This window comes from Ylistrum balloti, unplaced genomic scaffold (assembly GCF_031769215.1).
Source record: "Ylistrum balloti isolate Yb309-2 unplaced genomic scaffold, AGI_CSIRO_Ybal_v1 Utg370572, whole genome shotgun sequence".
In the NCBI taxonomy this organism is placed as follows: domain Eukaryota; kingdom Metazoa; phylum Mollusca; class Bivalvia; order Pectinida; family Pectinidae; genus Ylistrum; species Ylistrum balloti.
The window spans coordinates 223,780-295,868 of NW_026782358.1; the positions used below are offsets into that span (position 1 = coordinate 223,780).

The 72,089-nt window shown below is 36.0% G+C and overlaps 2 protein-coding genes across 2 annotated transcripts in view; both read left to right on the plus strand.

The window, feature by feature from the left end:
• Positions 1-641: 641 nt before the first annotated feature.
• On the plus strand, positions 642-55,511 carry LOC132556470 (protocadherin Fat 4-like). The gene is made up of 51 exons (XM_060220879.1): positions 642-699; positions 26,805-27,030; positions 27,807-27,934; positions 28,637-28,950; positions 29,513-29,609; positions 29,813-30,054; positions 30,223-30,346; positions 30,452-30,697; positions 31,029-31,162; positions 31,312-31,422; positions 31,607-31,727; positions 32,192-32,437; positions 32,650-32,783; positions 33,786-33,915; positions 34,246-34,491; positions 34,934-35,067; positions 35,242-35,352; positions 35,679-35,799; positions 36,381-36,626; positions 38,158-38,291; positions 38,655-38,784; positions 39,573-39,818; positions 40,378-40,511; positions 40,731-40,841; positions 41,235-41,355; positions 41,678-41,923; positions 42,068-42,201; positions 42,815-42,944; positions 43,332-43,577; positions 44,099-44,232; positions 44,793-44,903; positions 45,163-45,283; positions 45,459-45,704; positions 46,030-46,163; positions 46,398-46,508; positions 46,992-47,112; positions 47,353-47,598; positions 48,192-48,325; positions 48,544-48,640; positions 48,986-49,126; positions 49,239-49,382; positions 49,634-49,937; positions 50,096-50,596; positions 50,744-51,969; positions 52,406-52,688; positions 52,837-52,985; positions 53,371-53,554; positions 53,984-54,111; positions 54,292-54,332; positions 55,055-55,187; positions 55,393-55,511. The coding sequence occupies exons 1-51, from the start codon at positions 642-644 to the stop codon at positions 55,509-55,511; spliced, it is 9,609 nt and encodes a 3,202-aa protein (XP_060076862.1).
• Positions 55,512-63,569: 8,058 nt separating this feature from the next.
• The window catches only part of LOC132556486 (phospholipid-transporting ATPase ABCA1-like), an 18,985-nt gene continuing 10,465 nt past the window's right edge, over positions 63,570-72,089 (plus strand). Inside the window, exons 1-6 of the mRNA XM_060220896.1 lie at positions 63,570-63,876; positions 68,000-68,230; positions 69,416-69,669; positions 69,989-70,226; positions 70,760-70,933; positions 71,657-71,838. Of these exons, the coding sequence (XP_060076879.1) occupies positions 63,570-63,876; positions 68,000-68,230; positions 69,416-69,669; positions 69,989-70,226; positions 70,760-70,933; positions 71,657-71,838 (1,386 nt within the window). The remainder of the gene's footprint in view (positions 63,877-67,999; positions 68,231-69,415; positions 69,670-69,988; positions 70,227-70,759; positions 70,934-71,656; positions 71,839-72,089) is intronic.

Genomic DNA, 72,089 nt, shown 5'->3' on the forward strand with positions numbered 1-72,089 from the left:
CACCATTGGTTGACATTGTTAAATAGGTCATATTTGTATTCGCTTGTCGCTTGCCTTCAATGTTTGTCAGGCTGTTCGTGATGCCAAAATCAACCAATGTCAAAAGTGAATAAACAAGAACAAAATCATACAATACATATAGTAATAGGTCCAACAACAAATATCAAAAAATGAATTTTAATGAAATACCGAGGTTTTTACTTCAGAAAGGTTAGAGTTGTGACATCCTGCGCCTGTGCACTTGGCGACCGGTGTAACGTTGAAAATTGACCCCCGTTGAAAACGGATCCGGGGTATATTTTCAACGTTGAAAAAGGAACCTCAATATTCACATACAAAAGCAGGTTACGTCGATTAGGCAATACATTATATAAGTAGTTAACTTTAAGAAGTTGTCAGTTGTCGATATATCTTAAAAGCAGTCATTCGACAGCAAATTGACACAGAAGGTTAAGAAGAAGAAGAAATAACACTAAGGAGTAGGCGGTAGGCGATAGGCTACCACAGAAGGCGGTAGGCGATAGGAAGTAGGCGGTAGGCGAAAGGCAGTAGGCAGTTGGTGGTAAGCGATGTGCGGTAATTAGTATGATCTATGCGGTTGGTAGTCGACAGACGGCAGGAAACAATAAGCAGTAAACAATATGCAGCAGGCAGTAGGCAGAAGACAGGAAGCTGTAGCAAAAACAGTCGTGGCGAAAAGTAGGCAGCAATAGACAGTAGGCAGAAAATATACAAGTATGTTGTAGACAATAAACAACAAAAATAAAGTTAATATTGGACAGTACGGAGTAAACAATGGACAATTACATTATACCGAGTAGTAAGAACGATGTACTTAATGGAATTCTATTACTTCACTTTAAAAGATATGTATTCTAAAAGGAAAGAAATAAATATCATAGATTATAGTCTATGCTATAGCGATGGTTTATAGAATGAAGCATGACATAAACAATGGAAAGAAATCAACTGTTCTCTACCACACAAATGTTTAGGAAATATTAAGCAGATACACAGTCCATGTCTTTGTACTATATCCGATTACTAATTTCGTTTTCATATCCCAACAATGATGTCAATCATAGCGATCTGGAATTTAACCTCGACGAAAAAAATCAACGAAACCTAATCAGATTGCGAAATTCATGCGTGAAAAGGGAGACAATCCCGCCTATGTATTTTGATTAGTGATACATGCACTATACAATTACTGACAATACCAACTACTCCCAAAGTGAACGTAAGCTGTAATTGGTTTTGACACCTTCATCATGATTTAATAGAAATAGATAGAATTAAAAAAAATCTACCTGATGCACATGTAAATAAAGTTAATAGAACGTGTTCAAGCGATTTGTCAAAGTTTTTTCTTCTCTTATATATATGTACACATTGAAATGTTCTTACCTGTGTATGTTTACGTGTGACGTGTCATATTCAAAGCGGAGGGTGATTTTCAGAGACATGTATGACATCGAATATAGAAATCTACATGAAAGTAATCAGGGTTTTGAACAATCAGGTCTGGTAATCAATTCAAATTAATATCGTTGATTGTAACGCACAATCGAATTATGTACGTTGATAAATTTGATGTAATATTGTATATTTCGCTAGGGTAGCAAAATATTTTGAGAAAGGGAGAGAGAGAGAGAGAGAGAGAGAGAGAGAGAGAGAGAGAGAGAGAGAGAGAGAGAGAGAGAGAGAGAGAGAGAGAGAGGGGGGGGGGAGAGAGAGAGAGAGAGGAGGGGGGATGGGTTGTAGGTGATTAGAAGTAGCGACGTAGAGTGCCGTAATATGTGTTGAAACATGTTTTTAGAAATATCTGTGTAGACGAATTCTAACTAAAGGATGAATATACCTGTATGAAATTTGAAATAAAATGTACCTCTATGTATACATACCTATACGATGGTTTATATTTCAATTATTTGATTATAAAATCGAATCAATATTGTGATATCATAGTAATCAATATCGCAGCAATTTATATGACAAATTGTAACGAAGCTGTCAAGAAGATCACACGCTACGAAACTATTTTCAGAATTAAAGGCAAAAATAATAATAAGACATAAGATAGATAAAAAAAACGGAACGATGAGGTGTCTTAGTTTGTTTTGAATGGCTACTATGAACTGTGTATGTAGGTTTATAGGAGGCGACTAATGTGAACCCAGTGGTAATACGGAAGAATTGTTTTTTGTCTTTTAAATGGTGAAACATGGCAGATTAAAAAGGATTAGCTGCGCCGCTTATCCCCCTAACGTAATACATGAACGAGTTACACATATAGACATCTCCAACCCTATCACCGTTTTAGCAGTGTCCTCATTGTAGGCGAGTTGGGTACAAATATATCGATCTAACCAATCTAAGTTTAAAAAAAACAATCCCGTCAGAATTTAACTTTCTGTTGAGAGTATGTATAATGTACCGTTTAATCCCGTAATCCACAGTAAAAGTTAACAGTGAAATAGCTGTTGGCTCGTCCCATATCAAATTACAGAACTCGTTTAATGCATACAACATATCCTGACCCCATCATGTAAAATCTGGATATATGTATGTCTAATACCACTTTATCATGTCCCGGTATATATACATTGAAATTCTTTCATATTTTCGCGTTATCATAGATATACACAGACAGACATAATTTTGATAATTGATTTTCTGTACATGGGACGTCTCTTCAATTAGTAAAATGTGTAACAGAAACGTCACTTACTCTAAATATACGATGTAATCTTAGAAGAATGAAGCCCGACCGTTGGGTTTATTAATCACCGGCCACATTTTTAATGAGACACTTCACGTAAATCACCAGTAATTGTATGCATATAAGATTCACCGTTACAATTATCCTTGCTTAATGAATATGATATATATGTATGTATTCCCGAGGTAGACCAAGGCAGATTTTGATTTCTGATTTTATTAGAATTGTATACGTATCCGAGAAGTCTGCTATCTAATGGATGTCTATTATTAATTCTAATTTTTATTATTTTTTATTACTTTTAAAGAGCAGCAACTATATAATTATGCGTTATTATTATGTATACAGAACGGCCATACTTGGGGTTTAAAGGAATGATGTATATCTATCGATCAATTTGTTATCATTATTTTAAATGTGAAGTGTATCGAAATTGTTAGGACGTTGAGTAACGCTATAACGGACATGTGTGAAAGGAAACAGTACAATGTCCATTATTCAATACACTTGTCTGTTTAAAACCAACTCCGCTCGCGCAGAAACCAGCAATAAAGGTTTATGTTTATCTTATTTGAATAATATATATTTTATTTTCAACCAAAAATGGATGTGTTTTAAAATCTTATGCGTGTGTATGTCTTTTGACAGTTGCATAAAAAATTCCTGTGACATTCCTTCATGATTGAATAAGACAAATGAACGTAACTATGTATTGAATGATAGATATTATATTACTCTACTGGTATCTTTCACGTTGATAAATGCCAGGTTGGACTGCCACAAAATACTGGTCATATCCATCTTGTTATATTCTATATGACTTATGTATTCAGATAAGTTACGTATTCCCGGTGTGGACGAACTTTACACGAAGTGTCCAAATATCAGGTTTCAAATGATGACAATCTAGTATAGTTCGAGGCCCACCCTTGTTACCTCTCACCAAAACCCCGGCGTAGGAGCATAGTAGATCTATTGTCAGTGTCGACCATAAATAAACACGAAACGTCTGTTCTGATCATTTAAATGGCTAGTGTTAAGTCTGTAATGATAGTATAGAAATAATTTTCATAAATTATTGGATTGGTTTATCTTGCCAACATGTTGGCGAATTATTGTACTCTGGTTGAATAACAAACAGTGGCATACCTCTTCATTAGGGAAGATATCCCCACAAGTAACGAAGGATATTATATATTAGATCGTCCGTTTGTTACATATTTTCGATGTACGTCTCGGACCTTGACATGTTACATGTTCACTATCACAGGCTCTAGTCAAAATCTAATATACTTGTGGACATGTGTATGTATCATCGGATTAACCTACAAAAATATATAATATGACAAGAACCTGTGCTTACTACCATTACATATAAATATTTAAAACCATAAAACCTGCACGAAGTCAATATGAAGTCCGGATGTTGCGGACGACGACTTAAACTGTTACTTCATGTTAATCGTGCCAGCATGAATTTAACACAAACGGTCAAGGACGAACCTCGAGGAGAAATGTTTACCAGCATACTTAAAGATCATATTTGTTATTTACATATAGTCTACGGATTCTAGCGTAGATTTATTTATTTAACTTGAACTTTCCAATAAATCTGTCAAGTGTAGTATTATAATATGAACACTTTCATTCCGTACATCTTGACAACTTTAAAAGTCTTGCAGTTAAACATCTACTGTTCAGAACAGAGAGCGATGAGAATGAAATCCTAATGTAATAATATCAAATAAACTCGATAAGTGTGATTGTTCCGAAGCACTAGTCACCGGTACTCACGGCAACAATAGATCTAAAGTCAGAAATATCCAGCGTAATTACTTTAGCACGTCATTGTTACACCCGAGGGGACTTTTTGATAAATTCCGCAAATCACTCGAGCACATGTGTACGTAGATGTCTTGTAAATATATATAGGAACAATGCCTCTTTATAACGTACAAGGCGTAGTATTAGATGGATTTTTACATTAACCTTATTTGTAACCGACATTAACGTTTATTTAAACATCAGCGTGTCCCCTGGCCAGGTCTGACAGTGCGATTTCCACTTATCTGTCGATCAGAATGATTTTAATGGCATACCACATTCTGGTCGGCTTCAAACTTTAATTCTTAAATTTTAGTAGACATTTTTGTTTTGTTTTTGACTACCTCTTGTTATCAAAGTCACACACTACACAAATGTATCAACATTGTATAGCAGTGTCTCAATGTCATTCACTACTAGTATCCACATTGTCTGACAGTGTCTCAAGGTCATATAATACTAGCGTCGACATCATCTAACAGGGTCTCAAAGTCTCGTATCACTAGTATCCACATTGTCTAACATTGTCTCAAGGTCACATACTGCTCGTATCCGCTTTGACTGACAGGGTATCAAGGTCACATGCCATTAGTATCCACGTTGTCTACAAGAGTCTAAAGGTCACATACTACTAGTATCCAAATCATCTACCACAGTCTCAAGGTCACATATTACTAGTATCCGCTTTGACTGACAGGGTATCAAGGTCACATGCCAATAGTATCCACGCTGTCTACAAGAGTCTAAAGGTCACATACTACTAGTATCCAAATTGTCTACCAGAGTCTCAAGGTCACATACTACTAGTATCCACATTTTCTGACAGTGTCTCAAGGTCACATTGCAATACTAGTATCCACATTGTCTGACGGTGTCTCAATGTCATATAATACTAGCATCCACATCGTCTAACAGGGCCTCGAAGTCTCGTATCACTAGTATCCACATTGTTTAACATTGTCTCAAGGTCACATACTACTAATATCCACTTTGACTGACAGGGTATCAAGGTCACATACCATTAGTATCCACATTGTCTACAAGAGTCTAAAGGTCACATACTACTAGTATCCACATTGTCTACCAGAGTCTCAAGGTCACATACTACTAGTTCCATATCGCCTAAAATGTATCCCTGTGACATCCTGTTGGATCTCAAGGTCGCGTAACACTGGTAATACTTTCGTCTATCTGGATCTCAAGGTCACGTACTACAAATACACACATTGTCTTGCAGAGTCTCTAGTATACTACTGTGCGAATATAGTCTCAAGGTCATATTCCTAGTACCCATGTTTTGAAACCCTGATCAACATCATATAATCTAGTACTGACATGTTTTACCGTCTGTTCTCAAGGTCAGAGTCTACTGCACGCAATGTCAATTAACCAAAATGTCTACCTATGTTTCCCTTTTAACACTAGTTACTATAGTTACATAACAATACCTCTTTTTGTTTACCCTCTCGTTACTATGGTGACATAATAATTGCTTGGCTGACTTGGCCTCCAGAGACTGTTCGTAAAATTATCCCCATGATCTCTTTCCTGCTATCATGATATTAACAAACTTAATGATATAATGTCAATACTCATTCATATTGTTGTGTTAGTGTATTCTCGTGTGGCGCTGTACTATGTAACATAACTTTGTGTTTTTCACTCGTCATACCTCTCATTCATCGCCCGTTCTATTTTTTGGGATTCTCTTTATCCAGTTGTAGTGGACAATTTGTTGTAGCATGCCCATTTATGTAAGATATAACACTTTTCCATTGATAGAGACCCGGCGTTAGTGCTTTAGTTACCAGTCATGTGTTTTAAAGCGTAACGGGGTGGTTGTTTAATGTAATCGGCAGCCGGTTGATGTAGTCAGCCACTAATACTGTTTGTATTATTTTTAAGGATTTTAAATAGTAAACAAATAAGGTAGTCTTATTAAATTCTGATTTCGACAAATCTTTATTTTGGCTTATGTATCTGGACTACAAGCCATTCTTAACAGAACGTGTTACAGATGTAGTGTATGGTATCTTAATTTTTCAGCATTTATAACTTAACACGTAAGCGCTGAAAATCATGTCACGTGATTCTCAAACTAACAAGTGAGAAGAAAACATTTAAACAGAGCAATACTGACGCGTTAGGAGAGAAGGTGCGAGGTATCTGATATTGCTGGAGAGGTCCTAAAACACTGGAATTTGTTCTACAACATACAGAAAAAAATCGTGTTATATTCCTTTGGATATTTTATGTGATCGGTGATATGTTTTCTTAACATGAGGGAATGTAACAAAATATTACTTTATATTTTCGTCTCAGTGATTTACCTGGATTTACTGGAAATATGTGAAAGTGAGTTTTTTTCTGTTTTACATTTTTATTATGCTGAGTTTTCTTGTAGACTACCGAAGGATAAAAAGTCATGAAAATTGATCTTTTCTTCTTTTAAAACATGAAGTTTGAAAACATAAGATCTTTAGTTAATGTTTATTACAAATATTTCTATAATCTAAACTTCATCAGATAATAACTTTCATTTCTAATCTTGACATTTTTTCGAGAAAAAAAAAGACAAAAAAAATTGTATAGATGTTTCACAATATTAAAACAATATCCAGCTGTTCGTAAAAAAACTTCGCAACTAGCTCGTCCTACTGTTGACGGCAATTAGTTTTGAAATATAATTTTTTTTCTCTTTATCCGGCCACTGGGCGTATCTTTTCATCGCTTACATGTTTTTGTCGATTCATCCAATTTAATCACTTTCATCTAGTCTACGAAATGGTTTTGAATTATTTTACGTGATACACAATATTCTTGAGTCTTGAAATGTCCGGCAATAGTTTTGATTGATATGAATATAAGATACATTGAAGGGTTACTTTCGAAAACGGACACCACTTCTAAATACCATTTTATTTAATCTAGTAAGGATCTTCTTCTTCTTCTTCTTCTTCTTCTTCTTCTTCTTCTTCTTCTTCTTCTTCTTCTTCTTCTTCTTCTTCTTCTTCTTCTTCTTCTTCTTCTTCTTCTTCTGTTTAAATAAACGGGAATCAAATGTCATTGACATTGTAAATATATGGGTGGTCGGGTGGTGCCGTTGTCACGCACTCACCTAGCCGGCCGGGGTTTGATTCCCGGAATGCCGGAATGAATATGAAAAGGTAGGGTGTCACCTGCCCGACAGTGTGTATTTTAACCCCCGGATACCCCGGTTTTCTCCCAGTGTAAGACGCCCCGCGCAGTTCCACTTGGACCAACAAGATGATTATGAGCTGATAGCTTGTTTCGCAGTTTGTATTTTGTAACTTAGCTACCACGTTCTACTTTCATCGTACGATTTAGTAGGACAATTAATAAGTATAAGGTTATCACACCTGACCAAATGAATAGATTGTAATGACCAAGACGACGTCATAGGGAAAGGTTAACGAGTCATAAAAATAGGATATAACCCGTCTAATTGGTAATATTAAGTAATGGATTTGTAGTCTCAGGGCGGCGATTTAACTAATACTGTGAACAAGCCAACTGTAAATGGCGTATTAATCAGACGGTGACGTAACGATACATGTCACGTGACCCGGACTTACATGTTATAATAGTAGAGTTCGGTGTTGCATGTTAAGTTTATCAGATTAAAAAAAACAAACAAACAAACAAACAGAAACGATAGTCGCAAACTACTACGAGGAGAACCGGCCCAAGAATCCTCAAGGTTGTTCACTTTGAAACAAATCCGCCAAAAGAAAAATTGCAGGCTATCTACAGTATGTATTGGTATGTGGGAGCGTTTTTCTCTCTGCATCCAATCTTAAGGAAAACAGATATCTGAGTGTGAATTATATATCGTAGTCGTTATAGATCATGATATCCCCGTATTCTGATGTCTGTTAACCATATTCTTCTATTACATGTCAATCAAGCTGAACATAACTATGACAATCTCTAATACCGTACTCACTGTGCTGCACATTTCAACACAAAAACGAATTTTAATGGAGATTTAACGCCCACTATTGTCACCTAGTTACACTATAGCAGACTCAAATGTACTCACTATTGTCACCTGGTTACACTATAGCAGACTCAAATGTATCCACTATCGTCAAGTTGTTACATTATAGCAGACTCAAATGTACTCACTATTGTCACCTGGTTACACTATAGCAGACTCAAATGTACTCACTATTGTCACCTGGTTACACTATAGCAGACTCAAATGTACTCACTATTATCACCTGGTTACACTATAGCAGACTCAAATGTATCCACTATTGTCTCCTGGTTACACTATAGCAGACTCAAATGTATCCACTATTGTCTCCTGGTTACACTATAGCAGACTCAAATGTATCCACTATTGTCACCTGGTTACACTATAGCAGACTCAAATGTATCCACTATTGTCACCTGGTTACACTATAGCAGGGTCAAATGTATCCACTATTGTCACCTGGTTACACTATAGCAGGGTCAAATGTATCCACTATTGTCACCTGGTTACACTATAGCAGGGTCAAATGTATCCACAATTGTCACCTGGTTACACTATAGCAGACTCAAATATATCCACTATTGTCACTGGTTATACTATAGCAGACTCAAATTTACTCACTATTGACACCTGGTTATACTATAACAGACTCAAATGTATCCACAATTGTCACCTGATTATACTATAGCAGACTCAAATGTATCCACTATTGTCTCCTGGTTACACTATAGCAGACTCAAATGTATCCACTATCGTCAAGTTGTTACATTATAGCAGACTCAAATGTATCCACTATTGTCACCTGGTTACACTATAGCAGACTCAAATATATCCACTATCGTCAAGTTGTTACATTATAGCAGACTCAAATATTGAGCAACAATAACGAGAGAGGTTACAATATTGCAACAGGTTACAATAGCGGCAAGGGTTACAACAGATGATGCGTTTGGGTCCGTTATAGTGTAACAATATAATGCAACTAAGTTGTAATAGTAAGTACATTCGAACTCTCCCACTAATGTAACTCTCTCAATAATGAAATCCTCTCACACTAATGTAACTTGTTTCGCTATTGTAACCTCTTCCACTATTGTAACCTTTCCCACTAATGTAACCTCTCCCAATATTGTAACATCTCACACTAATGTAACATCTCCCACTAATATAACCTCTCCCACGAATGTAACCTCTCCCACTAATGTAACCTCGCCCATGAATGTATCCTCTTCCACTAATGTAACCTCTCCCAATATTGTAACATCTCCCACTTATGTAACCTCTCCCACTAATATAACCTCGCCCACTAATGTATCCTCTCCCACTAATGTAACCTCGCCCACTAATATAACCTCTCCCAATATTGTAACCACTCCCACTAATGTAACCTCGCCCACTAATATAACCTCTCCCACTAATATAACCACTCCCAATATTGCAACATCTCCCACTAATGTAACCTCTCCCACTATTATAACCTCTCCCACTAATGTAACCTCTCCCACTAATGTAACCTCTCCCACTATTATAACCTCTCCCACTAATGTAACCTCTCCCACTAATGTAACCTCTCCCACTATTATAACCTCTCCCACTAATGTAACCTCTCCCACTATTATAACCTCTCCGAGTTATGTTACCCATCCCAACGTTGCGAGCTCAAAAGCACTTTTCTAACCAGGTTACACTATTGCAGGCTCGAACACACATACTGTTGTCACCCTATTGGTTGACGATGTCGACGTACTTCCAACACCAACCAGAAATGTGAGTGTTTTAACGATCATACATATTTTAATGTCAGTGTGTGACTGACCAAAATGTTGAATTCCACACAAACAATAATAAAAATTTAACCCCTCCCCGGAGGAAAATTGAAGGCACTGACCATGTATTTTATTCATCCTGCATCAATGACTGAAAATCAGATATTGAAATAGATTTGTTTAAGTCAGTCCTGAAATTATGAGTTCTTGTGCCAGATGAAGTCAAATTGATTTCAGTCACAATGATAAAGCATTACATATACTTCTTTAAATGAATGAGATGAATTACGTTTATTGCCGTTCAATGGGTGCTTGACATTTTATCTCGATGATAAGTTCATCATTGATCTAAGTATAGATTGTGTATCTCACATTGTATGTAGAGTCTTAAATTCAATTACGATTGCAAATCACCACAACCCTGTCTTATCTTGCAAAAAGTCCATTTTTATCCCTTTGATAATCTACTTTCAAATGAATTTATATTTAGCAAGCTTTTGTTAAAACGAAGTTTAAACGAGTCCGGTTTTCTTATACATATGACAATTTTTGTGAGTGAACACGTCTTGTCAGTAAGCGTTGCCGTGCCGATATCCCGTCCACGGGCTTTGTCACCGCTGTGAGACTTTATATGTTGCAAGGACATTTAAATATTTAGTTTGGTTTAAAAGTGGTGTTGACGGTAACCTTCCCCCTCTCAGTGTCGTGGGAGGCGAGACTGAAGTGGACTTAAAGCATATTAATAACTGTAATATATCATACTTGTTATGTAGTTACGAAACGGCTCTAAAAGTACTTCGATACAATCCTTAAAAATACCCCACATAAAAACTGACTGATTTATATTAATTTCTATCAGAAAGTGTTATCGATTCCATCACTATCCATTTTATTGAGAATTGTGCAAACATACAAAATTTTATTATACATTTGTAAAAGATCAGAAATTATAGAAAAAATATGCTTCAATATCGCGAAAGGCATTTTTGTTTTATTACAGATAGATTTGCAGGATAACACAACATTTCGAACTTATTTCATGATCATACTGTCTTAAATTGAGTTTTACTGACAATGTGTAGTGGAACCAGTGAAACGGATACTCAAAATTATGCCATAAATTTGTAAATTGTCTAAATAACACCGGCTTGACAGAGAATGGACAACAAGATACGGTTAAGTTTAATAATGTTAATATCGTTTTATATTGTCTCATTGCTTTGTATCATTGACGCGACGTCATAGATATGTAAGGCGAATCTCCGGTCTCAACCCTAGGGTAAGGCTCATATCTTCTTCCCCTTTAGGGGGACGCTTATTAAAACTTATCAACAATGAGTTTACCGAGTGTTTGACGGATTGATAAACTTCCCTGAGAGTTAAGTTCCCTCTATATCACACTGAAGCGAGTTACTGCTTATTTTTTCAGTTGCAGACTAAATTAAGTGTGTAATCTCATAAAAGTAGTCCCATCAATGACGTTACCTCAATTGTTTTCAGAACGTGCAAAGAGCGCGAAAAGCTTGTCTCAACCTTGTGTGAGAAGAGAAAGTCTCACCCCGACAAATGCGTGAATTTACCTGTCCAGGGTAAGAGACAAGGAAATCTCACCCGGTAAAAAGGGTGGATTAACCTGTCCTGGGTTAGAGACATGGAAATCTCACCCCGGGAAAAAGGGTGGATTTACCTGTCCTTGGTTAGAGACATGGAAATCTCACCCCGGGAAAAAGGGTGGATTTACCTGTCCTTGGTTAGAGACATGGAAATCTCACCCCGGGAAAAAGGGTGGATTTACCTGTCCTTGGTTAGAGACATGGAAATCTCACTCCGGGAAAAGGGTGGATTTACCTGTCCTTGGTTAGAGACATGGAAATCTCACCCCGGGAAAAACGGTGGATTTACCTGTCCAGGGTAAGAGGGGTGGATTTACCTGTCCTTGGTTAGAGACATGGAAATCTCACCCCGGGAAAAAGGGTGGATTTACCTGTCCTTGGTTAGAGACATGGAAATCTCACCCCGGGAAAAAGGGTGGATTTACCTGTCCTTGGTTAGAGACATGGAAATCTCACCCCGGGAAAAAGGGTGGATTTACCTGTCCTTGGTTAGAGAGACATGGAAATCTCACCCCGGGAAAAAGGGTGGATTCTCACCTGTCCTTGGTAAGAGACATGGAAATCTCGGTAAAAAAAAGGGTGGATTTACCTGTCCTTGGTTAGAGACATGGAAATCTCACCCCTGGAAAAAGGGTGGATTTACCTGTCCAGGGTAAGAGACATGGAAATCTCACCGCGGTAAAAAGCGTGGATTTACCTGTTAAGGCCAATAAGAGACAAGGAAATCTCTCTCCGGGTAAAAGGGTGGATTTACCTGTCCTTGGTAAGAGACATGGAAATCTCACCCCGGTAAAAAAGCGTGGATATACCTGTCCTGGGTAAGAGACAAGGAAATCTCACCCCGGTAAAAAGCATGGATTTACATGTCCATGGTAAGAGACAAGGAAATCTCACCCCGGGAAAAAAAAGGGTGGATTTACCTGTCCTGGGGAAATCTCACCCCGGTAAAAAAGCGTGGATATACCTGTCCTGGGTAAGAGACAAGGAAATCTCACCCCGGTAAAAAGCATGGATTTACATGTCCAGGGTAAGAGACAAGGAAATCTCACCCTGGGAAAAAGGGTGGATTCACCTGTCCAGGGTAAGAGAAATGGAAATATCACCCCGGTAAAAAAAAGCGTGGATATACCTGTCCTGGGTAAGAGACAAGGAAATCTCACCCCGGAAAAAGGTGGATTTACCTGTCCAGGGTAAGGACATGGAAATCTAAGAGACATGGAAATCTCACCCCGGGAAAAAGGGTGGATTTACCTGTCCAGGGTAAGAGAAATGGAAATCTCACCCCGGTAAAAAAAAAGCGTGGATATACCTGTCCTGGGTAAGAGACAAGGAAATCTCACCCCGGTAAAAAGCATGGATTTACATGTCCAGGGTAAGAGACAAGGAAATCTCACCCCGGGAAAAAGGGTGGATTTACCTGTCCTTGGTAAGAGACATGGAAATCTCACCCCGGGAAAAAGGGTGGATTTACCTGTCCAGGGTAAGAGACATGGAAATCTCACCCCGGGAAAAAGGGTGGATTTACCTGTCCAGGGTAAGAGACATGGAAATCTCACCCCGGGAAAAAGGGTGGATTTACCTGTCCTTGGTAAGAGACATGGAAATCTCACCCCGGGAAAAAGGGTGGATTTACCTGTCCAGGGTAAGAGACAAGGAAATCTCACCCCGGGAAAAAGGGTGGATTTACCTGTCCTTGGTAAGAGACATGGAAATCTCACCCCGGTAAAAAAGCGTGGATATACCTGTCCTGGGTAAGAGACAAGGAAATCTCACCCCGGTAAAAAGCATGGATTAACATGTCCAGGGTAAGAGACAAGGAAATCTGGAAAAAGGGTGGATTTACCTGTCCTAAGAGACATGGAAATCTCACCCCGGTAAAAAGCATGGATTTACATGTCCAGGGTAAGAGACAAGGAAATCTCACCCCGGGAAAAAGGGTGGATTTACCTGTCCTTGGTTAGAGACATGGAAATCTCACCCCTGGAAAAAGGGTGGATTTACCTGTCCAGGGTAAGAGACATGGAAATCTCACCCCGGGAAAAAGGGTGGATTTACAGGGTGTACCTGTCCAGGGTAAGAGACATGGAAATCTCACCCGGTAAAATAGGGTGGATTTACCTGATTTACCTGTCCAGGGTAAGAGACAAGGAAATCTCACCCCGGGAAAAAGGGTGGATTTACCTGTCCTTGGTTAGAGACATGGAAATCTCACCCCTGGAAAAAGGGTGGATTTACCTGTCCTTGGTAAGAGACATGGAAATCTCACCCCGGGAAAAAGGGTGGATTTACCTGTCCAGGGTAAGAGACATGGAAATCTCACCCCGGGAAAAAGGGTGGATTTACATGTCCAGGGTAAGAGAAATGGAAATCTCACCCCGGGAAAAAGCGTGGATTTACCTGTCCAGGGTAAGAGAAATGGAAATCTCACCCCGGTAAAAAAAAAGGGTGGATTTACCTGTCCTTGGTTAGAGACATGGAAATCTCACCGCGGTAAAAAGCGTGGATTTACCTGTTAAGGCCAGTAAGAGACAAGGAAATCTCTCCCCGGGTAAAAGGGTGGATTTACCTGTCCTGGGTAAGAGACATGGAAATCTCACCCCGGGAAAAAGGGTGGATTTACCTGTCCAGGGTAAGAGACAAGGAAATCTCATCCCGGTAAAAAGCGTGGATTTACCTGTCCAGGGTTAGAGACATGGAAATCTCACCCCGGTAAAAAAGCGTGGATATACCTGTCCAGGGTTAGAGAAAAGTATCTTTCAAATGATAATCTGTAACTACAAATACTTAAATGAGACCATACCTCTGTAAAATAGGGAGGTATCCTACCATATCCCAATGGTAAGTGGCACCACATTTTATGCAACAGAGGATCATCATCCCTGTAGAAAAAGAAGGTAGTGGTGGGTGAGGGGGTTAAATCTTCATCGAAAATATTGTTGGCTTTTCTTAGATTAGACAGACGTTAGCAGATAGCCTTAAGGCTGCTTTAGGAGTGTCCTTCTCTATTCAGCATTGATGTTAGCTCACGCAAAACCTCCTACGCGACTTAACATTCCAGTACCCCTCCACAAGTTAATTAAGTCTGAAATATAAAACCACCAGTATTATTATTACATTAGGTATGGTGGTATGAGCCATGTTCCTTTAAAGCGCCATTGCATGAAACAAATCAAATTATCATGTTTTTTAATATTTTTAACAATCCTGATAGTCAACACTGCCCTCTAAAAGTACTCACGTGAGGTCAACATTTACAGTTGAATATTACTGAATTATTGTATTTAGATTAAAAAAAATAATTGAGCAGGCATTAAAAGGAATACATGCCCTCTCAAGTTTATTCGAAATACACTTAACATACACAAACACATATTAAAAGTAGTTATGAGATCTTTTTATATATTGTATAGAAAGCGTGCTTTGGGTACTTCACCCACAAACGTACCTAGAAAATATATGTTTGTGCGGTTTAAATACGTTATAGATTAGGTTCGAGCGGAGGTTAAGTTCAATAATTTTTTTTTCGATCTATTTTTTTACGATTTCATTTTCACTATTGATCTTATGAACTAATATCGGATGGAGTAAATCAAACTGAATGACTTATCTAAATATATATTAATCGACAAGGAGGAGGTTAAAGTTGGTATGTGAAAAGCAATATTCGAGGATTAGCCGTAGTTTCGCATTTAAATCGGTTATAGCAATGTGTGTTTCTTTCACTACTGAATCTGTTCGCTGGACGCAGGTATTGTGAACACATCAAAGGTGATACAGTAGTATGTCTTTGTCCACAAATATTAATCCAGGCACAACGAATTTTATACAGATCCCTTCAATGAATTTTCGTTTGATGTCATGAGAAAAACTACTTAACATCAGTTAGTTTTGTTGAAAATATAACAAATTTCTTTCTTTATCGGTCGGCGTGCCAATACCAGCTGTGATAATCTAGTGCCATTACACATATTTTTCCTGTTGCCGTGTTTTGTTATTTGAATTTCTAAATAGGATTAATACATTAATATATACTATGACGTTCATATAAAATTCAAATTTCACTGGAAGGTGTAAGCTTACTGTTTGTAATCAAAGAAAACGGAAAACTAATTTCATATGTGGAGTTTTCATGCATACATAATTACCCTACATGTAGTTCAAGTGACATTTTGGAGTTTACAGAATTAACTGAATAAAGACAAAAAAAAAAAAAAAACAAGAAACAAAACAAAAACAAAAACATCACCAAAACACAAAATTAAAAAAATAAATGTTGATTCATTTCATGTGGAGATATGATTTTTATCACTAACACATCAGAATCAAGCACGTATGATAGAATGTTTGTATTTTCGTGAGGGGAGTTGGAACAGCCGTGAATTATTCTCATCTTCATACACCAAAGTTCAAGGTTTCTTTCAGATTAAAAGTCAAATTTCTTAGCCTGACCATGAGTTTCACTGGTTTTACAGATATAAAAAATGACAAAACAAATTTCAAAGATACAAGCCGATTGATAAGAGTTTGTAGGATGACTTGTCGTTATGTGGCGTATCACATTCGGGACTGTCTGATCTGTCCAAGGCATGGGACTACAAGTTGTCCACGCTTTTGTTTTTCCTTTATCGACAAATTCCAATTATTCTACGACATACATCTGTGCTCTATCGCTTAACAGAAGGATTAAGTTATTTGCCAAATTCATGGAGACTGAGAAATTACAAAATGGAGTATAGAGATAACAATGATATCTTAAACATATATCAGACGTTGGTTCTAATGTAGCTTCAACCTTTCTCTGGTTCGTTAATCATAATTAGATGAAGATGAAAAAAAAAAAGTTTCTCGAATATAAACCCAAAATCACTTGCATTTTATAATCAAGTTTTTGACTTGGATATTCGTAAAAAATATTTTTTAAATATTGGTCGAAAAGAGAACGAAACTGATTTCCTCTCCTCTTTAATCTAGGCCTTAGCTGTAGAAGTCCAAGGTCTTCTCACCGTCCCACTAGTCGTTCCTTCCATTTGATACAAGTACCTTACCAAAAGGTCCTTTGTCATAATCTTATACTGAAGGTAAATTGAAGATACGTTTCCCTGCATTGTTAACTTAATTACCCCCAGCTTACTGAATGGTTACATTTAAGTCGATAGCATGGCAAAAAAAGTGATTAATTTTTCTTTTTTGGGTTCAACTACCACACTCGTGGTACTTGATTAATGTTGTCACAACACATCATAACATTAAACTGCAAACGATGGTTAGCCAATGGATACCAAGTATTCTGTATTGATATACTGTAGGAACTTCAACCACACAAGGTGAATTCTGATAAAAGAACACTAAAAATTAGTTCAAACTGGAGATTTTCACAGATATTTAACATGACGTACAAGGTTAACACAACTTTCATTTGGTCATTGAAAATGTGTATTGATGTATTACAAATACCAGAACATGTATTTGGTTTCAAAATCGTTTTAAATGGCACCGAGTAGATGTAATCATTACGACTCCTATGTGTTTTACAATTATCGTGTCCAGTCGAAATCATTCGTATTAGGCGCCACTCTCCAAGTGGATCAAGATACTTCACTGGGAGATTTAAAACCAGAAATTAAAATATTTGCACTGATTTACTTTCTTAACGATTCCAAATATATCTTCCTTCTATTTAACTCTCGATCATCCTGTTAAATTTCTGTCAACTCCTGTAATCTGTCTATTTATTTAGTAATGTTTAGTTCAACAACACGTTATCACTATGTAATGGTACCCTCTATTTGTCGAGAGCTCGTTAACAGTTAGTGAGAGGTGTGTGGTAATTCGTTTTAATTTTAACCTACCATAAGTGTAAATCGTCCGGCGATTCATCATGTTTTGTCTTATTTGATATACCCTTAAAGAATCTAGACACGTGGGAGATAGCAGATAAATATACTATATGAATATTTTGCTCTAGTTAATATCTTAAATATTTTGTTTTTTTCATGAATTGTATTTATATCAGCGAGTAATGTATTCGGAATCATTAGTTGATAACGGTAGTATTTTAGATATCAAAATGTTTTAAAACAAATCCTAACAGATAATATCGCGTTGAGTAGCTGATAAGAAGAATATACACACCTATTATTAAGTAGAGATTAACATTCCATATGTCTTAAAATCAACAAAATAAAAGAAAAACAATTAATTTTTGCAATTGATTATCCGTTCATATTTCATACCTATATATATGTGAACACGATTTATTTTTCGCTTGTATTTAGCTGTCGTATAAAGCTAACTGGTCGCGTTTTACTGGTTCTCTTTATACTCCCTGCCCTGACACGGTGACCGAGTAAAACAATCAGAACTGATTTAAGTCTTAAACCCTAAAACGTGTCAGAGAATCGGTGTCTGGTCCTCTTCAAAGTTTCTATAACACTGCACCCTGTTACCTGGGCACTGACACTGGTACATAAAAAATTCATGTTTTCTGGTTTGAAAGACCTTAACTTCGATCAGAGATATCGGACTAACACTGTACTTCTTATCATCACTAAAGCACTGTCCGTCTTGTTTGGTTAGTGTACAGCTTTGAAAAAAACTCGTTTTACAGATGTAACAATTATATATTAACTGGGAGTGATTTTTACTTTCACACTATAAACATTACTTTGTCATATTTCTTCCATTCACAGCAATTTTACGTAGATATCGTTTTTTATGAGCGACTTCAACCTCTTAAGAAATTCAATTTCATCATGTTCATCCATGAAAATTTTTTATTTGACTTGGTCAATTTTTGGCGAATCCCAGGTTTTCTTTCACAAAGCGGCTAGTTCAGGTACAATAGAATCATTTCCACATATACAAATGTAGGTAACTTTGACATAAGAAAGATATCACGGCATACCTTCCATGCTATAGTGTATCTTTTTGGTTTTCTTCAAGAAACGAACCAGAAACGTAATGGTAAATAACACCAAACAAAAATGACATGTCAGAAGTTAACGAATATAATATTTCGAAGAGACGCAACTTTAGGCTGACAAAACGAGGTCACGCTACCAAATAAGTTGACATTATGTTACGTTGAACGTCACATTGTAAATTCATTGAGGGAGCTAAGGAGAGATATCCATTAAAATCATTTCTAAGTATCATGCATTTTACTAGGGGAATTTAATCCAAAGAAATTCATACGGTTTATCGAAATTTCAGTCAAAAGATATTACCAATATTAAAGAGGTCTATCGGACACAGACATGTGGCAAGTTATGTCTCAAAGAACTTCTCATTCTTGTTGGAGTGTCACAAAGGCGTTAATGTACACAGACTATGTGTATATTTACAAAACTTTTCTTGTTGTTGATTTACGAACATCTGTGAAAGGTATTGATAGGTTTAACCTATATCTCACCTTCCTGTTGTGTTCTGTAGTTTACCGTGGTTCTCGTGGTGATATAGGGATCTGTAGCAGCATTTGTTTTTCGTTAACGATGGTATGAACGCAATAGAATACAGAAATATTCTACATTTTATATATATGTAGCGAGTTATGTAAAGTAGTTGTCAGGATTTTTCTCGGAAGTATTTGAGATATACATTACTACGAAATACTAAAGCTAAATTAAAGGATAGAAATGTCGATTAGGAAGCGCTCGAATTTGCACTTTATGGATATATATTTGTCTGCCTACATGGGGTTAAGTCTCGATAAGAAATCGCATTCTGTGTGCACAATATCTTAATATACATTTTCTACGTATGCCTGCTTGATATATGTCAGTTAAATACTCATGAATGCCTGTCTCAAATTTTCCCGAATTTGTGGAAGACATTATGACAAAATCAACTAACAAGTCTAGACTCGGATGTTCTATAATGACAATCTTGTCAAATTGTCACAATATATTTGTTGGATTGAACCGGTGTGGGGTGGCGTTTCATTTTTAAATGCAGTTAAGTGATTATACTAAAACGATTAGGCGATCTTCCCTATTCATTCAAGCGATATCGCCTATTCATTAATTATATCACCCATTCGCTGTAGAGAAATCATAAAAAAATCGGATATATCATCGCAATAGATAGGTCTTATCACTACATCAAAATAAATTTTAATTGATGGTATCACCACATTCCATTGTAAATTTTACGGGGTAGCAATCACTAATTCAAGGGTTTCAGAGAATATTACGAGATATCATCAAATCAAACTAAATAGGTGATATCAGCGCAATGAATGGGTGATATCACCTATTCAACTCCTGAAAGTTGAATTTATCATTTCATGATAGTAATATCACAAAAAATTGATTAGGTGATGAATAGTAAACAGCTGATAAACGTTGCATTAGCGGTAACACCTAATCGTTTCAGTGATATCAGTTAAGTGAAATGAACAAAAACGGGCTCTCAATGAACCGGAACATTTATTTTATTTGTAAGTTGGAATTAGTACAGAATAATATGCAATTCTTCGAGGAGAAAAGATTGAAATTCAAACATTGACTTTTTTGTTGTTTGTTTTAACTAAATTTATCTTAAAAACAAATTTATTACTAATGTTTCTTCATATTTGAACAAAATCGACTATCTTAATTTCTACACTATTAAAAGAGAACTAAAGTGATTTTTGTTACATATAGATAAGCGTACCTTAACATAAGTTCAGCTGTTAAGTACACTCATCGATAACAAAACAGAAAATTTTAATTGCGGTTTCACGTTTTTGAAAAGAATATTTTTAAATCCTACATCTTACTACACGCGGTGTTAGTTTACATAATCACTATAATCCTACGACTTCACCATGTATGACGTCATTGATATAGTTACTTTGCTCTTTAACTTTTGACAAAGTTTTTCATAATATTTATCTGGTATAATCCACCTTTTATGATAACCTTGCTAGGTTGTACTTTTATTTACTGTTGAAATGTGGTCGAACACTTATATAGGATTGATAATAATGAGATAAGTTATGAATATATACAGCTTGATGTACCGTAGTTATTACACTATTGTTCAATGAAGTTGAGTCTATATGTACAAAGTCTTTGGTCAAGATCGTTCTTCCATAATTTGACTTTCACTTGAACTTTAAACAACTCTCTGTTTGTATATATACTAAAGTTATTATTTTCGTGGATTATTTTTCAATTTTTGAGAATTGAACATAATCGCAAAAAATATTAACATTGAAAAAAACCATATGGAGTAAACGTAAGCCCTCGTGATTTCAGTGATATCTATATTTTTTTAAGCTTTTAGTGCGACTTTCGAAATTTCATTCCCCGTAGTCCGAACATTGACACCTATTGTTATCATTTTTAAGTGATGTGAGGCTATTACTAATGCTTACGATACACTTTTTTTTCTATCACCAAATACATCACATTATCGTTGATACAAAAGATTTTACACACAAGTGAATAGCACCTTTTTATGAACTTAGAGTTAAATACAGTAGAGCCAAACAATGCATCAAACTGCATCGTACAGCTGTTTCGTCCTTCTAGGACTCGTCATTGATGCTACATCGTTCAGCTGTTTCGTCCTTCTAGGACTCGTCATTGATGCTACATCATACAGCTGTTTCGTCCTTCTAGGACTCGTCATTGATGCTACATCATACAGCTGTTTCGTCCTTCTAGGACTCGTAATTGATGCTACATCATACAGCTGTTTCGTCCTTCTAGGACTTGTCAGTGATGCTAAGGGCATAAAATTTGAAGCCACGAAGGCGACGAAGGAAAATCCAAAGTGGTCAAAAGAAAAGTCAAATTTCAGATGTGGAGACGCAGGAGCCACATAATCCATCACAATCAATATTAACGATTTACATATAATATTCAATGCAATATTGGATCTTATTTTACTCACAACAACTGTGGCGTTGAGTACTGAGTTAATGAAGTATGATTTATGTCTTAATAGTAAATTTTGAATGGTTTGAACAATTGTATTACAAGAGTCTATCTATATTTTGATTAAAACTGAAATGTAGTTTATAACACTTTTCTGAGCTGCTTTTAGACAATACATGTACATGGTTTTAAACATATTTTATAAGGCGATTACTACCTTTCCCCTCCCCCTTACTTCAGTAGTCGGTGTCTTAATTAACTCAAAGCTCTTCTCACTTTTAGCAGTCGTATATGTACTTTCATACTGAACTATTCACCTTGTAAACGATGTAAATGAAAATACATATTATTAGCTATTATATGTTCATTTTTGTACTACCTAAACGTCGGGTTTAAACCATTATATATTTTGGTTGTATTTAAATAGTTGTAATGTAACAATACCCTTGCATGACTCGTCATTCTTTGCTTATTTATAACGGAAAATCCTCTTTTTATAGATAAGAATAGATCTAATGAATTGGATTTTTAAAACGACGAGTTGGTAAGAAAAATGACACTGGTTCGATAAATTATCATGGCTTATGTATCTAAAGAAATTGATGTCGACTACATAACACATTTGAGTGAGGTTGCTCACACTCGTAAATTTCTTTAATTGAAATGCAGATAAAGAAGTGATTATATCTGACGTCCGAATATGTTTTGTGTCACTCAATACTTTTAAGAAGATAATTGTATAATTGATGTAGTAATCGTTTCCATTATTGTACGTTTCGTCCGATCGCAAACGCCAATAGAAATGTAAACAACAGTTGATAATATTTCGTGAAAAAAAGGCAAGATGAAATATAGATATCGTGAAAATTGCATAAAAAATCAAGGACAATGCTCACTGCTGAATAAAACATCACCTGATTTTAAAGGGTTTTATTTTCAGCACCAAAATATCAAATCGAATGGTTTCTGTCAGATACTAGTGACAATATAGGAGTGCAGACTATTTTTATTTACAAAAAGAAATGACAATTTAACTGCTTGATTTATTTTCCAATCTTATTAACAATATACGACACAGTTTTTTAACAATTATTTTAAAGAATAATTTTTCAAAGACATTTTTTCTTAATGATACTATTGTATTTTTTTCTTGATATTAATGATCCTGTTTTTCAGTTAATGGACCTACATTATGCAGTTAATTCGATTTTTCATTAGTTTTGGTTTTAAAAAGCAGAAGTGACTTAAACCTTTCAAGAATATATTTCTTATTTTCCTTATAAATAAATGTTTCTTTCGTTCATATCTCGCTTTCATTCCGCTGATTTTTATTTCGAATCTTGGTTTTGAAGACCATTCAACATTATCAATATAGATTATATCTTATACTACTTCAATTGAAATAGAGAGCGCGACATTTATATAACAGGACAGAGTATTAATTGATTTATAAGTGCAGAACTTCCGGGTAGAACAAGACAATATCAAAGACCTTTGAAGGTATGCTCAGTACCGGCTGCTTTGGCTTTTATTTATTTTTTTTTTTTTTCTAGAATCAATGTGTATTGACTTCATATGACTTACATGTTCCAAGTAATGTTTTACAGAAAGTAACTAACAATCCTTAACTTTTCATAAAATTAAATTTCGATAAAACATTCAAAATCACGACGTTATCTTACATTTCGTTAAAAAATAAACGAGTTCAATTGATCAACCATGATATAACAAAGGCAGCAGGAGCCATCACTTGGGCGTCATGGTTTCAGGAACAAATAATACAACTTCCTTATTTGCATTTTCGCAAATATCATGTAATATAACATTAAGAGGTCTTGCATGTGTCTTCATATTTGAACCACATTTTAATAAGATTTAGGGACGTAAGCAAACACCTACAGTAAGAGTAAGGACAAAGCCATATACTTTTACACTAGTGGAATTTCCGTGCGTGTATGTAAATAAATACAAACATTTAGGTTGGTAAGTTATGAGACCATGCCATGAAAGTGTAAATATATATCAAATATCAATGTAGTTCAGGTGATGTCTATTTTAGGTAGTCAGGTTTGCCAAGCTGTAAATACATCAATGCCGATAATTAGAGCCAACTTAGTGGAAACGAACGACATTGTATTGAAGATAAATATACTACGGAGTTTATAATATATAATTGTTAATAAAGTTGAATCCATTAAAAGTAATTGCATTTTATAAAAAAGGACAGCTTTTCTATACAATACCAAAACAGTTTTTTTTCTCTTCGAAATACTGTAGAAATTATTCTTTCGTTGTGAACCTTTTACCTAATTATTTCCTCTCAGCAATAACATCTAAAGGACGGCGTTTCTTATTATGGTGTTGAGGACATCTCGTCAGATCTCATACAATGTTACATGTCGACAGTTTTTCCAATTTAAACATTTTACAATACTCACAATAGGTTGACAAGGGACGTTTTGGAGGCAGAAAGGTACAAATAAACATATCATTTTACTCACTCACCCCGACTAATTAATCGTTGTAATATGATACTTACCAAATACCAATACATTTCTTATAGCAATGGACATGTTATTCGCTTATTTAAAAGGAGTATTTCAATTTTGAAGTATTGTTAAGCGAATTTTATTTGAATACTTTTAGAGGTATAACGATAACTAAATGATTTGTTATTATTGTTTAACTTATCAAACATATCATATCGTCAAAAAAACCATGAAAAAACACTTAATAAAAAAATGAAAAATTCTAAAAATGCACAAGCTTACAGAGAATTTAAATCAAAGTGATACTGCGTAACACTGCAATTTAAATATTTTTTATATGCAATTAGAATGTAATTAAATCTGTTTAAAGTAAGTTTATTTTGCAAAGGTAAATTCCTGTTTTTAAGATCATATATTGGTAGTTCAATGTTGAGAAATCTAATATTATCAACATTCATCTGTCTATTGTGGGTATTTAAAATACGACTTTCAGAATAATGAAAAAAATTAAACCACTTCACACTTGTAGTTGTTTGATTAAAAGAACTAAAATCAGTAACGACCATTATGATCAAATTATAGCACAAAAGTTGAAAATGTTGCATTTTTCTGAACGGTTCAAAAGAGTTCCTCGCCTACGACTATACGGATGGTATTCGGGCTCTGTAAACACTTGACCCTACTCACTAACGATCGGATCTACTGTCATGCGATATTGACGTAAGCGGGAATTCTGTTGTATTGTCAAAACAGGTAAAATCTCAAACACAAATCTGGTAGATTCCTCCACTTCAAGATGTGTACATTACAACTACGCTGTATACAGTCCGTGGGGTGGTGTAATTGTCATGACGGCTTTTTAATTCTTAATTGTCAAGTGGACATTATTCTATACTGAGCTTTCATCGCGTGTGATGTCATTGAGTCACTAGTACTATGCATATATGGTATTCCTCAAATGTTCTATGTACGTTTCTTCTTCATGTTCCCATGATCTCGCAGCAAACCATCAAATAAAGTTTAAAGTCGTCTACATGATGATTGAATACATTTATTACATCTCGTGTTTGAATGTCGATGAATACCTATTTACAAGACACATGTTATAAGTGTCTCCTAGCCTTATCTAAAGGTCGATCATGTTATAAACAGGATGAAAAAATTCAAATCCATATGTCTTGAGGCTCTAAACCTGCATATCATATTTATAATTCTTGTGTTTTGTGGCAAGGTTCCGAATACCTACCCGCGCCTAGCTTTCTTTGGAAATTATTCAACATTTAAACTTATGTAAATTATTGCTTTTTACGTTAGAGTACCTGTTGTTTTAAGTATTCGTTTTCAACAATCGTCTCCTAGATTTCAACAACTTAGTCCATACTGAACAATCACTACCAAGTCAGAGAAGGACGAAAGAGTCGTGTGACACTGTTTACATCATTATTTAACTGTACTGTCTTTGACTGTGTGGTTTATTTTACATTTGTGTGGGGAATCTCTATTCACGGGTGCGTCCTTGTGCCATCGTTGAACAGGCAATAGTATTGAACCGTTGTTGTTTGTTTGATAGGGTGTTGCATTGTTCAACAAATTTACGTTCTAACAACAGCTAAGGTCGTATACATGTGGTATCAGTGGCTGACTGGGTTACTGATGGGCGTGTTAATTGTTTCATTATACTGCTATGCCATGGCAAGAAAAGATGAAATCTCACCAGCTTACATTATCTGCTAACTGGTATCTATTCCTTGTAGCATCCCATTCAATGCACAAAGTTCCATTTTAAAGACTTTCGTATGTCATCGGAAAGAACTCACAGCCCCCTTTTTAAGACCTGAAATGAAGTAAGTTGTGAGAGATATAAAAAGGATGAGAATTTTAGGAGACAGAGAAAAGACCCTAATACCAATTTTAAGTAACATTAGTTGTCGCCTTTTACGATAAGGTAGTGGTGCCAACAAGTTCAGGTTTATGCTATACGGTGATGATGATGGAAACCTGTAAACAAAGCAACATTGTGTCCTAAATTATGAGAGTAATCGATAGTAGTAATGACAAATGTATTTCTCGTAATACCGAACATGTGCACTTCTATATTTTAACTTTTGAATTTTATAAGGTGAATAAATTCCCTTCCTATTATTTTTATGACATTTCATCGATCTTTGAAATTTATGAATTCATAAACTCAGTGTAACAATAATTTTCCTTATTTAGAAATTCATGCTATTTGTAGTCGTGCAACCGAATATTTCTAACGATAATTATTTTCATGGTTTTGCATTTTTATAAACATAGAAAACAAACATCTTTAGCTTTTCTAATTTTGAAGGCAAAATATATCATTGCTCCAACGGACCAACTCTTACATGTCACCGATAAGACAGAAAGGGCTTTCCCTTCTGGGAAATCTTATCTCATTATCCTGTAGATATTTCCCTTGTTTTGCCCACGTTTATCGACTCAATGGTTGCTAATTGTTGTTGGACAAATGACACCATGCACTCATAATACCTGCCATTTCTAGGTGCTGCTCCCGTCTGGACCACGCCCTCCACCTCGACGTCTATCTCCATCAGTGAGAACACAGCCACTGCTGTCTCCGTCTATCAGCTCACGGCTACTGACGCGGATGGCGACAGTATCACCTACTCCATATCGACCGGTTCAGGTTTCAGTGTCATCGGTGACGTAGTCTACACCAATACGGCGTATGATTACGAAACAACGACGTCATACGCGTTACAGTTCAGGTAAGCACGACAAACATTCTCGTTAAATTCGTTAGAATGGTCAAGCAAGATGTGTTTTGGCAAGCTGTTTTATGGTTATTAATCCATGAGATTTTAGATAGAGCTTATACTGTTATGATTAGAAACGTGATAGGATCATTGCAATGTTTGATAAAACTTTTGCGTGGAATAGCCATGCTATTTTTTCAATTTTCTGGCATAAGCTTTGCGATTTTCATGGGACAACAAAGCCAATATTTTTTCAATGCTATCAGTATCATGTGACATTCTGATATTGTTTGTATGTTTGTATTGTTTTTTTATATTGCAATGTAATGTTTTATAACATTTAACTACAACTTATTGGGAGGTTTAACAAGATGAATCGGTCTATTGACAATGTCATATTATGTGATATTAGGTTGCTTACATGCATTTGAGTTAAACTTCCAATATATAAATCTTATTAATACTTTTGTCAAGGTGAACTGATTAATTAATCATATAATTAAGAATTTCAAAATGAATTGAGTAGAGTATAACTTTATCACATCTTTGGAATCACGGGGTTAGCGCACTGCCCCATCCAGGATTCAACACCTTAAGCCCATAGCATCACTGACAAGTCCTAGAAGGACCAAACAACTATTTCATGCAGTTTAATTGATGATTTGGCAATACACTATGTAATTCTAAATTTAGATGAAAAGGTACTATTACTCTTTGTCTCTTGCTCATTACTGCTAACTTGCTCATACCTGTACTATTTGATAACGATGAGTGATATTATTTTTCAGTGCGACTGATGGCGTTACCCCTGTTACAAGTCCTACACTGACGGTGTCCATCACCGACTACAACGATAACACACCCACCTTTAGTCCCGCCATCTATTCTAAAACTATCCCAGAGGGGTCCGCCTCCGGTATGTATGGGTCGTATTTAACCATGAAATGTTAACAGTATATGTAATGATAAAAGCTAAATTATACTTATCTATACAAACTATTCTGATTGAGGTACTCTCTGGTGTTAGTCGGTAATCTATGCACCTTACATACGTTGACATTAAGTACTTTTACCTCGCTGATGATTATATATAATTGTGATACAGTGTCGCTGAAGTAAAGAACTACTAAATGTAATCACTTCGACATCACATTAAATGTGTAGCGAATTAACACATTTGCAAAGACATTGAAATCACACAAGTTTATAGATAAACATATGCTTTTTTAAAAATCTCAATGTTTACAACGATATGCGGAAGTATTACCCTGTCCCTAACTCCATGTGTGTATTCAAGCATGGAACTGCTTTCAGATATGCATTTATGGGCATTATGAATGCCAGCTGGATAAAAACAACTTCAATAAAGGTCGAATACTGTTGACCTTCATAACGCAGGAATGCACATACGAATGTAGTTCAAAACTTATATCTCTCTATTTCAGTTATAACAGAAGACGAATTCAATATTTGTACATTTCTTATACTATGTCTACTCTGTTGGCAGTTCATGGGCTGGTAATACACGGCTGATTTTGGTGAGGTTTCACCGTAACAATGCTGTGCAATGGTATATGTAAGATAGTATTTCCAAAGATATCCAAATGTCTGTTCACAGCGACATCTATTGCGGCCCTGACTTGTACCGATGCTGACAGTGGTACTAACGGAAACTGTGCACTCAGTATACAGAGTGGGGACGATGCCTCAGCCAAGTTTACTATTTCCGGTACCACTCTACAAACAACAGGAACAGCCACCGACTACGAGTCGCTCTCCTCACAAAACTATATCTATAGCCTCGTTGTGATAGCTACGGACACAGCCACTGCTGGATCAGATCTAACCGGAACTGCGTATGTTTACGTCACAATAACGGGGACAAATGACAACACTCCGGCGATATCGGGGACCACGCCCTCGTCAATATCGGTAGGCGTATGCTTTGTCTATTAAACCATACATTATTTATTTGCATGTCCTTTTCTACTATCCATTACGAATGTCACTGTGATGTCAATCATATTCCTATCATTAACGTTTTGTAATAAGAATCAATGTAAGGGGTGACAAAATGGTTTCAATCAACAAGTTATTCTTTGTCTGTAGTATTTTTGTCCTTATGGACAAAAATTAAACAGCCTTAAGACATAGAATTATATTAAAGACCTTTTAAAAGTTGTCTTTTTGAAAATACGGAGAGAATCTATTTCAATTGTCACGAAGAGACAGAATATTCACTGTTTCTTGTATTTATTTGGTCGCTTATTTTCAAATTACATTCATCATAGTGACAAAAAGAATAGAGCTTTTCGTCTTCTGTCTTTTTGTGGTTTTTTCATTTGTCTAGATTTCGTGCATTTGTACATAAATTATTGTCTATATTAATTGACATTTTGCTGGAAGTCCTGAATTAGAACCGTTCTTGTATTTGTAAATCTGTCGTTTAAGTTGTTTGTCGTCTCTTGACCTACAATGCCGTTTTTTACACTAGGTTGCTGAGAACAGTGCTGTAGGGACTACAGTAGCGACTATACAGGCGTCAGACGCTGACGATGGCGACGATGGAGTGCTCACATACAGCATCATAGGTATGTAATGGCTGTCACACAACCATAAACAAAGAAATGATATTGATATATATTTTTATAACATAAGAAGAGATAACTGATTGGTCCGTTGGTTTTATCTGTAATCACTGACGTCACCGTTAAAGTGCACTCAAATATCATTTATGTATATTCTATATTACAACAGAATAAATTATCATTTTCATGTTTTACACATGATATAGGTGGTAACTCCGAGGCACGGTTCGGTGTGGGCACTACGACCGGAGAGATATATCTAACACTGGCCCTCGACTATGAGACGACCACATCCTACTCTCTTACTGTACAGGCGACTGATGGCGGTTCACCATCAGATAGTGCCACGTCTGTAGTCACAGTGACCGTCACTGACGTGAACGATAACACTCCAGCCTGCCCCTCTTCTAGCTACACTTACAGTATAGCGGAGACAAGCTCATCCGGGGTTTGTATATTGACGACAAATACATATCTTTTTTATCTCTTCACCGTTAGAAGAATGGTAGGATTCATTTTTGGAAATTTTCATTAACACTGATTTCAAATATGTAATGTAATCATACAAGTACAGATAATTAATCAACATGTCCATTGTTATTTTTTTGGTGAACAGACAGCGGTGACCACTCTAGCCTGCACCGATGCCGATGGAGACTCTGTGACGTACTCAATAACGTCCGGTAACTCCGATGGATGCTTCTCTGTGACAGCTGCTGGCGCATTGTCCACCGCTTGTAGTATGTACCATAATATTCAAACATATTATGAAATATAAACCTCAATTAACATATTCTATCATAGGAAATCGATTGCACTAAATTTAATTTACTTTAATTTTCCAGCTTTGGACTATGACACCGGTAGTCAGTCCTACACTCTCGCCATCGATGCCAGTGACGGGACAACATCTACATCCGTAACTGTTTACGTTAGTCTCACCGCCGAAAACGACAACACTCCCGCATTCGCTTCAAATCCTACCGTCAGTCTCGCGGAGAGTACAAGTATTGGAACAGCTGTGACAACATACACTGCAGCAGATGATGATTTATCTCCACATGATGTCGTGTCTTATGGCATTACAGCAGGTATAAGGGAGATGGAATTATGAAATAAAACAGTATGTGAGATAAACATATATACATTGTATAAAACCATCCGAACGTTGTAACTACTGTAGACTGATTTTCGCGAGTGATTTATTTTCATTGTTTTCGTAAATTTTTAACCAACGATCTCATATATCTATGTAGTGTTAAAAACTGAAATTTTACATGAACATTTTACTATAAGTATTTTCTCAACGAAATCAAGTGCAATCGAATTGTATTCTTTTGAAAAAGGACAAAATTTGAGTTCCATCAAAATATGATTACACGGTTTAAAAGTCACTGTTATACTATTATGCTTTGATTTTAGTTACAAACAGCGGGTCAACTCTGTTCGCTGTTGACTCCACCTCTGGAAGCATAACGCTGACAAGTGCTTTGGACTATGAGACAGCTACAAGTTACGTCATTACTGTTGAAGCTGTGGATGGTGGAGGAACGACGGTAAGGCCATCTTATGTCCTAATAAGACAAAAAGTCTATGCCTGGACCATTTAAAATGTCTGAAGTGATATTGTAAAATACTTAAGAAAATATTGCAATGTTGTAAAAATGAATAAACAAATGATTACTCAATGCTGATTTTTTTTCAGGCAACTGGTTCCGTGACAGTTTCAGTAACCGATGTAAACGACAACTCTCCAATATTCTCTCCATCAGCGTACACAGTAGAAATAGCAGAGACAACATCGGCTTCCGCAACGGTACTGCAATAATTATTCAAATATAAGTTTTAACCAGATTCTTCATAGCAGTTATATGTAAATTAAATTGATTTTATCATTTGCAATTAGACAACACCTGTAACGTTTACATGAGAAAATTAAAGAAAAACGACGAAAAATTATGTATTTAAGATTTATCACAAACATTTTATATCTATTTTAGGTTGTGACTACAACATGCGCCGACGCCGACGCTGCAGATACTGTCACGTATTCTATTGCTAGTGGGAATTCAGACAGTAAATTTTCTGTCTCAGCATCAGGGGAAATACTTCTGGCAGCAAGTAAGATAATACCAATGATATTTTACCTTCTTTGATATCAAAACTTGCCAAAGAATCACATCTGTAACACATTTTTACAAAATACACACATGAAACTACAATTGTAATACTGTCCTTACAATAACTAATGGTAATTAATGAAAAGTAATTACGAACGATGAAAAATTGACATCATTTCTAGTGTAAATTACACATACGATAAAAATATTTCACCATTATTATTGGTCTTTTTTCAAATCCTTCTGCTATGTGTTTATCGTATGCATACCTATTAGGAAACTTACGGGCCTGCACATATAACATCAAAATTCTTATTAAAAAGGAAATTTATCTTTTCCATTTTTATCGGTAATTGGGGCAAATTCATTGACACGAAAAAGTGGGATTACATGACGTCTGAAATGATTGCCCGAGACATGAAAAAGGCACATAATGCTATATTTATATATTTTTCACTATTCCAGCCATTGATTACGATACGGAGACGACGTTTTATACACTCACCGTGGAAGCCACAGATACCAGTACCACGGCCACCGCTACTGTTAAGATAACAGTCACTGGGACCAACGAAGGGACCCCCACTTTCGCCAGTAACCCGACAGTCTCCCTGGCCGAGAGCTCCAGTGTTAGTACCGCGGTGACGACGTATGCAGCTACAGATACGGACGCCTCACCTCATGATATCTCTACATACGCTATCACAGCAGGTGAAGAAACATTTGTACTGGTATAGAACAACATATTTTCATTCTAAAATATTAACATATATTGTATATATCACATGTGTTATATATGTCTCTGATCAGACTAAACCATATTACTACGTAATGACAAGGTTTAAGAAGTGTACTTGAAAAAGCCATATCGATAAACACACAAAAGTAGATTTACATACAACATAAATTTCTACTATTTGTAGTATCGAACTCGGGTAGTGCCTATTTCACTATTGATGCGACTACTGGCAGCATAACTTTGGCCAAAACACTGGATTACGACACGACAACAGACTACACGATCACAGTGACGGCTACTGATGGCGGCGGACTCGTGGTAAGCACAGCTAACCATTGTATGCTTATTGTATCTCTTAGAAAATTCCACTCGGCCAAATTTGTGTAAGACACATGGTATGTTATTGCTGCTAACAATGACGTTTCGTTTGTGTAGGGTACCGGAACAGTGACACTGTCGGTGACAAATGTTAATGACAATACCCCGGCCTGTCCTTCGTCTTCATACACGTTTTCGTTGGCGGAAACAACTTCGTCTGGGGTGAGTAAATTACTATTAATTTGTAATCCCATATTTGTAAGTAAATAGTACTCATTTTGTTAAGTTTTTAAAATAATTCAAGCCCATGCTGTATTCAATTAATTATTTCAATAGATCACTGCGCACTGTACATCTTGAGTACTCGCCGGTTTTAGATAGGTCACGTTCCATGTTATTGTGTCTCTCTTTGAAATCGCATAATTATTTCTTTCCAATTAGTTTGCTTTGTGTCCGCATATTCATGGCTTTCGAGTATGCTTGTGTTGTGTGATGGTGTGATTCGGTTGGCGAGGTTAAATGTATAATATAGTGTAAGATATATTTAAGACGTATTTTGTAAGAATGTATTCATTTAGCCTTGAAATTCGGAAAAAATCTCTCTCTCTTAATTAAAATGATATATGTATATGATTATTTTAGCCGTCTTGTAATGTATATATGCAATTGTTTTTCTTCTAAAGGAAAGGGCGTTAATAAAGTTATTGAAACTTGTTCCCAATCCTTTTGCTTAACGACAATAACATGTGTTTAAACTTAAAAAATGACTGAGCTTCCTCCGCCATTAACTGCCTTCTAAAATTTCACCAACCCCACCGCCTCATTGTTAGTGTACAGACCTAGACGGACGTAACCGGTTTGTCATTAAGTTCTATTCATGATTTGGCATATACTAAGTTTATTGTTGTTTGTAACGTGAAGACGAGTATGCTTTTTGCAGAAGTTTGATAAAGATGATAGAAATCATTGAGCGATGATTGACTAGAGTTCATATCATTACAGACAACAGTGACGACACTGGCTTGTACAGATGGTGATACGGGAGCCACTTTGGCCTACACAATTACCTCAGGGAATGCAGATTCCTGCTTTAGTCTAGCAAGTGCATCTGGAATATTGACAACAGCATGTAGTAAGAACAATGTTCAGTTGACATTTTTTTCTCGGGTTTTAATTTTTAAATTCTGTATATGGCTACAGCAATAACTACGACTTAATATTACTAGAGTTTCTCTCCTTCTTCTATCGATAACAGTAAAGGAGTATATTGCATATCAGTGTTCTATATAGCTACACCCAATAAAATACATCTTTGAATCAATAAGCAGTATCCTTTTACAGGCATCGGGTGAACTTTGAAAATAACAAAATATGATTGATGACACTAAAAGAAATAAACGTTATTCATATCGAAAATGCTTTCTCTAACAGGTTTAAATAAAAGTTTTTTTATTATTTAAAGCCCTAGATTACGACACCGGAAGTCAGTCGTACAGTTTGGCTGTAGAAGTCAGTGACGGTAGTTTGTCCAGTACTGTTACCGTAGACGTCGTCCTCTCAGCCGAAAACGACAACAATCCATCATTTGCCTCCAATCCTACCGTCAGTCTCGCGGAGAGTACGAGTGTTGGAACAGCCGTGACAACATATACTGCTTCAGATGATGATTTATCACCTCATGATATTGTATCATACGACATAACGGCAGGTACATGGAATTTATAAAACATTTTTTGAGATTAAGGTTCTATTTGAAAATAACAGAGACTCAACAGAATCATAATAAATATGTTGTCATGGTTGAAAGTTAGTAAAAAATATAGTTGTTTAACCCATGACCGTGTGGTGTTTCGTGACAGGTTTTCTAATGTTGTTGTAATACTAAATCTTTCAACATAGTAATCAATTCAGAGCAACCAATGAGTCATTTGATATAATTGAGGGTATACTTTACACTAAATTATTTTATTCAACATATAAAACTTTAAAATATATGAGTAAATGAATTATTTTCTATAATGATATAAAAATAACAACTTTGATTTTTTACTTGGAAATATAAATGCATTGAGAATAACAGGTTGATTACAGTGTTACATGTTTGATGTAAAGTCTATTATTAGAATGTGGACCAATTTATACAATTTCAGTAACCAACAGTGGTACCAGTGTATTCTCTATAGACTCGACCTCGGGTAGTATTACGTTATCCAGCTCTTTTGACTATGAGACGACCACAAGCTACGTCATCACAGTGGTGGCTACAGATGGTGGAGGAACAGCGGTACCAACATTATTTACATCTTATTTCATTCATATCATTATTTTAGTCGCGGATAAAATCAATTTTAGATTTGCTTTTTTTCCACTTTTTTTTAACTAAAAACGATCTTGTTTGATGACTGCTTCACTGTAAATAAACCTTACGCAGCTAAATAAGATTATGGTCGTTTTACAGGCTACGGGTTCCGTCACGGTTTCGGTGACAGATGTCAACGACAATTCCCCAATATTCTCGCCATCAGCATATACAGTGGAGATAGCAGAGAGCACATCAGCTTCAGCTACGGTACCGTCATTCTTTTTCCAATTTCAATTTTCCGTTTTTATTGTACGGAGTCATTTTTAGAAAAAAATACTGCTAAAAATGGGAAGCAAATGGTATAACCCAAGAACACCGTTTACTTTCTCTGTGGTTCAATATTAGCTTCAGAACATTTATACACATAAGCGTAGATCAATATGCTTACTTCTTTGGAAAATCCATCAATAAAGATAGAAAGAAAGCATGATATGTAATATAGTAGGCTCTTACAAAGATATTATTTTGATAGGAATTCCTTACAAATTATTCTAAAACACAAACTTTTTCTAATAATAAATTTGTCCACGCAGATCGTGACTACAACATGCGCAGATGCTGACGCAGCCGATACTGTCACATATTCTATCGCGAGTGGCAACACTGATAGCAAATTTGCGGTTTCTGCATCAGGGGAGATAACCCTGGCAGCAAGTTAGTATTATATATTTCATACAAGGTGACATTTCCGTTAGCTAATATTTAAAAAGGTTTTTTTCTTTATTCTTTAGCGCTTGAATGTGATTCCTGAACTTATTCTATATCATACAAACCAATCGCAATCATAAGTAAATGTAATTGTCATCTAGTTCTTGGAATGTATGCTTAACATTATAGTCAATAAAATATAATCTTATCTTAATAAAGCAAAACACTAAAGATACCTATTTTTCACCTTACTAATTATATGGGTGTATTATTTATTAGTTACATACCATTAGAAATGAACTAGGGGAGCATCCTTTTCTAATTTTAAAGCATGTCGCTTATATATATATATATAGTAAAGAATATATAAAAAAGAACAACTATTTGTATATCTAATATTGGATTGGAGGGAATACTAACGCAATATGTAAAAAAGTTGTAATGGCACTGCTATACTGTATATTCATATATCCAAACGAATTATGTTAAGTGTTTTGGTATAAAAAATGGCGGTAATATTGAAAGCTGTCTATGATATCGTGAAGTACCTTTATTGGAGAGTTAACACACTTATCCACTCATTTCAGCCATTGATTACGATACGGAGACGACGTTTTATACACTCACCGTGGAAGCCACAGATACCAGTACCACGGCCACGGCTACTGTTAAGATCACTGTCACTGGGACAAACGAGGGGACCCCCACTTTCGCCAGTAACCCGACAGTCTCCCTGGCCGAGAGCTCCAGTGTTAGTACCGCGGTGACGACGTATGCAGCCACAGATACGGACGCCTCACCACATGATATCTCTACATACGCTATTACAGCAGGTATAAATATACTATTTAATCAGCTGGTCCAGCGTTTCGCCTCTTTTTTTATATCACTATCTAGCTTTATTTGTTCATTTCTAAACCAGTGCTGAATTTGTACATAAACTGGATACCTTTTTTGCCCTCGATGCTTCACATTTTTAGGGATTCACTTGAAGCAGAAAGAATACAGTGTTACAGAACCCCATGGATCGAACGACGATTTCCCAGTTTGATAAGTATTTTTTTCGGGATTATATTGCATATTCGAAAACATAGAAAATATTAATTATAGACAACCTTCACAGTTATGTAATTAATAAAAACGAAGCATCTGTGTATATATACTCGAGGGATAAAGAAACTATGGGTGACACTATTTGCAATATCTTGCGAACGCGTTGTTCAGAAACAATGAAAACTGGTCAGCAACTCTCTAGGTTACAGTACACATAGCAGTGTATCGAATATTACACAATTGTATCGATGGCGATGTCTTCCGGGAAAAGCACAAAACAGGAAAGCTCGAAGACAGCAGTGTTGTGACATTGAGTGTCATAGAGACGCATCATTTTCCGATATTTCTGATATCATAAAACAATGGCACAGTTGATAGAGGTTCAGATTGGTCAAGCCATTGCGATGATTATGCCAGGTCAAAAGCTAAAACAGGTTGTCAGATATTTCATTGTCCATATTTGCACTATAGAACGTTTCGTTAGGCGTCTAAGGGAAACTCGGTGGGTTGCTGACAGACCTTGGCGTCCGCGCGTGACGTCACGTCGCCAGCGTCCTATGACTTCGGTGGCGGCGCATGCCCCCAGAATAACCATTGAGGCAGTGGAGGCGGGTCTTGTTTACTGATAAGTCCCGGTTACACTCTGTTTCGAGCAGACATTCATCGTTGTGTGTACCGACGTCGCGAAGAACGTTTTGCCGACTGCTGCATAGTAGAGACGAATAGGTTTGGGGCTGAATCGTTTTTGGTGTGGGAATGTATATGATACTTCGACCCCTTGCTGTCCCGTTTATGGTAGTAAAACAACCTCACGTCCCAGCAGGATAATGTCAATGTAGCTAGGATCTGTCGCGACTTTCTCACTAACAACAATATCCACCCGCTTTACTGGCCGCCTTACAGCCCCGACCTATCCCATATTGAGCACTTGTGGGACCAACTGGGTCGACAGGTTCGACGACGCTAGTGTCCTCCTGTTACTCTGGCCCTACCGAGAGCAGCCCGCTTTCAAGAATGGGCATCCCAAACATCCCAACGAGGAAGATAATCGCAGTCATGAACTCAATGCCTAAGATAATCAATGCTGTGGAGAGAGCGATTTCAGATTACAGAGTTCACCCGCAATTCTCTTCAATTACTCCAAAATCACTTACCAGATACAAATTTGAAGTTTGTTCTGTATGGATAAATAATCATTCTTACTTCAAAATATTGAACATTATACTCGACGTCTTGCCTAGAACCATCTTCAAAGTTAACACTGCGTTTCTTTATCCCTTGAGTATACATATATTTATTTTGTGGTTACAGTTTCGAATTCGGGTAGTGCCTTTTTCACTATTGATGCGACTACTGGGAGTATAACCTTGGCTAAAACCCTTGATTACGACACGACAACGAGCTACGAAATCACGGTGACGGCTACTGACGGAGGCGGACTCGTGGTAAGTTTGGGAGCAAATATGAAACTCATTGTCTTTTATCATAATAATTGAACCTATCAATCTGATAAAGGTGATATTCCATCCATCTTTTCTGTTGTATCCAACTATTTTCAATGCTTGCGTTATTAATTCGTTGATTTAGGGTACCGGTACAGTGACACTGTCAGTAACCAACGTCAACGACAACACTCCAGCATGTCCTTCGTCTTCCTATACTTTCTCATTGGCAGAAACAACGTCATCGGGGGTAAGTAGCAGGGGACCTTAAGTTATCGGTAACTTCGTAAATGCACGTTTCTGTCGTTTATCATACATTATCATAATTTAATGAACAAGTATAACTGAAACCTCATATCTTTTTAGACTACAGTGACGACACTCGCTTGCACGGATGGTGATACGGGAGCCACTTTGGCCTATACAATTACCTCAGGGAATGCAGATTCCTGCTTTAGTCTAGCAAGTGCATCTGGAATATTGACAACAGCATGTAGTGAGTTCTTTATTCAACAGACCTCTTAGATTTTAAATTCATACATATAATCATGGCCTTAGTAGGAGGCTGACATATTTTGCAAAAGTTCGATGATATGTGATATTTGGTTCAGATAATATTTCTGGTGTCATGTGCAAAGATTGTGTATCCAAGGGACCGATATATACGCCTATCTATTCTAAATACTTCTGATGACATGGACATTTCTTTTATGTGAATTTCGGCTTCAGTGTCAAAACCTGATCACTTAATTGAAAAAAAAAATTGATATTACGTTGGTTTGCATGCAGCAATGAGAGATTAAATAATTTTCGGGGAAATGTGGTATAGTAACAAAAAAACAATTTATCACTTCATGATTGCTGTCTCAATTTTTTAAGTAATGCATGTTTCAATTTCACAAGTTCATTGGTGGTTTTGAAAATGGATTTCAAATCTTGCAGGAGCAAAATTGGCAGATATTGTAGATACAATCAATTAAGAAAATTGTTACCCATTTCCTTTTTTTTTTTTTTTTTTTTTGTTTGGGATTATTGTGGGTTTTTTTATCAAAATTTAAATAATTATATTTGCCTCAGGTTTTTGTTTTATTAAACTGAATATCTGAGCCATCTAAATCAACAAAATCAACACAGGTAACTATCGCCGGTAAAACCACCTTCAGGGCGTCCTAGAAGGAGTTTCAAATGTTGTTAGTGTTAAGGATCAATATATTTTGTATAAAACAATGGGAACAAGTAATAAAAAATATTGTATCAATGATATGAGCGATTAATACATTTAAGCACTGGATTACGACACCGGAAGTCAATCGTACAGTCTGGCTGTAGAAGTCAGTGACGGAAGCCTGTCTAGCACAGTAACTGTAGACGTCGTCCTCTCAGCCGAAAACGACAACAATCCATCATTTGCCTCCAATCCTACCGTCAGTCTCGCGGAAAGTACGAGTGTTGGAACAGCCGTGACAACATACACCGCGGCAGATGATGATTTATCGCCTCATGATGTTGTCTCGTATGACATAACAGCAGGTATTTGTGATTGACGTACAAATATCATAACAGGTTTGGTTTCTATATGAAATAATCGACCTAGCGCTATACTAGATGTTTAATCAAACCATTATTAGGTCTCTGAGCAAATATTTTGTGTCACAGACAGAACTTCAAATATCACCGATTCTTTTATGTTGCCTTGGTCTGTTCATCCTTGTTTATTTTTTATTTCTAGAAGAACACTCAGTAGCTTAAATGTTAATACTCAATACTTGTTTGTTTTAATTAAAGCAGACCAGTACTTCGGACAGGTTACGAAATAATGGAACTTTAATTTCACATATATTTAAGCAACGAATACGTCAGTGATATCTTTATTATGCATAATGTGAGAAATAAAGAAAGCAAGACTATATTTGCATTGATAGCAGTTCTTTATAAGATTATGTTAACGTATACAACTTACTCCAACACCTTTTCTAAAATACATAGGTACATTCAGTAAAATTGCTTGATGAGACGATATAAAAAAAATAAACAGTACATAAAACAACAAACTACAGGATGAAATTAGATCCATTTTTTTCCATTTCAGTAACCAACAGTGGTACCAGTGTATTCTCTATAGACTCGACCTCGGGTAGTATTACGTTATCCAGCTCTTTGGACTATGAGACGACCACCAGCTACGTCATCACAGTGGTGGCTACAGATGGTGGAGGGACAGCGGTATGATTTCATTTCATTCACTGATAACAATATCGTAAGGTTTTTTTAACTTCATTTAAATAATCTGAATCATGTCTGGTTATAATTCAATATTGATACAATGTATTTAATATCGTATATGATATACTATTATTTCTTTAGAAATAAATCTTGGTAATGATTGTCAGTCTTTTCACTGTAGCTATATACGTAGTATTGTAAGGTGATGGTTTATTACAGGCTACGGGTTCCGTCACGGTTTCGGTGACAAATGTCAACGACAATTCCCCAATATTCTCGCCATCAGCGTACACAGTGGAGATAGCAGAGAGCACATCAGCTTCAGCTACGGTACCGTCATTGTGTTATCAATTTTTATAATTGTTAATTAATGTATGATGATCGGTGAAACATGATATACAATGTACTTTTCTGGAAAGTAACATATTACTACAAGGGGAAAATCCATGAAAAACAATGGTATTATGTATTATATATTTATTCTTCATGCAGGTTTCAACGCAAGGAACATTAGTCAATGTGTTAATCTCATAGGATATCGCATGTATTCAACGCAAGACAAAATTAACGCTTCATGGAAAAGATTATCTTTTTAATGTAATCAATTTATTTATTTATATATTTTTGTAAAAATATTGTCTAGACACGCATTCCTCGATTATTTTAGTACCATACATATGTATATTAAATTAATGCATGTATATCAATCCATTGCGTGTATAGGTCGTCACAACGACATGCGCTGATGCTGACACATCGGATACTGTCACATATTCTATCGCGAGTGGAAACACTGATGGCAAATTTGCGGTTTCTGCATCAGGGGAGATAACTCTTGCAGCAAGTAGGTGTATAATATTTTGTAATATTCATTTTTACCATGTAAATCGCCATTGAAATAAGCATCGATGTTGACTTCCTATAAATCGTAGGAGTAATAATTTCCAGACTTGGTAGTAACGTACGCATATAAATTAAATGGTGAAACATCTATTTTGAATGTGAATTGATGTTTCAACGGTGATGTCATAAATAACGTATATTGAAATTAGTTGAAAAATTAGAAAAATGACAATTCAATCATATATGACGGCAAATGGAAAGGAATTACTCGTAAACGCTCTCGTAACGTAGCATTACAACACAACTCACTTTTTAAATTTAAGCCATTGATTACGATACGGAGACGACGTTTTATACACTCACCGTGGAAGCCACAGATACCAGTACCACGGCCACGGCTACTGTTAAGATAACAGTCACTGGGACAAACGAGGGGACGCCAACCTTTGCCAGCAACCCGACTGTCTCCCTGGCCGAGAGCTCCAGTGTTGGTACTGCAGTGACGACGTATGCAGCCACAGATACGGACGCCTCACCTCACGATATTTCCACATACGCCATAAGTTCAGGTGAAAGATATATCCATGTATCTGTTTAAGTTGATTCCCACATATTTATTGATTCAGGATATCGATTTCGAATTTTAAAAATTTATATTTCCAATGTTTTTGTTGACGTTGTAGGTGATAATCTAATTATACTGTTTATTTTAGTTACCAACACGGGAAGCGCCTTTTTCACTATTGACGCGACTACTGGGAGTATAACCTTGGCTAAAACTCTTGACTACGACACAACAACGAGCTACGAAATCACGGTGACGGCTACTGACGGAGGCGGGCTTGTTGTAAGCAATACTTTGTCAACCTAAATTGATTTTCTTTTCCCCAAAGCATACGACATAAATATCGATTGATGAAATCCATGTAAATTCAAATTAAAAGACATATCAAGCAAGATGCAACAAATGTCGTAACAAAAATAATAATATTTAGTATTTCCATCTGTACATGTAGGGTACCGGAACAGTAACTCTGTCAGTTACCAATGTTAACGACAACACTCCAGCTTGTCCTTCATCGTCCTACACGTTTTCGCTGGCGGAGACATCATCATCCGGTGTACGTATAGTATAAAACAACAAATAAAACACCGAAAAGTCCGGCAATCTATTGATTGAATATTTCTCATTTAACATCAACGTGAGATAAGGGCATATTCAATGTTTTAGCACGGATGTGAAGTAAATTAACGATCAAGAAGTCTATAGGAATTCGATGTGATGATTTTGTTACCAGATATGCGCAAATAATGTAATATATTATGTCATAATATATGATATTATCGATAGATATGACGACAACATAACAAAGAATAGAAAATATGTCAATTGACTGGCGTACTACGTGTTATTTAAAGCATACTAAAAGGTTTCATAAAGTGCTGTCCTTTTGTTATAGACAACAGTGACAACTCTCGCTTGTACAGATGGCGATACGGGAGCCAGTTTGGCATACACAATCAATTCTGGAAACGCCGATTCATGTTTTAGTCTGGGAAGTGCGACTGGCATACTTACCACAGCATGCAGTAAGTATATATAACATATATATCACACATAGATATATAAAGGAGGTTCTTGTATTCTGACCAATATCAGTTGCATTTCGAAGATGACTTAGTCTTTTTTAGTGAACATCGGTGAAATTTTCAGCCCACTATTCACTCAGAATATATGATATGTTTGTTACATTATTTCTATAAATTCATGGACTTTCATGAACAGGTTGCCCATTGGAATAGCGTTGTGTCATCACTGACATCGAATATTGTTGTTGACCCTTCGAAATCAACATTGATTTCTGATTCAAATGTTATTAGAAAGAAGCAAAGTGACACTAGATAATAAGTTATTCATATTGACAAATTGTGTTTCTAACACATTCAAATGCACGTCTTCAATCTCATTATTCAAAGCCCTAGATTACGACACCGGAAGTCAGTCGTACAGTTTGGCTGTAGAAGTCAGTGACGGAAGTTTGTCCAGTACTGTTACCGTAGACGTCGTCCTCTCAGCCGAAAATGACAACAATCCGTCATTTGCCTCCAATCCTACCGTCAGTCTCGCGGAAAGTACGAGTGTTGGAACAGCCGTAACAACATATACTGCTTCAGACGGGGACTTGTCGCCACATGAAATAGCTTCCTACCAAATCACAACAGGTATGTGTGCCTTTTCGTAAGTTACGCAAAATAAGGTTTAACCAGTCATTTCGCGGGTCAAAATTTTCGCGATTTACATTAAATACGATCGAATAATATTTCAACTAATTCAAGTTTCGCAATTTCGATGTAACAGGCCATTTGATACACACGTGTCTCATTCTTTCACTGATAAATTTTTCCCAGTCTCGCTAAAGTATCGTGAAAATACCATCTTCGCAAAAATAGCCCTGCTATACAGTAGTGTAATAGCGCTTAGTCGCCTTGCTGTGTCAATTCTCGTGTCAACACAACAGTAACTGTTCTGGTAATTTGATTAAATCAGTGAAATTACAGCGTGTTGAGTCATACCGATAATTCCGTTAGGGAATTATCACAAAATATATTATATATATTACATATCTATTTTGCAATTAGTTTGTGTCTTATTTTAAAATATTTTCAATAAAAAAGCTGATATTGTTGATATTGAAAGAAATCAAACATAAAACATATATTAAATGATGTATATCTGTTTTCAGTAACCAACAGTGGTACCAGTGTATTCTCTATAGACTCGACCTCGGGTAGTATTACGTTATCCAGCTCTTTGGACTATGAGACGACCACAAGCTATGTCATCACAGTGGTGGCTACAGATGGTGGAGGAACAGCGGTAAGGTCACAATATCATTCGTTCTGGACTGGTTAAGAAAACATTAGACATATCATTGTTAAGATGAATTCGAAGATTTGTCGTTATTGTATATGGTTTGATAAAGAATTATGTAAAGAATTTTTCTTTCGTTTCGTTAATCTTTCTTAAATTAAGAAATGTTCTGTCAAAACCCTGTCAAGAATCAGAAGTTTGTAAACAATTATGATAGATTGAAATATATGGCAGTCTGGTCATTAAACGGAAATCTTTTTATCGTGTTTAGTATTTCACTCTTTTTTATAATGACTGTATTTTACTGTAAAAGCATTAATTAAAGTGGGAGATTTATTTTCGTCGATTTTGTGAGTACTTTTCATCCATGTACTGTCATAATTATCATAGGAGTTAGATTTACCCGCAAAGCAAACTATCCATTAAATAAAGATTTTTGAGGAAAAAAAAAACCCACGAAAATTAAGCCACAGGAAAGTACTTTACAGACCTTGTCATAGTTTTCTCTTTATCAAATGTTCAATGTGCTTCATTTTCTAAATGTATACATACTTTTTGACATTCAGGCCACCGGTTCAGTTACAGTCTCAGTCACAGATGTCAATGATAACTCACCTATATTTTCGCCATCAGCGTACGATGTAGAAATTGCAGAAAGCACGGCAGCTGCTGCAACGGTAAATACAGACAAGATTTAGATCTAGTGTTAATTTGACTCACGTGCGTTAGTTAACTGCTTTATTAGTACCATTAATGGTAAAAATATTCTATAGAAACTATATATATATATATTATGTTGGAAAACACTGCAATATTACAGTCATTAAATAAATCGCAGTAACTTCATCTTGGATACTTGGCGAATATATCGATGGCAGATTTTCCATAAACCGTATCTAACTGTTATCAAGGTAGACTTTCTAACTTTGACTACAGGTTGTGACCATGACATGCGCAGATGCCGATACAGGCGACACAGTCTCCTACTCAATCGTCAGTGGAAACTCTGCTGGAAAATTTGCTGTTTCCGCATCGGGGGAAATAACATTAGCGTCAAGTAAGAATCTACGGCCCCTTACTTTTTTTTAATTTTCCCGTCAAACATTTTCATCACAATCTATTTATTTGTTGCAGTAATCCCATATTTCGAAAATCCCATTAAAGCATACACATTGTTTTCAATAATCGCCATTGTCTATTGTTTATTACGGAGTTTTACCATATCTTTGCAGCCATCGATTACGATACGGAGACGACGTTTTATACACTCACCGTGGAAGCCACAGATACCAGTACCACGGCCACGGCTACTGTTAAGATCACTGTCACTGGGACAAACGAGGGGACCCCCACTTTCGCCAGTAACCCGACAGTCTCCCTGGCCGAGAGCTCCAGTGTTAGTACCGCGGTGACGACGTATGCAGCTACAGATACGGACGCCTCTCCACATGATATCTCTACATACGCTATTACGTCAGGTACATCTATTGGTATCGTAATCATTGATTGGTAACCGGTATCATAAAACGGACAATGTATGCTAGGGTATGATAACATTACTTGTGTATCAACATCTAAAGGACATCCAAAAACAAGGATAAAATTAAATAGAAAAAAAACTTTTTTAATATTGACCAAATTTATATAATTCTTTTAATTTTTATAGATAACTTTCTAAATTTGTTTTTGCATTCAAGTTTTCTCTTTTTGTTTTTAATGATATTTGTTATTCCTTATCTCGCCTACAAATTGGCCGTGTTGTTTTTCTACTATTCTTCAAGACTTGCCTTTATCTATTGACAGTCACAAATACGGGGAGTCCATATTTCTCCATCGACGGGAGTACTGGCAGTATCACATTGGCGCAATCTCTTGACTACGAGACTACAACGAGCTATGAGATAACAGTTACTGCTACTGATGGAGGTGGACTAGTGGTAAATATCTGACTGGCATTATGTTATTTTCTATTTATTTTCCGGAAGACTTTTAAACACGAAACAGTTTTAAAAATCAATTTATTTTCATCTTATCCGCGCTACATCGTTCTAGTAAAACAGTAACCCAACTTTTAATAGATAAGTATTTTATGTTTTTGGATCATAAATATTTCCAGTATGTTACCGTCAAAATACCCCACAGATATAAAACGTAATTATCTCCAATTTCAGGGAACCGGAACAGTTACAGTTTCAGTGACAGATGTCAACGACAACATTCCAGTGTGTAGTCCTTCTGCTTACAGCTCAACCGTGTCGGAGTCTTCGTCAACAGGAGACACAGTATGTTATAGTTCATAAATATGAGTCACAGATACAGGTTAAACAAACATTGATTAACGTTATCTGATTAGCCTAGTATATGGAGTATAACTATTTAAGAAAAATAAATAGGAAGTCCTCAAATGGCAATAAATTTTAACCAAACCAAAAGAGTTTATATTGTGTAAACCTCTTAATGAAGATCATCTGCCATTAAAGGAAACTTTTCTCTGCTGCAAGGAGTTGCCGTTATAGACAGGTTTAACTATAGATAGAAAATGGCCGTTAAGACATTTGATTTTTCATTTTTTTACCAAAGTTTATATACTTATATGTTTTACAACAAAAGAATTACCTGTCATTCTGAAGAGTTATTTTTGCAATGCATCTTGTTATAAGAAATCGATTTGAAAACAGTGTATTATAAAGTTCCCAGTTTTAGTATGTGTTTGTCGAAAACAATGAATATGTGACATGATATACAATGTTATTGTTTTACGTCAGGTCACCACACTGGCTTGTAGTGATGGCGACACAGGTGACACCATCACTTATTCTGTGGTCAGTGGAAATGTTGGCAGCGACTTCGCAATTTCGTCAGCAGGAGTAGTGACTCTGGCAAACGGTATGTCTTAATAAAAACAGACCTATACCCACTGTACTGAAGTTTAGAACAGTATCTGCAAATCGTTTACAATAAACATATAATTAAAAATCAAACGCATTACTTAATACACAATTAAGTCAGCGCAATTAAGATTTGGAATAAATGACTGGAAAAACAAATAAAATTATGTCACATGTATAAGATATTTTTGGATTTTTGCTTTTTTTCGGACTCGTTTTTTTTTATTATTATTTTTAGCACTCGATTATGACGCGGGAACTCAGGAGTATACAATATTGTTCGGTGTGTCTGATGGAACCACCACCTCCACGGCTACCGTAGCAGTTACTGTGGGTGCTGCAAACGAAGCCACGCCCACATTTGCCTCTAATCCGTCGACAACACTTGCAGAAGACACTGGAACTGGAACAGCTGTGATGACCTACACAGCAGTAGATGCCGATGCCTCGCCTCATAACATCGTCAACTATGATATAACTGCTGGTATGGTTAGAGGAGAACAATATAATGATAAATAGTCTCCTTATGATCGTGTATGACTGCCTGCAATCCATTTTGTAATTATATTCTTATGTAGTCAAAGAGTAACAACTTTTGAACTGCGTAAGACATGTCATAACACGGGTTCCCGTTTTGGTAGTTTAAGGACGAATAAAGCTTGTTGTATAAGAAAAAAACAGATTAAAGATTTCCGTCTATCAGATAAACACTGTCTTGCACATAAATTAGAAGGATGCATAATCCGTAGAATTTATGAAGATTTGACAAATATCATTTGGAAATAAAATACATTTGTTATATAATATAAAGCAATGAAGTATACACTTCAAAATACTTTTATCTTATGTGTAATAACTTTTCACGCCGATCATTAAGATTGTCTGAAAATTATTTTAGATACATAATAGGTATTTACATCTTCATTTGATTATATAACATGTACATGTTTAATAAAAAAAAACACTACTATTTATTTTTCACTTCAATGTATGCTGTTCTGTCCCATGAAAAGAAATTTATCAAATAAAAACCAGGTTTGTAGTGATGAACGAATTTCAATCGTAATTAAATTTCAGTGACAAATGGTGGCACTAACTATTTTACAATTGATGAAACTTCTGGAAACATTCAACTGGCTCAATCTCTTGACTACGAAAGTACTACCAGTTACGAACTGACTGTAGTTGCTACTGATGGAGGGGGTTCAACGGTAGGTTTGAAACAAGATTTCACTCAAATTACTTTCAATAATGAAATATAAAGTTTGCAATTTTGCTATTTTAGTTTAAATGTGTACTTCTACCGAATATTTGACATATACCGAGCTTTTTTACTACTTTTCTTCAGATCCTCTTTTCGAAATCAAATTTCATTTCTCCTGTATTATTGTTTTCTAGCTTTTTATTGCTGATTTATCTCTATGAACAGGGTACCGGAACTGTTACCGTAGCTGTCACTGATGTGAACGACAACACGCCTATTTGTACACCTTTTGCACATGTCATTACAGTTCTTGAAAGTACAGGTACATTTTATTTTACCATAAAGTTTAGATATTTTGTTAAGCCTTAATTTTGTGGTTTTTTCCCATAATACATTATTGTTGACACGACTCAAAAAGTCCACTAGTTTTATGATATTATTATTTAACTGATGTTCTTTTCGTGAACAAATGAAGTCGTGGAATAAGAATTCACACAACATCATCGAAAATCAACACCCACAAAAATGAAAGAAGTTACAGTAAGTGACTTAGACTATGTTAATTATCTTGCCATATTCAGATACGCATATTTGACATAGGATGAAATGTTTCATAGCTGATACCAATGTCAAGTAATTAAACTTCTTTTTAAAAACATTGTTGCAGCCACAAGCACGGCCGTGATCTCTGACCTCGCCTGCTCTGATGGGGACGCTGGAACCACACTAACGTACACAATGACACAGAATCCGGATAATAAATTCGGCGTGACTGTTTCCGGATCGACCGCTTCCCTTGTTGTCAGTGGTAAAGTTAACATTATTTAACCCTAAACCCCCAACCCCCCGCATTTTGTGTTCTAATCCACTTACAATGGTATGTGTGATATCAAACTGAGAAGTTTGTTTTTTTATTGTAGCTACCCTTGACTACGAGACGACGACATTTTATAACTTACAAGTAACAGTTAAAGATGGCGGTTCACCGGAACTCACGGCAACGGTAACTGTTGATGTCAACGTAGGAGCTGTTGATGAGGGCTCTCCTGTATTTACAAGCTCCGGTACGATTTTTAAACTTTCAAAAATAATTATAAAATGATACGACGTTTGCTGCATGCTTATACACTTGTGAATGTAAATCCCGTATTTAAGTATATTAATGACAGATAGTCCGAGCTGTGCGACAAGGAATTTTGAATCGATTGCCTTTTGGCAAAGAAAAAAATAAATGATAGTACATATATAAGGTATCACAATAACCGTTAGTTGTATAAATATTTGTAGCGTTAGCTCATTTATATTTCTCATGTAGGAACATATGCCCTGTCTGCCGGGGAGGACACAGCCGTGGGATCTACATTAGTGACCGTTACGGCTACAGACTCTGTAGATACTGGAGACCCAATATCTTATGCCTTTGTCGCTACCTACTCCATGTTTGAATTGGACACGAACGCCGGAACCATTTTGCTTGTTACGAGCATGGACTACGAGACGGCAACCAATCATCAACTCCTTGTAACCGCGTATGACGGTACAACTTACGTCACTGCCACCGTCACCATCACTGTGAATGACGTCAACGAAGTGGCTGTGTTTGGATCATCTACATATACGTATGTATATAAGAAACATACCAAAAGCCATGGTAACGAGTTTCGATTTCTTATTCCAACAATTTCCAAACCTTACTTTATATTTTGTGTGCCATGGTTACATCTAGGTTCATCACTGAGATCCCTGTTTATGAAATATGAATGATTATGTTATTCAGACCGACATTTGCCGAGAACCAAGCCATAGGAACTACATTGGTGCAGGTAGCTGCTACAGACGGGGATGCTAGTACCTTTGGTACGATAGCCTACTCAATCTCCTCGGGAGACGGAGCATCCTACTTCACAATCGACTCTTCTACTGGAGCAATAACCGCCTCAGTCGTCATAGATTATGAAGCGAATCAGTACTTCTCGCTTATAGTACAGGCGGTGGACGGAGTTCCTGCTTTAACTGCTCAGTGTCTCGTCCAGGTGACCATGTCAGACGAAAACGACAACACACCCACCTTTAACCCAACAACATATACCGTCACGCTGTCTGAGGACTCCGCGGTTTCTACGACCGTGACCACAGTAACTGCTACTGATGCTGATTCTGTCAGCAACAATAATAATGTTTTTGTCTACAGCACGACGTCATCCGTACCGTTTACGGTTGGGACATCAACTGGAATAATAACAACAAATGCTGTTCTAGACAGGGAAACGACTGCCAGGTAGGTGAAAATATCATTGATGTTTATTTCATCCCGATATCTTTTTTATTCTTTGTCGTAAGTCCTGAAAATTGTGACATGTTATCGATAGGGTTAATTTGAATATTCAAGTGAGCAAAGAAACTAACACCAAAATTGCCGTTGCAGTTACGAGATGGTGCTCCTAGCGACGGACGGAGGTGCCACTCCGTTGACCGGTACCTCTACGATAACTATCTCCCTGATAGATGTAAACGACAACGATCCTAGTATATCTGGTACCTATGACAGCACGATAGACGAGGACACCGCCGTCAACACCGTCGTATTCTCAATCACTGCCACCGATCTAGACTATCAAGAAAACAGTCAGTTAAGTTACAGCATCAATTCTGGGAATACTAATACAGACTTCAAGATTGAGGTTGGAACAGGAATATTACAAACGGCGAATTCCCTCGACAGAGAAACAACAGCATCATATACATTGGAGGTCTACGTTGTTGACAATGGTGCGACTCCTAGAACAGCTAGCGTTACATGTACTGTAACCATTGGTGACCTCAATGATAATACTCCAGCATGGACGGCAGCACCATACACATTTGCAGTGGACGAAAATGTTGCAACTGGTACGAATGTTGGCACTATAGCAGCTACGGACGCGGACACCGGGGTCAACTCGGCGATAAGTTACAGCATTATAGGATACTGGTCGGGTGGTTCAAATCCTGTAACCATCGACACTTCAACGGGAGTAATAACAACAAGCGCTAGTCTCGATAGAGAGAGTGTCGACACGTACGTTATATGGTGCCGTGTCCAGGATTCTGGAACTCCTGTGCTATCGTCGGACACTAATGTTACCATAACAATAAACGACCTTAATGACAATGACCCGACATTTGCCAGTACGACCTTTTCCGCCACAGTGACTGAAAATACTGCTGTTAGCACTTCGATAACAACAATGTCTGCTACGGATGCTGACACGGGCGTCAATGCAGTCATTGTGTATTCTTTCGACACCTCTACAACAGCAGGTGCTAGAGCAGATCTGTATCTGACCATTGGTTCCTCTACAGGCTTAGTAGAAGTAAAATCCTCGATTGACCGAGAGGTTGATGCGACATTTACTGTAGTAGTTTTGGCTGTAGATACTGGTACGACACCTCGAACTGGATCCACAACTCTCACAGTGACAGTAGGAGATGAAAACGATAACTCCCCAATATTTTCTCCGACCTACTACAACGGGGAGGTTCCGTATACAGGTTCATGTAATCCCACTATTTTAACACTTACTGCGTCGGACGCGGATGAAGGTGCCAACGCGCAGTTGTACTATTACTTCACAACCTCAAACAGTGACTTTACAATGGACTCCAGCACAGGTACGTATCGACAAAAGTCTAAAATGAAAAAAGCCGTCAACAACACGTAAGTCAATAGAATGTTTAAGGAGCTCGATATTCGAAAAAATCAGACATTTACATCCAGATTTCAAAGTTGTCACCTGACAAATTTATTCTGATTGTATTTTCTCAGACTTTAGTGCATATTGAGATTAAAGATTAATATTCATTTCATTCAGGACCACCTGGTCTTATTCTCCTTGTACTCCTCGTAATCCTCGTGTAGGTCTTTCTTTTGTTCATATTTTGCCCTAGTTCTGGTGTATGAGTTTGAATCGGTATTATGTTGCCATGTTGGTATTTTTTTATTTCCTTTTTACGTAAGAACATCTGCTTCTCATTCATAATTTTAACTTCATTATTCAAAGCCCCCGCAAGAAGTAAGATGTAAGATTACACCATATTTACAATACAGGGGCAGTAACTCGAACGTCAACACTGTCCAGTGGGAAGATTTACACTGCATACGCACATGCACATGACGGAGGAAGCCCACAGTTAACAACAAGCACCAGCGCCACGATGAGGATCGATGCCTACACACCATCTCTTGTCGTCATCTCGTACTACTTAGGGATAAATAAAACCTACTATGAGTCGGTAGAAACTACTTTCATAAGTCAACTGGATGCTGTGTACCAAGTGACATATTCATCAGCCTCCGTTAAACGCTGGTGTATTGTAGAGACAACGGGAAGGTAAATAGTAATTATGTTAACGAAGTAATAATAAGAGATAATGATATAGGTAAATATGGAACTATTTATTTGATAATCGAAATGGAATGCATTTTTCTAAATATCGAATTTCATGTTTTTGTAATAGATTTGTTCAATTCAATTTCAGTTCGATAATCGTGCATATGTATGTGTTACAAGACAACACAACTGATTCAGTGAGCAACATCGGATCACAGAAAGTCTTCTTGAGTGCATCGTCCGCTCAAGGATTTGTGGCAACAGATACGGCGGGTACCCCTTCATCTAGTGTTACAGGTATGGCGTACTTCACTGTTTGAAGGACTTAAACAGCTTTGTCGTCCTACGGGGACTCGTCAGCGATCTTGATGACTTAAATTTGAAACCTGGGATGCGTCTGAGGACAAAAAAGATTGATCAAAAGAACTGTTAAAATCTGAATAAAGAAATTAATTAGTCTCATAATTCAATTAAACGTTTCATCGTTTTCACATATCGATAATTGCAGATGAACGTCAAATGCATGTGTATGTTTAGCAGCGTAGCAGTATTTTCTTGTGTGCGTCTATTATGGATGTTTGTCAATTTCGTTCCTACAGAGCAGTTTTCAAAACATGCATAGATATGCTTATTGAGATACCGAGGATGAGTTTCTTATTCATATATTTCCTGGTTGTTTTAGGGACGTCATGGGATACGTATGCCATAGAAAAAATAGTGCTTTACGAGACGACTACTGCCGAATCTAGCACTCCTTGGATAGAGACAGCGACTGGCATCGCAGTAACGACAACATGTGTTTTAATTGGAGTGGCATGCATCACCATGACTACGATTATGATCGTCAAATACTGTCGAGCAAAAAAGTAAATACCAAAATTGTATATGTCAAAATTTATTCCAGAGTGTGTTATAATAGATAAGATTTCCCAATGTTGAAGTCGTTTTCTTATTCTGCGCTGATAATGACGCTTGGTGGAAGTAGATTTTATTTCACACATCTGAAGGCAAATTTTATACATTAAAGTCAAAACAGAAATGAAAACATGTAAAACCAATGAACGTGATTGTTCACCTGTATAATAATTGTATGAAATACCAGTTGATGCTCAAAGTTCCAATATAAATGCATGTTTGTGTAATATTCGCTCGCTTTCCATTATTCCATGGTATCATTAATGATTGAGATTGTGTACACATAATTTTAATAGGAATACATTTATGAGTATCATACAATAATATTACTAATTGATCTGTAATTATGGATATATAACTTACTTTATTTGACTTGTCAGAGCTGCACAAAAAACAAATGCACCAAGAGTTGAGATGACAGAACCAAATAACAGCAGCAGTAATAATAACAACGCAAGTGACAACAACAAAAGCTGGTCTAACAAACCCCGCCCCCCGCCATATTCACGTAAGCACAGATGGTATATTTTCCATCTCAGAATGTCACAGCATAAATTTCCTCTCTCGCTGTAATACGTTACTCTGCAACAAGTGTTATTTCCGTGATATTTTATATACATATTTTTTACCATACATTATACATTGGGAAACCAAATACTGTAACTTTTTTCTTACTATTGTTGTAAAGGTGAAGGACGGAGGGAGCAAGCTAGGGCAGCTGCAGCAGCCGTAAGTTGATATACTGTACTTGCCAAAGCTTAAAGTTATATATGTTCCTCAACATGTAAAACTGTGTTTCATAAAATGCAATTCAGATATTCTAATACTGATACAGAAATAATTAATAAACCTTTAATCATACGGCTTTGCATGATAAGATATAAACACTTGTTCCTGCACATTCACCTATTTCACAAATGTCTGAAAACGCAACTCGGTTTTACTAAAGATAGATTTTGTACTTTTGCCTTCGTATTTGATTCTTTCGCTATAGGGGTTCTTGCTTTTTAAAAAGTGGGTGTGGCTTTGATACCGTTTTATCTAAGAGATGATCATCGCTTAATGTTGTCACATGAAGAGCGATATATTTCTGGTAACAAGACTATTTCAGAGAAATCGGTTGGATCACTCATTAATTTCCTATTTCCTGTCATGGCATACATTTATGATCAGGGATACTGTACAGTTATAAAAAAATACTATATTTGTCATTACAATGACGGTATGGTTTGGTGACCGTGCTATCTTAATATATCAATATATAATATGTTACAGGCTTGTACGATAACATAGAAATATCATAACAAGTGAATTGACTTTTAAATACAAACTTAGTATAAGATAGGAATAACGAATTATACTGCATTACAGACCTGGGTTTTTTTTCCATTTGTATTAACATATTATTTATCTAATATAATTCATTTGTATAATTTACATTTATGTTACAGTCGGCTTTGACAAGCAAGAACCCAAATCGGTCAGTTTTCGTGAATGAACCAGGAGGGGACATAAATGCCTGGCAGAAAAATAGTGATTTTATAGTAACTAATGGGGAGTACGATGGACGTGCAGTAGATCCAGGTAAACTACAAATATATTTACATACATAATTTCTGTACATGTCGTACTCGTGTCCAAGGAGTCGTAAATGAGTGATATTGCTATCAAACATTTTTTACAAATTGTAGTTTTTTCCATATGTAGTTAATAATGTCACAAGTCGAAAATGCACGTGTATAACATTGATGTATCCTCGGCTCTTAATAAGATGTTTCATTTGTTTCAGCGTCTGGCAAAGTATATGAATATAACACAAAGACTGAACAAAAGCAGTGGATTAAAACACGGGGCGGCACTCCAGTAAAAATCGACATTGGAAAAACTCCAGAGGGCCTAGATATCTGAATTATAAATTTGAAATATTCTTTTTCGTACCACTTGAAAGGATTGTAGATGAAAAAAGAGGCATTTTTTTATTTGTTTTTTTAACAATAACAATTTCACGATTTCTCATTTTATATTTTAATATTTCATATATTTTTCTTTATATAGAATTATTTTTTCATACCTATTTCATAGAACACATTTTTTATTATTTATAATTGTAATAAAATACCTTCTGCTCCATTTTACTATTGTTTACATTTACAGTCTTTACTAATCGTAAATTTGTAAATAATATTAGTGCTATTAGGTACGGGTTTTTTGGATGGAAGCTGTTTATGGATGTAGAAAGGGAACCACGTCACAATTTATTTTTTTGCCTTTTTCTTCAAAATTTAAAAGAGATTTTCCAGAATTATTGATGAGATTAAGTTTATTTACCTCTGCTATGAAATTATTTATAAAGACAACAGACATGTGAAATTGAAGAAAATGTTCCGGAATAATGACATAATGAATTTTTTGTAGCTTACAAAACATGAATTATGCCACGTTAGTTATGATATTTTTACACTTGTATATATGTCTATATCAACATTCCAGTAAACACGACTAAAACATGACTGTGATATATCTGATTTAAATTACAAACACGACAATACAAGTGTTATTTAATCATCCTGGAGAAACATGCTCAAAAAATGATTTTACGTTCGTTTGTTTTGTTTGGGTTATTGCCCCTTGAAGAGCAAGAATCATTTTGAGGCGTGGCCTCCTTGTAGAAGCACTTGACTACCTCAGTGAACTTCATGAGGGAATCCCGTAACATGCCATCAAGAGCAATTAGGAAAAAGTGTCTTGATGGGAGGAACTTTAATTTCGTTTCGTTTATTTCTTTCTCACTGATCGGTATTACTTAAAGACACAAGTGGGAGAAAACCTTCCTGGTTAATTTACAGAAATGGAATGGAGAACATTTGGCTTCAATGTTTAGATTTGCATTGTACCAGTTTATAGAAACCGAAATTTAGTTTGATTTCACACGGCTTATTTCGTTTCTGTTTTTGTTTCTTCTCCAAAGTATTTCACAGCACTTTAATTAACCCCTGAAATTGTACAGCATTTAATTGCTCATACACCAATTAATTACATTTTCAAAACCCATATTTAATGAACCAAAGTTGTAAATATCATTCTATACCAAATTGTTCTTTAGTAATAATATGTACTAAAGATTGTTTATTTTGTAATACAAATTTACTGCTATAGAATTATTCGTTCATACAAAAACATATTTCATTATACTATGAAAGACTGTCTGAAGCGCACAGTACATAAAATATACATGAAAAAACGTGTTCACGAAGGATGCTCAATTGTATCATTACTCAGGAATGTACTTACATCGATCCGACACTAAACATCGTTTTATCACAACTTTTTGGGCCTTGTGCATTTGCTCTTTTTATAGCAAGAATACACATACAAAATTGTAATTCATTTTTCTTATCAAAAGACATGAACACTTAATCTTTTTGCTTGGATATGTCATTATTTGTCTAGTTGTCTATTTTGTTGTATTTTGATATCATACACCAGTTATTTGGGAAGGAATTCGCATAAATTTATTCTCTTGAACCTTTTTACTTTTATTTTCAAAAATGGTGCATTACTCTTTAAAGTATTTCTAGTTTAAAATGTCTAGATATACTTATTTTCGCTTATTATTTAAACAGAACAAATCATTAGCTAATCAAACGTAAGTATTTCTTACCGTTGTAATTTTTATCTTAATTAAAATTATTCAAAGAAAATGTTGACTCCTTATAACATCAAAAGAGACTGGACGTTCGTGTTCGATGAATTGTCTAGGTTTTAAAGGATACAACAGCTATGGGTTTGTGATAATAACACAAGATTGATTTTTGTGACATTTCATATCAATTAATAATTCATACTTATCAATGCTGGTATATAGATTCTGGCAGGATTTCAGTTCGCTTGTGTTTTATATGAAGGGATCACATTTTCTTCCCTGCAAGTAAACAGAACATGAAATTATTCTACAGAATTTAGTAATAAAAATATGAAATGTGAAATGGGTTGAAGATTTAGATTCCATCATTTAATAACAAGACTTAATAACGTATTAGGTTAATTTCTAAAATAAAGTATTATGTTTCAAAATTAAAAATGTAAAATCAATGTTAACATTGATATTGGTGCAAATAAGAACTTTTAATTATACGCTCTATATATAGAATCATTATATTACCATGTATATGTGTTTCTTTATGGAAGAAGCCATGTGGTTTTATTGTATGAAACACATATTTCTTTTGTCTTTTTAAATTAAATCCTTCTTATAGATATATATTTTTATTAGTCCTTTTGTAGAAAAAGTCAGTCTTGTTAAAACGAGGCAATTATATGCTGAAATAGAGTGTAGACTTAGATTACTGTTAAGTGTGTCTTTGTTAATGTTACTTTACACATTGTTTCTAGTTATTGTTTTACTGTCTACCTGACCAGACGTCTTTCATCCTAATTCTGTGATAGAATTTAGCGTGTGTTGAATAAAATTTAGAAACATTAATTTGTCGTTTTGGTTTTTTGGTTTCATTTCTTATTAATTTGAAATTTGTTCAACATTTGTTTCAAACCTCAGGATTGCATTTAAGGTATGGAATTTCTTCAGTTGCGTTTAAGTGTAACAGATTTCAGTACTACGACGAACAAAAATGGAATAAAGAGTTGTAAGGACCATGATTTTCATAAAAAAAATACATGTAGTTCTCGGCTCACTGAATCTCAACATTGATCAATAATACAATCATCCTCGATACTCCAGTGGTTACACTTACTTCCGCTCTGGTCAAAGGTTATAAGAACAAATTCCTCATTTATAATCATATTTGCAATACATCTGCGATATCATAGAGGGTAAAATTTACTTTTACTTTTTTCTGACATTTTAATTTCAGTGGGTGACTACCAAAAGCTTGAATTCCATACAAACAATAATAAAAGTTTAACCCCTCCCTGGAGGGAAATTGAACGCACATCATGTATTCTATTTATCTTTTATTAAACATCTGGTTATTGAAATAGATTTGTTGTTCAATTTGTGTTTGCCGGACATTGACGTTACGCTGAATTTTGCCTGATGACGGACGCCAAAATAATTGATCCGCGCGGAAACATAGTTACGAACTTCATCGGTTATAACAGCGATTTTATTCATTTTCATAAATCAACTTGTTCATTACCAGATGTTATATCGCCTATTTCAACAACTGTTTATATTCTAAACGTAAAAATTTAAGTAAATTCAGAGAGTAATTCTGTCGAATAACCCACTCGTGCTAAAATACCGCTGTTTCCCGTCCCTGCTGAATACAGCAAAACGAGATGTGTCAGGATTATTCCGACAACAGCAGTGCTAGTTGCAGGATAAAAAATAATCATTCCAAAACAAACTGCCGAGTGGGCGGAAACTAGTAGATACGTGAAATTGTGAAACGTCCCACAGGACTACTGGTCTATACAAGGCGGCAACAGGCATCGCCTTTTATGGATGTTTGAAATGAAACAAGACTGCATATGCCATACATGATCCCAAATGCACAGTTTTACAATAAAAATATTGGTAACGAATAACATCTGTCTCCGTTTACGGAAACATGTATTTCACATATGAAAACATGGCGAGATACAATGTCATGTTTTATGGCAATCAATGTCAGACTGCTTATCATATACCTCCTCCCTAGATAACATGGATTCCTATTTTCCTGATTGACTGAACATTTATTGACTTGGAGTTAGCTTGCATTGGCCGCATTTTTCAAAATATTATCTCTCTTGGGGACACTGTCTATTGATTTCACTCCCTGCCAACCTCGGACTTTTCCATATCCACACCTCCGCTGAGTCTGATATACTGGCACGTATCAGTGCAAGCTAATTTTGGTGCAAAATATGACACAATCGACATATCATTTCTAGTGCAGAGTGACTCGGTTTCTCTCTCTCTCTCTCTCTCTCTCTCTCTCTCTCTCTCTCTCTCTCTCTCTCTCTCTCTCTCTCTCTCTCTCTCTCTCTCTCTCAACATGTTTATAACTGTTTCATTGTTATCATATCTTACTACCACCTTGTAAATATAATGTATAGTGCGTATTAATATGTTTAGAAAAGACTTTATATGAGTTGTAAAACTTGTGCCCAATCCTGTTGTTACTTATGTGCAATAAAATATGTTTAAATCAAAAATTTCTTCATTAGCCTTACTCGAGGAATTTGCATTGCCGGATCAGAGTTTTTTTTTAGTTTGGACAAAAGAAGTGAAACGACTGTGATATTGCACTGCCAATAGTTGTGCCGCTTGCGCTTCGTTTGGATGACGACATTGGCATTTTAAATCTGCATAAAACAAAATAAAGAAAGAAGAAGATCGTAGCTATACGGGATTATAGATTAAAATATTGGATTATTTACCTAGTTTTTGTGATGTATCCGCGAGCCTTTCTTACAGCAGAGATCGTTTTTGGAATTGAATTGTTGGATAGCGTCAATCTCATAACTGTTCCACATAAAATTTTTGTTTTTATAAAGTCAACTATTCTGTCAACTGACTGTTCACTTGCCGTTTTAATTATCAACAACACATTTTCTATGATGTTTAAGTCGGGACTCTGTGCCGGCCAGCAAAATTTGCTTATTTAGTTTGTTTCCATAAATGTCTCCGTGACACCTGAGCGATGAACAGGAGTATTACCGTCCTGAAATCTGACTTTCATCTGAAAAAATAGCTTTTTCCATTCCTCCTCCGTGTAGAACCGCTTTTCATTTAAAGCCCCAATATACGTAACATTCACCAAAAATTTAGTGTAGAATCACACATAATTATTGAGACATTCTCTAAAATGTGGTTAAAATTAAGTTATTCAAACAATAGTTATCACGACTTTGTGCATAAAGTATTGATATATGAGCAGTTGAAACTCGCTATTTGTAAACACACCTCCATTTTAAACACGCCGCCATCGAAATTACGATTGTTGCCGAACCACGTCGGAAAGTTCATGACCTGTCTCGCGAGAGTTGAGGTTTCTACTTATAGAGGAAGCACATGCAGATATGTCTACAGTAAGTTTTTGTTTACAAACATTGTCTGCGAAGTCTTGTCGTAGACTTGAGGTATTCATGTGATAAACATTCAGTTTTTTGGAAATTATTAGAAGGAATAATTAGTTTAGAAACGATACGACGCACAATTATAACGTAAGAATTCAGAACTGGAAGCGACTGGTGAACGTCTGTACTGTGTCTGCCATGTTTACACACGCGGGATATACGCATGCGCAATGTCATCGCTACGAGCGGTAATGTATGCATTATTGTGGGTCCCACATTGTTTATTTTCCGATTTTTTCAATTTTTATTTAAATTGAACACAGTCAGTTTTATTTTCTTTAATTAAAGGAAAGTATTTGTTTTGTTACATATATTACGGGGAAAATAAGATAAAGATTGTTTTTTATAGTGATTTTTACGTATATTGGGGTTTTAAGCAGCTTACCCGTTTCGTTCTGTAGACAGGTGAAAATCCTATCCGTTTCTTACAAACATCGCTGTATCAATAGAATTTTGAAACCTCCATCAAGTTTTACAGGAAATATTTTTGTTTTCATGAGTGTAAAATTATTAAAATTTAAAATTTCCTTTTGTCTCATGCGGTTAAACTTTTGGGTCTGTCCGGTTTTTCACATTTCCCCACACTCTCGTGTTCATAGAAATTCCTGTGAATACTATGTACAGTGGTTTTCGGCTTATTCAGTAACTGACCAGCGTTTTGGAATGGTAAGCTTTTCAGAACCATACTTATTACACTTTGTTTCTGGCCCTCGCTTGTGTATCTGTATTAGGACAACTTTAATTTACTTTCCTGATTGTACTGGCCGACATCAGTACCTGTATTAATAAAACTTTAATTTACTTTCCTGATTGTAGTGGCCAACATCAGTCCCTGTATTAATAAAACTTTAATTTACTTTCCTGATTGTAGTGGCCAACATCAGTCCCTGTATTAATAAAACTTTAATCTACTTTCCTGATTGTAGTGGCCAACATCAGTCCCTGTATTAATACAATATTAATTGACATTCCTTAGTGTACCGGCCAACATCAGTCCCTGTATTAATACAATATTAATTGACATTCCTTAGTGTACCGGCCAACATCAGTCCCTGTATTAATACAATATTAATTGACATTCCTTAGTGTACCGGCTAACATCAGTCCCTGTATTAATACAATATTAATTGACATTCCTTAGTGTACCGGCCAACGTCAGTCCCTGTATTAATACAATATTAATTGACATTCCTTAGTGTACCGGTCAACGTCAGTCCCTGTATTAATACAATATTAATTGACATTCCTTAGTGTACCGGCCAACATCAGTCCCTGTATTAATACAATATTAATTGACATTCCTTAGTGTACCGGCCAACATCAGTCCCTGTATTAATACAATATTAATTGACATTCCTTAGTGTACCGGCCAACATCAGTCCCTGTATTAATACAATATTAATTGACATTCCTTTGTGTACCGGCCAACATCAGTATCAGTTTTTGTTTACATTCTAAACTGTGCCAGTCAATAATAGAACAGACTTGGAAATGGCTATATCTAAGTCCATGATAATACTTGGTCTGTCTTTTAGGTTAATGATAGAGTATATGCACCTTCTTTGTCTTGACCAAAACCAAAACCAAACGAAAACTATGTGCAGGTGCCTCCATCAGTATTTTAAGTTGGAATATTGTTTGTCCAATCTACGTCGTTATCATAAAAAAAAACTTCATCCTTTTCCGTTTCAAACCCAGTTGTTCTGGTGATTTAAACATCACAATGTTTAAGACACTTACGTTTATTTCATCAGTATATATTAATTTTAATTCACCTACGTTAGATAACTTCTGTATCATTACCTTGCTAGGCTGACATAAGCCTGATTAATTCTCTATAATTGTCCTTGCCAATAGTCGGAAAGTCGAGGACCCAAAAATATATCCAAAAAAATCTATTTTACCAATATTTTTATGATGATTAACAAGAAGCAGAACCCATGTCTTGTCCCTTTACCTAGTGAGAAAAATGTTATATTTGTAAGAGTTACTTCCCTTATATGAACGCGCCCTGAGTCACACTACCACCAATAATAACAGAATGGGTTTTTCATTCGGTTAAATATTCTGTGACGTTTGAACTTATTGTATTTTGCAACATACACCTGAGTGCATAATTATGACAGAACAGCACATTAACAGAATATTTTCTATCGTCAGTGAGTCGACAACACAATGCCTGAGAATGTTCACTTTAACCATTTGACTGATCAATGAGATAACATATTGAAATCGACATGGAATGACTTCGCTTTGTCTATGTCGTGTTTCAGCCAGATATCTAGATAGTTGTCGTTTTCAATTATTAAATTCATATGCAATAATGCGAATGCTATGGGGTTTTTTTTTTACGTTTTAAGCAGGAATTGTTACACTGTACATACCCAGTTACACAAATCAGTGCTGGTGTACCTCAAGGTCAGATGTTACCATTGGTGTAAATACATCTGCTGTTGCAGAACATCGCTTTATCTGCTGGTCTTTATCAAATATACGGTTCGTTCATTTAAGCTACGAAATCGCGCATTTTTCACTGCAACGTTAGTTCTGCCGCAGGAGATTTTACTTCAGTTCACACGCATGACTGCTCCCCACTATACACAGATGAGAACAATGGACACCCGTCAGTGTTACACGGTACTTTGACCACGAGGTATTGGAATATAATGTGATTCACTATCCTTGGAATGATTTGGGTTAGAAACTAGGTCTTCCACCATTCTATGTCGTAATACCATACCATACCTCGTGGTTTGACAACACGAATCGATTCTAGCGTGGTCTTCCTTCTCTAAAAATAGCACAGGGAAGCCCTTATTACAATCGACATATTCGATCGTGTGTGTACATTTCGTTCCACGACAGAGCGCGAAGACTACAGCCATGGGGGCTGTTGGTCAATTCTTTCTGCTAGTATGGAAGAATTTCACGGTATCCCGTCGGAATTATTGTGCCACAGTGTTCGAAGTTATTCTACCAGTGGCCTTCTCACTGTTGCTGCTGATGCTGCGGTTCTTGGTAACCAGTGTCGACCACGCCCAACCCTTCAAGTGGGACGGATTCCGTGCCGACGACTTTACAGTATATATAGATTCAACTAATGGAATTCTGTATTCTCCTAACGACAGCTCTGTTAGGGAGGTGATGAACAATGTTTCGTTAACTCTCGGACCTTACGTTAACATTACAGGTAAGACCAATTTCCTCCTTCTCCGTCCCCACCCGTACAGCTCTGACGCCCCTCCCTCGTGTTACCTTCTCCCCACCACCACATACACCCGGAAACCTACATGTCATTCCGTTTCTATAAGTATCCATTTTAATCAGAACTAAGGTCGAAACCGGAAATTATAAGCACAATGTTATTTTTAACAGCATCGTAAATATAACGCCACATACTGTACATACAACATAACCAGTGATTCATAGAACATAGTTTTACACAAATCAAGAATCAATATCTCCGTCTGACCTTAAGTTAACCATTAATTAACTCTGTCAGGATGGCCGTTAGGAAATATGCCATATAAAAGGAAGCAGCCAGTGAATCCCGTTCCATTTCTTGACCCGGTTACACAACATTTCCAAATCGGCAATTATGACGTCACATGGACCCGAACATACCCCGAAAGTATTATTGAAAATTAATATCTTAAGGGGGTAACAGCTGTTTAGATATCGTCTTATAAAGACATCTGTTCTGCTAATCCATTTATTGATGCTTTTAGCACACATAAAAGGTGTTTATAGCAATGTTTAAGGCGACTGAATGTCCAAACCGGAAACTGTTATTATTTTTTAAGAATGGCAGTTGAAAAAGTACCAGGCATGATGTAGGAGCCGGTAAATAACCCGATTACGTGTTACTCTATCAACAATACCCTATATTCAGGCAGAAGGGATATTGAATTTAGTTACAACGAGCAAACTGAGGATTGGTATTTCGTGGAAAGGTTAATGTTTTGGAAATAAGAAGTGATTTCGCTTTAGAGAACTGAAACGTTAAAACCTTTCAGTGAATTTCAACACTTACCAAAACATACCCCCATATTTGAAAAAAAAAGTACTTTAAGGGAAAATAATAACACAAATGAATATTCTGATATTATACCAGATTCAGGGAATATAGTATCAGTGATTGTTGTTCATCTTTTCGTTCTTCTATCGATTATTTTCCCTAACAAATAAAAATCTTTTATTTCTGCTGCAGAATAAATAAATAGATATATAGATAATTGAGGAAATAATCTGGAATTATGCGCATACTCATCAGCCACAACAATTGTCCTAACTCTGTACCATAGTTGTGAAAAAAACGTGTGTCGTCTTATGTTGGGTAGCATAGCGTAGGAAAATGTAGCAGAATTTTAAGAGTGATTTTGTTAAAAGGGAAACATGAGGAGAGATTTATTTCACAAATCTTCAAGCGTGAAACTGGGTTCAGTAAGGCTACCTTTACTGGAGCTTTGTGAAGCGTCACTGTGACAGGATAAAAATAACATCATGGTCTACTTTGTACGTATATATAAGTTTCAACAGTTGAAAGCTTAAAATCCTAATGAGAAATTTTATTAGATCATGATCTCCTAGAAAGACCAGATACAAAACTGGAGGAAATATATGTTTAGATATGATGAAGCTCTTCATTAAATATTGCAGAATCTTAGCCAGAGGAGATATTGCAGGTTTACGTTTGTTGAATCGTCTGTTCAACAGACTGCATAAACTTCTCATTATGTGGCTATATAGGGTATAAAATGGCAGAAAAACCGCTATGATATATTCTCTTTATCTGTTTGAATGTCAGGCTCCTTTATTAACACGTATGTGACGAGAGACAAGTTCGTTAGTGTATTTCTTCAGACATATTATGTAAATGCGATTTTCTCATAATATAACAACTGTTATTAAACCACTGTCCCACAAAACTAGTAAAAGGAAATCAAACTACTGGACTACTGGCGAATCTATCTCCAACAGCACTTTCTATTTATTTATTTATTTATCTATTACATTGAAATTTCACGAAAATATATCAGAAGAGCTTCAACTAGTATAAGTTGGAAGTGTTTTTTTATCAGGCAGCCCTAGTGTCTTCTTACGGAAAACGGTTAAGACGTTGTACAATATTTATTTGTCTGGGTAAGAATCTTTCCTTGTGGATTTAGATCTCAATTTTCACTATACACATGTGAAATTCTATTTCTGTAAGGATAATTTATTGATATCGGTATTATAAAATCAAAGTGAAAGTAAGTTCGATCGCTCTCTCTTTTGAATAATTTAGACGAAAATATAGAAAAAAGAGTGGTTTTCTTTCGTAATATTTACATGTGACAGCAGAGGGAATCCATAAATGTTTGGTTAGACGCCATAAACTAATATTTATACAACAGTATAAACAATTTTACAAGCCGTTTTCATATTAAGCCACAGCTGATCTGAAGCTCTATCAATAACTGTCATGCACACTACTTCAAATATCATGGTGTTAATCCTGAGGATGCTACCTTTTCGCCAGTACGTATTTTGAAAGGTTATCGTTTTCTGATTAGCGTACTATATTAAGGCTGATTAGCACTGTTATCGGAAACACTGCGTCAGTTACCCCCTCAATACAGACCAGTACGTAATATACACGGGTGTGGCATTTCAGAGACACACGCTACGGAAATAAAGCGATCAGATTCTATAAGTGGCAATAAAGGACTGCTTGCTGACGAGTTAGAAATTTGATATAGGGTCTTATAATATTATGGTCACAATACAGGATGGAGTAGATGGAAATTTATTACATATTCTTAAGATTAGTGATCATATGCTGTTTTGTCTACACGACATCATTACAAGTGTCGGTCCCTGTGTACTGAATCAGATGCTGGTTTGTATACAAAACATCATTACAAGTGTGGTGTTTTGTGTACTGAATCAGATGCTGGTTTGTATACAAAACATCATTACAAGTGTGGTGTTTTGTGTACTGAATCAGATGCTAGTGTGGTGTTTTGTGTACTGGTTCAGATGCTGGTTTGGACACAAGACATTATATAAACTGTCATGTTTTGTGTACTGAATCAGATGCTGGTTTGGACACAAGACATTATATAAACTGTCATGTTTTATGTACTGAATCCGATGCTGGTTTGTATACAAGTGTGGTGTTTTATGTACTGAATCAGATGCTGGTTTGGATACAAGACATTATATAAACTGTCATGTTTTATGTACTGAATCAGATGCTGGTTTGTATACAATACATTATATAAAATGTCATGTTTTATGTACTGAATCAGATGCTGGTTTGTATACAAGACACCATTACAAGTGTGGTGTTTTATGTACTGAATCAGATGCTGGTTTGTATACAAGACACCATTACAAGTGTGGTGTTTTATGTACTGAATCAGATGCTGGTTTGTATACAAGACACCATTACAAGTGTGGTGTTTTATGTACTGAATCAGATGCTGGTTTGTATACAAGACACCATTACAAGTTTCATGTTTTATGTACTGAATCAGATGCTGGTTTGTATACAAGACATTACATAAACTGTCATGTTTTATGTACTGAATCAGATGCTGGTTTGTATACAAGACACCATTACAAGTGTGGTGTTTTATGTACTGAATCAGATGCTGGTTTGTATACAAGACACCATTACAAGTGTGGTGTTTTATGTACTGAATCAGATGCTGGTTTGTATACAAGACACCATTACAAGTGTGGTGTTTTATGTACTGAATCAGATGCTGGTTTGTATACAAGACACCATTACAAGTGTGGTGTTTTATGTACTGAATCAGATGCTGGTTTATACAAGACACCATTACAAGTTTCATGTTTTATATACTGAATCGGATGCTGGTTTGTATACAAGACATTACATAAACTGTCATGTTTTATGTACTGAATCAGATGCTGGTTTGTATACAATACATTATATAAAATGTCATGTTTTATGTACTGAATCAGATGCTGGTTTGTATACAAGACACCATTACAAGTGTGGTGTTTTATGTACTGAATCAGATGCTGGTTTGTATACAAGACACCATTACAAGTGTGGTGTTTTATGTACTGAATCAGATGCTGGTTTGTATACAAGACACCATTACAAGTTTCATGTTTTATGTACTGAATCAGATGCTGGTTTGTATACAATACATTACATAAACTGTCATGTTTTATGTACTGAATCAGATGCTGGTTTGTATACAAGACATCATTACAAGTGTGGTGTTTTATGTACTGACGATAATATTTTCCCCTTTGACTACGATATAATTAATCCTCCATATCGTATTCCACAGGTTTTGCTACCTCAGCCGACGCTGTCAAGGAGTACGAACAAAGTCCGAGAAATGTGTGGGCTGTCGTGGAGTTTGAGGGGCAGTATTCCGGATCCTCTCTGCCGGCAGACATTACATATAGACTCCGTGTGGCCACCTTAGCAGATGAAAAATGGAGAACAGATAGGACTTTTCAATTTTACCAGCAATTTGGTCCACGACAACAATACACAAATACATCTGGCGACCCTTGTAAGATTTCAGCAGTTTACTTTCTGATACTTACATATTACTTAACCTTTGGACCAGCCTCGTATTAATCATAATAACGATAAAACACTCGGATTAAGTAGGCTTTTGTTCCCCGTCTAAAATAATTTGGTTGGGTTTTTAGCTATCATTTCGTCATTTCTCATAATTTGGTTCCCTATAATTTACTCTTTATGATTAACGGATAGAAATGTTTAATTGGGTACAAAATTATTTATTGGGAAGATGATGCTTGAATTTCTTTTTGGGTTATCGTTAACTACGTTTTTGGAAAGTAGGAGTCTTTTATTTTGAAGGTTAAGTTGTTTTTAAAGTAATGGCCATTTTTAAGAGCATTAAAAGCTCTGTTGGGGATAATGATACGGGTAGTTATGTTAATGCATCGTTAGCACCATATCAGGTCAGCTAAGTATTAATTAGCTTTGTCAATGTTGGTCAAAACTAATACCTGACGCAGTCTGAAAAGTCATGAGTAACACTGACAATGAAAAGTTCTGCAGTAGTTGGTTGCGGACGGGGCCATTCGTGCGCATGGACATATCTACATGTGTCATAATGTTCCAGTCCTAATCTACAAAAAGTCACTTTGATTGTCGTGATCCCTCCTTAAACTATAAGCATGATCATCTTCTAAAAGCTATCCTAAACGAATTGTGTTTATTTTTTTGCAATTGCCCGCTATGGCTAAAAGCGAACCAAAAGTGTTTTACTCCACAGCTCTCTTATATAGGAGCTATAGGGAGGTGGCCGAAAGAGGACAAATTATTGTCTTTAATCATACAGGCGATGTATTGTTTGAGGTATCGTTTACAGACAGACCACGCACACAGGACGACGTACGACACGACATCATTGAATTGATAGAACTAAAGAGCGGAAATGAATAATTAAAACTGAGTTAGTTGTCAAAGGACAGTGCGGCTTTAGTTGAACATTTCCATTGACCCAAACATGTGCTGTTGAACTGTCATAAAAATAAGTTTGATAACTTGCAAACTGCATTTTCTTTTTATTCTCAAAGTTGGGGACAACTTGCTTACAAATAACTTTGAAATCAGTGATGTCATGTGTACTGACAAATCAGCTACGATAATTTGAATATTTGTGCGATTAATCGTAGTGTATAATTAAAACATAAATACTTGTATGCTTGCTTCTTTTCTCCAGTCTACCAAGAAAGGGGGTTTCTGTATCTTCAGTACGCCATTGATAAGGCCATCATCGATCGGAAAAGCCCTGGAAACGGGTTAGGGAGTAAGTATACTGTGAGTCTGCGGAAAATGCCGTATCCGCCCTATGTGCAGGACACCCTACTCACCGTGCTGAGGTCGAGCTTACCATCCATTGTTCTCTTCGCCTTTATCGTGACTGTGTTTCAGACCACCAAAAATATTGTGTACGAGAAGGAAAATAAGCTCAAGGTGAGTACTGTGTCCCTTTGTAATCGTACCAAAATGATTCATCAACCACGGTTGTCCATATCCAGGATATACTGATTGCAAGTCTTCCGGATAAGAGGTGACCGAACTTTTGTGGGCCCAATGTATGTAATATTTTATCTGATATTTTCCATTTTTTTTAACATCTAACGGCCCTTCTGTTTATATGCGAAGGATACTGAAATGTCCATTTAACAAGCTATATGGGAAGTTACATCGTTTAATTTTTTGTTCAACGAAAATAAATTGTAAGCTAGGAATTGAATATTCTGATGGAATATTTGATTATTTTTAAACTTAGGAAACGATGAAGCTGATGGGATTGCATCCAATACTTTACTGGATGTCCTGGTTCACCAAAGTCTTTATCTACATGATCATCGCATGCTTCTTTTTCACTCTGATGATGTCAATTGACACGGGAGAAACCGGAAGTGTTCTACCAAAGTCATCACCCACCCTTATCTTTGTCTTCTTTCTTCTCTACACACTGGCGATCATTGCATTCTGCTTTCTGATGGCGTCAATATTCAGCAAAGGTAACTATGAAATGGAGACACTAAAAAATCTGCACAGAGAGAAAAGGGGAAACAATTCTTTAATATAATATTATAAAAATGAGGATATGATTACAAGACTGTATAATACAATGTGGAAAGTGAAGGGTTGGAAAACATGGTAGTATTATCATGAAGGAATAGTTTAGAGAGATTTGTGAATTATAATTGAGTTATACATGTACTTTGAAACTGGTTTAAATCTTGTAGATTTTACACATTTTCCGAATTCGTCAGATCATAACTTGCTTAACACACTACCAATCTCGTTCATTAAACTTTTATGGGAAAGATAAAACATTTCACCTAAAGGTAATTTATATGTTCCTATGATATGTGGTCCTATATAAAGCAATATATAATATAATTGAAAATGACGTTCAGTTTGCACTTCTCGGGAGTTACAACCCTTGTCACTATAATAAAAATATATATGAACCATGCATAGAGATATCGTACGAAGTCCATATGGTTAAAACAGTCATTATAGTATTATATCTTTTGTCTTATTACAGCCACATCGGCCGCCTTCGCCGCTGGTATCTTGTATTATCTCTTCTTTGTACCCCAGTACTTCATGGCAGATGACTATGAAACACTGAGTCGATCCGTGAAGTTGGCCGTTTCCTTGCTCCATCCTATGGCCCTAACGTGGGGTATTACTACGATCACCATTTACGAGGGTACAGGTAAGACGCAGGTCCTTAAAGGAGGATTATACAACATGTTATTAGCCGTTCAGTATTCGGTGAAATGTACTGAGATGGGTTTATCTATGGTACAGGCCGTGTTATGGTCTTTATGAATTCCATGTATACATACTTACCTACCTTTTAGTATGATAAGGTCAGGTTTATGCCACTCCAAACATCTTAATTGTTTACACTATCCCTTTAAAATGCTGCACAATGTCCCAAATAAATGCTGCACAATATCCCAATTAAGTTATTTACAATGTTCAAATTAAAGGATTCCCAATGTTCCAATTAAATGATGCAAACTGTCCCAGTAAAATTAATCCCTTTTGCTTGTACTTACCAGATTTTGGAGATAATGAACTCTGTGTTGTAATAAAGGAATGTTTAAAGGATTTAATCAAAGTCTTGTATTTCATGAGTTATACAGACTACAAAGAAAAGTTATTTTATGTTTAATGGGATTAACTATATTTTATGTTTAATGGGATTAATTATATTAATTTGTTTAGTGTAAATGATGGTTCATTGTTGCGATATAGATCACGTTCTATGGCTATTTTGTGATCTTGATGTTATTTTTGATATTTTCTTTTCGTTGATGTAATTCGACATTTAGAAAAAAAAGATAAAAGAAAAAATAGAATATCGAATCATAGTTATCCATTATTTGTGTTGTACAGTCAATATTAATCGCTCAAAATGTGTTTTCAATAGGTGCAGGCGCACAGTGGTCAAATTTTCACACTCCGGCCACCAAAGACGACAACTTCTCCTTAGGTTTGGCTATGGGGATGTTAGTTTTAGACTCCGTCATCTGCTTTTTCTTCTCCTGGTATCTGGACAATGTTAGGCCCGGCGAGTTTGGAATTCCCAAACCATGGTACTTTTTGTGCACGGTATGTGAACATCACATTTGTAAAGTTTACATCTACACGTTCGGAAACATTCAATTTGGGTTCTGTACATAATTTTTTTTTTAATTTGTAAATTTTAACCTGTTTAGAATCAGAGATATATTACATATTTATGGCAGAATGTACCTACATTTTTTACTCATGTCAATTATCGGCATTCTGCCATACTCTGAGATATACGAGTTGTTCAGCGGAAACGAATAGCCATCTATAAATGCCTGTTCACATACATC

Bases quoted from the DNA above. Each gene is read 5' to 3' on its own strand.
- LOC132556470 (XM_060220879.1), top strand. From the start codon at position 642: ATGCAGCAGGCAGTAGGCAGAAGACAGGAAGCTGTAGCAAAAACAGTC. The intron at 32,784-33,785 runs GTAAGCACAGCT...ATATCATTACAG, and splicing joins CTGATGGCGGCGGACTCGTG to ACAACAGTGACGACACTGGC. The intron at 48,326-48,543 runs GTAGGTTTGAAA...CTCTATGAACAG, and splicing joins CTGATGGAGGGGGTTCAACG to GGTACCGGAACTGTTACCGT.